We start from the raw sequence: 57,001 nt of genomic DNA on the forward strand, positions 1-57,001 counted from the left end.
GTTTTTTTTTTTTGAGTCGGAGGAAGGAAAAAGACACCTGGAGCACTGGAGACGACGACTACGACTTGATGATAATGGGCATTTGTTGTTTTCTATTTAGCAAGTAGACCTTTTTTTTAAATTGTTATTTACGGGTATATTCAAACTACATAATGTGCCATTGAAGTAGAACTTCGTTGCCTCGAGAGGAAAGCCATGTCTAACCATTGTAGCTAACGTGGACGTGGTCCCTAGATACCCTGTTAGCAGAGAAAATGGCCAGTTATGCTGCAGTATTCAGGACTTACCAGTGGTTCTGAGTGATGGAGCCACGGTCTTCCATTCGTCTCCAGTTGGTCCACGGGGAAACCTTGTTTAGGGACGGGTTCCAGATCCTCTGCCCCCAGATAACATATTTCAAGTTCAGGTCTTTGCGGTGGTTCATAACCCACTCAGCCATGACGCGGCCAAACGCATCTCTGTCGCGTTTCTTCACAATACCATGCCATGTTAGCTTTCTGTATTCCTTTCCTATTATATCACTGGGAAGGAGGAAGGGAAACTTACGCCGGCCACAGACGTGCACATCATGTCAGTTGCAAGGCCACAGCAGTGCTCGCTGTTACTTGGGCATGGGCAGTCTCGGATGCAGAAAATCTCCCTGACCATTCCGGGGTGGGCTGCTACGATCTTCTTGGCGCCATCCACTGCAGTCTTCTTGCATCTGCCAACAGCTGGGATCTTTGGTGGGGGGAATTTTCCGCCACCACTCGCTTTTGGGAGGCAGCATTGGAAGCTAGAGGGACCAGGGCAAAGTCCGGCTTGGGTGTTTCCGCTTGAGCAAGTGGAGGTGAAGCGGCAGTTGCCGCCATCACCACACGAGGTCTTAGAGCAGCATTTGATGCCAGCAGGAAGGCCGGCACAGGCATTGGAGATGTAACTTCCACCAGCTTTGGTGCAGCTGGAGGTTGAAATGCAGGTTCCAGGTGCACCTCTAGCACCAGTGCAGGGTCCGTTCAGGGTGGCTGCCTGTACACCGCTGAGGGAGAGGATGGCATAGGAGATAAAGTGAGTGAGCTTCATGGTGTTTGGTATCGTTTATTATTCACTGGATGATAGAAGAAGCATGCTGTTCCAGAGGAGCAAGCCATCCGAGTCTTTATATATGGTAAGACCCACCATTTTGAATAGATACCCGTCTCGGTTTCTAAAATAGAATCACCTGTCTTCTTGGAAGTTAGGAGTTAAAGCTTTTCCCGTGTGGTCAGCCTAACCCTAATAATGCCCGGATTTGAGGGCTGGCACAGCTTTGCTTCCTAACATGTGTGAATAGTATACGAGATGATCCGGTTCAGATGGCCCCGTATCCCATTCTTGGGTTCCTTTAGTGTAGCACTGCATATTGCCTTGGACATTCCGGTGGGGATGTGGTCAGGCTCGAGCTTGCTGGGGAACGGGGAATGCATATGGGTGTTCTTCTCCCTCTCCGCGGTTATCGCCAACTTCCCAGCGACGAAAGCGAGGAAAAGACAGCATCACTGGCGAAAAAGTTATACACCCCACGTGGCATACCAGGCCCAACGGGGCATTATATCAACACTCTGCCATTAGTTAGTCAGCCATTAACTATTCCGTGCGGATGGAGCATATGGAGCCCCGAAAGTCCACCCCTACATTCGGTTAAGAGCAGCCATTGAATACCAGACTTCGGCCTCTTATGTTTACTGCAGTAGAAGCTAACGAAGAGCCACGGTGTAATGCTTTTGCATAACCTTGCGGAATAGGACAGCACATGACAGGTGCTGACCCGTGGACCAAAAGGGTGGCGTCATTCAAGCCGGGAGCTGCTTCTCAGGAAAATAGCCAAGTTATTCTTGTATGAGATGTATTCAAGGAGTGATAATATACAACATCAACCATGTGGTGAATCCAAATGGCACCTATAGCTAGATATCGTGACCTCTGAAGATCATACTTGGCAAATTGTGGGGAGCACAAGGCATCGCATAAAACCACGGTTGTGCCTCGAAGCTAAGTAGAGGGCTGAATACGAGCCTTGGGCGGGTGAGGTCATACAAGTGTTGAGCCATGAAAGTAACTGCTAACTGGGCGGCTTGAGAGGAGGCTTTGAGTGCCCACCTACATTAGTGCATCGATCGAGTAGTGTTGGCGAGGGCCCACGCAGAAATGGTCCAGAATGCTAAATTGAGAAATTGGAGTTCGGTGCAATGGCAGCGATCATAATGGATGATAGAATATCAAGTGTCATATGGAGTATATTCCATAAGATATGCGGGATGGGGGCGGCCAGAGAGCGGCGTTAGAGCGTTGAAGCGATTTTCGAAACTTTAAAATAGCATCGTATCCAAAGCCATCGGCTCCATCACCGGAGTAATTCGTCTATCCGTCGAATGGCCGTGTTGCTCTTTTTCAGCATTCCCAGACAAAACGGCCGAAGCCATCGGAAAACTCCTATAAGAATGGAAGTTCCACCGCCTCCCCATCCACCATAAAACGACTCCAAACGCCGCGAATGATGCTCGGCTAAATGCTCGCTGAATGCTGCAGCCATGCCATCCATATTTATCTCCAAGGAACCCCCAAGCCAGGAATTCCCGATCGTCCAATAGCGGAGCCGGCACTATCAACAACTTTTCTCTTCCCTCGTGGTCCTTCTAGCGCTCTAGCCCCTTGGACGATCCGCTCGAGGTTCGTTTCTATCACCACGCCTCCGACAATCATCTCTCCTAAAACCGCATGCATCGTTTCGTAACCGAAAATAAGATCAAGTTCGCATACATTCTCAAAGAGGCGGTCCAGGGCCTCAACAAACACTTGGATCAAGTCTATCAAGGCAAGAGGTGACTCTGTTGATGTAGATATCAAGATAAAAGACAGTGTAGCATAGGTTCGGTATGTGATCTGGGTGGGTGCATCGGAGTGGCTACCAGCTGAGTTGTTGCTCGCGCCTTGTGAGAGCAAGGGAGGCAGCGGGAGGAAGTTGCATGCTGAAGCAGGACGCTGGGAGACAAGTGTGTATATCTGCGATATGAGTGACTGCTGGGTTTGTGTGTCCTGGAGGCCATTTTCATGTTAACTGAGGATCAAGGTGCTGCCTTCAGGCGTGTATGTGTAATTACCAGCTGAGTATAGAACTTTGTTAGCCTTGGTTGGCCACTATTATTAAACACAAGCACTGCGTTAATCATCTTTTGCGTCGCTCCTTTATTCTCTGTGTATGTAGCATGTATTCTCAGTTGCGTTCGCTCTGATATCTCGAGTCTTGCCGCAGGTTTGCGATGTCCAAGCGAACTAACTTGACGAGTTGGTGTTATCGAGGGCTTATCGGCATGTCTTGGCATGTTTGCTGCTGTGTGTCTTGTTTGCTCTTGTCTCGACATCGCAAACTCGCAAACTTGAGCTTCATCGATTCTTCAAAGATGCTCAAGCTACCTTCTTGAATACCACGCTCATTATCTGATATATTGCAGTTTGCTAATCATCATAATATCCGTTCCTAGATAAACTAGGGCTCTCGACCCATGAGCACCCCAACCCGATAATGGCTACACGCCCTGCGTTAACTCGCATTTCCAGACGCCTCGTTAAGCCTATACTCCCAGAGCTACCAAAAAGACAGCCATCGAAGTCTGGTGCGCTCGACAATGGCGCCTCTTCCAGTACAGTGGAATCCTCGAAGATAGGAAAGCAGCCTAGTTGGAGAACAAAACTTCAACCAGAAGAATACTGCTCCTACAGAGACCCTACAATTCCAGTGCCTGAACAACTTGAATATGCAAGGCGGTTTTTTGCCAAATCAAAACATTCACCTGTCCATCTTTGGACAACGAACCTATTCCGGAAAATACCCGAATCGGATATTCCCGAGGTGGTGTTTATGGGCCGGTCAAATGTGGGCAAAAGCTCGGTAATTAACATGCTGGTTGGGGAGGACATCTGCTATACCTCAGCAACACCCGGTCGGACACAAACTATGAATGCATTTGGAATTGGAGGAACAAAAGGTGGCGAAACAAAGATTAATATAATCGACTCACCTGGTTACGGCAAAGCCAGTAGACCGGAATGGGGTCATGAGCTGATGAAATATCTAAGTAAAAGACAACAGTACGTAGACTCTCGTTTTCACTCTAACAGTAATTGTGGGATTCTTCTAACTATTCCCAACCTTGACAGACTCAGAAGAGTATTTCTCATTATTGAGTGCAAGGCCGGTGTTAAGAATTCAGATAAGGAAGTTCTTTCCATCCTCCGAGAATTTACTGTCCCTCATCAGATTATCGTCAGTAAGGCCGATAACTTTATAACCGAAGGCAGGGCCGGAAACCAAGAGGCCCATCGTGCTGCTAGTTTGAAGCAGTTTAGACAAATTATTTCTCGAATAAGAAAGGAGGTTACTCCGACTCTAGAAGAAGGGATTCCACCTCTGGGGGATATTTTGGCTTGCAGTAACAAAATTCGGATTGGAGAAGGTCATAATAAGCATCCCCTGGGTATTGATGCATTACAGTGGTCAATCCTACAGGCTGCTGGTTTTGACTATCAACCGTCCCAAGCATTGTATCCCCAGTAAAGTCGGGCCTGGAAGAGGTTTAACAACTACCTAGCTCCTTGACTTGTCATATTATCTCTGCGACTTTAGTGCCAGAGTACTAGTCGGAATTTTGGGATTTACGTTCATGTTTATAAGCGTGAAGACAAGAGCAAGTGGTTTGAGGTCAATATAGAGGCTGTAGGCAACTTGGCGTTTATTTTGTATATCCTCGCAGCTTATTTGTACTTAAAAAGAAACCTTTGAATACTATTTCCCGCTCAATCTAACATACAACTAGCTGGACATTAGTAAGAAGTAAAGGGTCCTTTGGGCAGCTGGAGGGCCAACACTAGGAATCAAGCATGAGGTAGACATCAACAGACAGGTGAAACGTGACATAAAGTGGTACTCATACAACCGCATTGGTGAGCTTATAGCTCACGCAAGAAATGAATAAAACGCAAAGGGGTATGTAGATGGCACGTAGAAAACAAGTGAAAGGGGAGAGAAAATAAAAAAAATCAAACGGCTAACCGCCCCACATCTTATGAGAAACAAGAGAGTAGGCTCGCAACCCTCGAGGTGGGCGAAAAACAAAGTAACTCCATTATCACCGTGAACAAGTAAAGGGGGTAGTATCCGAGTATGCGAAACCGTCACTAAGGGGCATAAAATGCATGTCGTCCACGCTATGCGATGCATCATTGGGTTGAACGCGTATTTGGTAAAGGGGGAAGGTAACATCTAATAATCATTGAATGTGCTCGAATAATGTTTGGGTATCTGGGTGTGGTGTTGTAAGTGTGAATGCGAGACTGTGCAGTAGAGTCGGCCAGACATTTGGGTTGACTGGCTATTCAGGTTGTTGGAAGATATGTGGGTTTAGGAATCCGAAACTTCCTCTTCTACAGGAGGTTTGGCGTCATCGCTAATTTCTTCGCCATTTTCATCGACGACTATGCGCTGGCCAAGTTTGTGTGCAGGCGTTCCATCACGATAGGCACCAAAATCAAGAACCTATAGTATATTGTTAGTTATTGAATGGAAAAATGAGAAGGTTATCGTGATTATATGCGAACCTCAATGTATGTAAGGCGATTTCGCTGAACAGCTGCAACACATCGTCTATCATTGAATCTTACTTGCCAGACTCCGCTGAGATCAGTGAGAAGGTCCTTCAAACACTCTCCGGTTTTCACGTTCCACATTTTCAACGTCCTATCAGAGCCAGAAATGACTTTCTGAGAATCATGTTGGAAGCAGGTGATGGCATTTGTATGTGCTGTCAATGTGTTCTTGCATTGACCATTCTCGGGATCCCAAATTCTTAAGGTATAATCCGCTGCAGCGGAAACGAGGCGACCGGCATTTAAGTCAAGAAGGCCAACAAGTGACGTATGCCCTTCCAGATTATAGAGGACAGCACCAGTGTCAAGGGACCAAATTTTGACCATGTGGTCCATTGAACCACTAATGCAGCGGTTTCGTTTATGATCCAGAACCACACTGTAAACCTTGAAACTGTGGCCTTGAAGGCAATGAACGGCCTCGCCAGTGGATATTTTCCATACCCTGACGGTGCAGTCATAGCTTCCACTTACTAGGGTATCGCCGTGGGCAGCAATAGCGCGGACTGAGTGCGTGTGTCCTACCATCACTCTAACGAAGTAGGGGCAAGTCCCATCATCCTGTGCAGGGCCCGCCTGGAAATATGTGGGATCGCTGGGCTTTGGCAACGTCCAGACTCTGAGCGTAGAGTCACGGGACCCAGTGATAATCAATGGTTCCTTGGGCATCATCTCCGGAGTGCCATCTGGAAGAGTCCCGACCTCCGCTGGTAGTAGAATCTGCAGGCATCTAACAGTAGACGTATGGCCATGGAAAATTTGCGTACATTTTGCACTTTCGATATCCCAGACGCGGACGGATCTATCCGTCGACCCTGAAACAAGAGTGTTACCGTAGTATTCGAGGGCCCAAACACCTCCCTCGTGGCCCTGAAGGGTTGATTGAAGGGCTCCGGTTTTGGTGTTGTAAACATTGATATTTGTATCGTCACTTCCGGTCAAGATCTTATCAGTATCAAACTGCAGGCAGGTAACGACATGGCGGTCATGAGCACGAAATGCAAGATGCAATGGTTTCGCATCTTCGCGCATCCAGTTATGTTTTATTGAATAATGTCTCTGATAGAGTGTCTTGTAGAGATGGAGACTCTTCAGGGAAGGTAAGCCAAAATCTGGGTAGGGAACAGCCATAGCTGCTGCATTGGCAGCAATAAACGGGTTTTCACTAGCTGTAAGCTGTTCTTGGAGCCATGGCGTGGCTTTATCTTCGGAAGGAGAAGGAAGAACTGTTTCCGCCCGTTTGGCAGCTCTTCGGCCGCTTAGATGAGCTGTGGCCTTGCGTTTCAGTCTCCTTGGAGACGGAGAAAACGGCGTGGGAAGGGTGGCTATCTTAGAGTCTGTAACGTCAGGATGCCATGCGCTTGACGAAGAACATTCGCTATCAGATGATCTGAAAGATTGGTTGCGGAGGTCCTTTTCACCATCACTGGGGGACATAGAGAACTGCCACCCCCATCCTTGCTCAATGGCTTGCTGTAACTCCCCAGCAGGGAGAACAAATCCATCAGCAACAAAATGTGCCTTCCATGTCTTCTCATCCGAATTGATGATGTGCCTCCATTTTCTGCAGACCTGGGAAGCTCGACACATGGACTTCACATCGAGATATTTCACGATATTTAAACCAAGCTCTAACGGTAGGTTAGACAGAAAGTCGCACTTTAATGCAGGATTGACGACATTTGCAACAAGATGAAGGGTTGATTTTGGACATCTGCGGAGGAACTGATACATCATGTACGATTTGAGTTCATCTGGTATCGCCTCAAAGGAGCTCAACATGTTCGGCATATCGAGCACCGAGGAGTTTGGCGACAATGGCATACAACCTCTGCTGGCAATTTTCTTGCTGTAGTCCATTATTTTCTTGGCCTTCTTTGTGCGGATGCCCTTATTGCTAGGCTTCGGCAGCTCATCCAAACTTGAATCTGCACCTCCATCATCTGTTGAATCCGACGCTTCTCCCAATCGTTGTGCATTCATGAGAGCTATCGGAGAGAGGCTGGGACTTGGCAAGCACATGTTTTGCGAATTTGAAGGTTCTAACCCGAGTAATCCTTGCTTGTTGCGTCGCGACTTTACCTGAAGTTTCATTTTCATAGACTTTCGTAAATTGCTATCAATCGAGCCATTATCCAGCTGGGTATTACCACGACGGCCGGCCGCCTGGGTTGGAGCTGTGCTAGACTGCTTCTCTAGAAGTGGGGACTTTTCTAGACCATCTCCACAACTATCCCCGTTGCTATCTTTATCTGAAGGTGCTATGGGGCTAGCTATTCCAGAGACACTTGGTGGCTCTTCATGATATTGCTTCCCAAGCATTGAACGGGTTCGTTGGCCACGCTTCCCCTTGTTGCAGTGTAAAAAGCTTGTATTCTCTGTTTCGGGAGTTGCTAGGCCCAGTTCCCGCTGGGGTAAATCATAACGTCGTGATAAAACCGTGTGCTCTGAACCAGTTTGTTGTAGTTGTTCTTCAGAAGAATTATGAATTGTCGCAGGAGTTGGCTTGGCAGTAGGGTTAGAAGTGGGAGATGGCGGTCGTCGTGTGTCTGAAGATCTTGGGGGTCGACTTCGAATTAGAAGGTTGGAGTTTGAAGCATCAGATTTGCTACTTTCTGGCGCGTCCCTAGACATCGAACGAATAGCTCCTGAGGTTTTCAGCGATTCCTGTTGCTCATTGAACTGATTTGACACGTTAGTATCTACTACAAAAAGTTTTCCACCTACAAAGGTATCGAATAAAAATTCTTACTTTGCTCAGAATTCCTGGAACATCGTCCGCTTCGTGAAAAATAACCGATTTCCCGTTCAGAACAAAGCGTATGTCCCGAAGGGGCGCTGGGGTCGGCATAGAAGCTAGCGGGTAAACCTTTGGGTCTAGCTGTCCAGAAAATCGAGGAGGTCTCATCACAAATGGCGGAAATTTGGTTGTAGTGGTTGTAGTGGTTGTCACAACCGTAGTTTGGGTGGCTGGAGCAAACGAGAACTGGCCCACGGTTCCGCTTGATGGTATGCAGTCGTCTGACTTCTGTGCTGTGTCTTCCTCTGATGCCGCGTTAAAACTGGACGTAACGGTAGGTTCTGGTAACGCCGATTCGGCATCATTTGGCGGTGAGTTGGCGGGTTTCCGCGTGGATTTCCCAGATAGTGGAGACATATTGGTCGTTGTCGAGTTGTGTATCTTGTAGAGGCCGCGGGTGAAATTGAGATATTGGGTTTTTTGTTTTTGGTCTTTCGTTCGTTTTTTCCCTTTTCTTTTCTTCTTTTATCTGATTTGTGGAACATCCAGAAGACATCAAATGTAAGTGATAATAATATTAGGACAAAGCGTAGGATAGATGCTGCGGCCAGGGAAAGGGAGAACGCCCTTTTCAAGCGGTCCGAGGTGACGGCAACATCCAGTCTTCGAGAGGTCTTCTTCAGATCATGTCTAGCAGGAGACCTCGGCAATCTATCATGAGGGTGCAGTTATGGGAGACAAAGCCGGGACGGTCGTGGTAGGGCAACGAGGGGTGGGTTGTGATGCAAACACGGCCAGTCCTTTTTACATCGGAATCGACCTGCGCGGATTAGTATTCGGCAACATGCCGTAGATGCAGGATGGGGGCGTACAGTAGACGACAGAAAAACACTATACAAGCAAAGCAAACGCTATAACAGAGAGGTATCGGATATCTGTCGCGAGGCTGTCAACGCGGCCTGTCGAGATATTTTGATAGATGGATGAGGGGAGCGAGCAAGCAGAAAGAAGGAGAAGGCGGCGAGACCTTCGTCGGTCGGTCGTGGCTGGCAGAAAAGAAGCGCGGTGAGAAGACCCGAAACCGGTTTAGCGCGTTCCGGGCCCAGCTTCCCCCATATAAATTTGATTCATTAGATAAGATTAGAGTGTGTCTCCCCCAAGGACAAAGGCGAGCATAGCGAAAAGGGGGATGAGACGAGACAGGGGAAGCAGTGAATACTCCAGCGGCTCTCTCCCTCCCAGCTCGTCACTCGCTCCGGACTGCACTGGCGTAGAACTAACTGCGTCCGCCTCTCCCTCCAGAGGCGTGGCAAGGCGTCTTCGGAGCGATGTCTGTTGTGGGTTTTGCCTTGCTTCACGTGCAGCAATAAAAGCTGCTGTTTTTCCCACAGCAGCACGGAGCAGAGAGGGAAAAAGGAAGGAGGAGGACCAATCACTGGAGAGCCGATGGCCTCTCCTGCATGATGAATGATAACTCCGGAACGAGCCTGATATTTTCTTCTCCCAACAGTCCAATACGGTCACCTCAGGCATAACTAGTCGCAGCCCGCTGCTGTTGAGCTTTGGTTCTTTGTTTTTATTTCTTCTCGTCTTGATTTGTTTTTCAAAAGCGCAAGGCCTTCGATAATGATAAGCCATGTTGAGAACAATTGGAGGCTGCAGGTTGCTTACACGTTGACCTCAACTTCCATGCAAGTGGAGACGACCTTTTGCGTCATGCTCTCATGCAGAACAGTCTCCATTTCTTTGCTGCAAGATAATTGCTTGCCTTGACAAGTTTTGGATAGCATCAGGTATCAACAAAGTCTCAACGTTAGTCCGCACATTGTGGGTGATACCCTCCTGCCTTCCGTGTGGCTCGAACTTCACTGATCCTGGCGGCAGTGAATGTTCAATGCGTTCAAAATTGACCTATGCCTCTGCATTTTTCTTCAGTATATCCCAGTCGTCAAGCAGGGTCGAACATGCCTGGCATGTTCTTCGATTAGTATATGCCCTGAACTAGCATTTGCTCCTGCAGCGGCGTAACATTTTCATGAACAGTGATACCCTATGCAGTTTATTATTGATCTTTGTGGCCTCAATAGATACCTCGATAATGTCTGCTATATCTGTATTTGTTGTATCAGATGTCTTCATGAAAACTCCCTCGATTACTATGTATGAGGCTGATTTCCGAAGTTGAAGTAGAATTTACCGCATTGGGAATTCACATGACATGGCCCGATTGGGATATCCCTTACTCTTCTTCTCAGCTTCAACGCGTAGCTTCAAGTTCTTTTCCTTTTCGAACGTCCACGAAGGAGCATTATCACTAGCTTCAGTCTCAGAGCAATCATGGCACAGGCAATCTGTACGCGGCCGGCTCGACAGACTGCGGCAGCAGCTACCACAACGACGTCCGTGGCTTCGGCCACTTCTCAGACAAAGACCCAAGGCCAACATGCTGCTAATGGCCCGGTTGCCAAAACCATCCCAAAGCCACTATCTCTCTGTCAACCCCAGTCTCTATTGCAGAAGCAAAGTCTTGCGTTTGCCCAGATTATGCTACACGCTTCAGTAGGCTATCTTCCCGTCTTTTTGGTATAGACAACAATGCAGCTGTAGCTAATTGTGTGGTAATAAGTTCGGAACGCTATTCTACCTTAGGTATGGTAGAAAGGATTCGGAGTACAGGCAGATTACTAAATACTACACAATTTAGAGAATTCTTGCCTTTATCTTGTTTCGGGGAGCGAGACCTTCTCAACCTAAAGCGGCCGGACTCAAACATATCGTATGGTGACTTTGTTGATGGCAGCTCTGGTTCAGAAGCTGAGGCCGGAAAACGTGGGCAGCCGTTGAAGATAATTCTACGGGGCTGTAACCCAAAGGCTGATAGTGTTTTGAACCTGCTTGTTAGCTCTTTTGCCTTTCTACATTTGTTGTCTTAGTTTCAGCTGACTTTGCTTAGGAACATGGGATTTTTGACGCTCTAGAAAAAAATGTCCTTGAAGCAGTCCAACTTACGGTATTCGTCGATAAGGAGAACCCCTCGCATGTTCTAGAAACCTATACGTTTTCCTTTAACTACACAGAGGGAGGCATCAATGAACTCAAAAGGGGGCTAGAAGCAGTCTCTCTTGAGACGAATGTGCTAACGACTGGAATCAAAACTTTTCGAACCGCAAAGCAAGGCTTGGAGATGATAATCCGGAGACTTATAACTCTGAGCACTTTTCTCCCTATTCTACCAAGTGAGAATATGCCTGCACTTTCCAGTTTGGTGTTCTGTACTAACAATGTATAGACAAACGATTTCTGGAGATCCATCTTTTTTATACTCAAAACTGCCCACAGCAGTACGAACCTCATGGATTCAAACCTACAACCCACGATCAGATATTATACCCTAGAGATGACAGCTGGAGAAAAGAAACACAATCGTGTGGTATAATGGATGCTGGCTGCCACAGGTGAGCGAAGACTTTCTCCTCTATGGAGTTTATTGCTTTGTGAGGGTACTAACTGTTTGACGTAAAGAGTTGGGCTTAAAGTTACTTCCCTTAAATGTACCCGTGAGGATGCGGATGATGAGGAAGCAGGGACAAGACAGATTCCAGATACCCTTAAATATTCGGAGAAAGTAGACCGGGAGAGTGAAGTTGGGCTAGTGTGTGAAGAGCCTTCATCCCAATCCCTGACCCATGGCTCCGATGAAAGAAGTTCACAGGAATCAATACAAGTTCCAGAATCAACACAAAGGAGACAAGACGCCATTACGAAGGGAATGTTACAAAAAATGGTGAGGTTATGGTCTAAATATACGAAGTCCTATCAGTTGCTAACCTCGCTTTCATTGGCAGCTTGAAGTACCACCTCCGGACAGTGAATTAACACCAACCCAGGTGGATTCCTACTTCGGCTCTAATTCCTCAAAGACAACCTCAGGTGCTAAACCCTGCCTGAGCCAGGCACAGACATCAAAAATCAAGCAGAGAGTCAATCTTTCACAATCTACCCAAATTGCCGGTGATAAAAACCTGCAAAGTGGCAGGCACGAGGTTAATTGTCAATGCGGCTGGTCCGAGCCAGAGCCAGATATGGTATATCTAAGTGCCGTTGACCTTTCTTCAAGTTTGACCCATTCTGATGTGTTTCGAGCAGCTTGAATGCGATTTCTGTCATACCAGGCAGCATTTGACGTGTTATGGGTTTTTACATCCCAATGACGAGAAGATTCCCGCCACACATGCATGTTATACGTGCCTTTTAGGATCGGACGAAAGTAAAGTCTTCAGGCAAATCGAAACACTAGTGTTGCTCCGACAGGCCCTCAAAATAATTATCGAAGATGGCTATCCACTTCGGGTCAAAGAATTTGCCCAAAGACTACGTAAGCATACCTGCCCTATTTGAGCGTATATATACTCACCGTTATATAGACTGTAGTGGAAATGAGGTTGTACAGATTACAGACTTACTTAGAAAGAACGGGTTTCTTGAACCAACTCCAGGTTCAAAACGGAGGGGATTTGCAGAAAAAGGTCTACCGAGGTTCCGAGTTCCAGATTCAGAGAATATCAGGCATCGACTGAGGAATGAGATCTTCAACCCTTTGGCCAAAATCTCACACCACGTACGTACCATGCCTACTAGCCCAAGGTGTCAGTACTGATAATATTTCTATATAGTACATGATACCATCCACTCAAGACCCTCAACAGAATGGTGCCCGTCCTGTTGCGGTTCCCACGACTGCCCATATGTCAAGTACGAAGTCGGGAAATATGCTAAGTAACCACACTAACCTCCAGCACAAAAGAACGGCGAATGTCCAGACCATTCCAAATACGGAGCCTATTGTTATTAGCGAAGACGAGGATGACAGCATTGCCTTGCCTCGTGCAGCCCCTAGCGTGGCTCCTTCGAAGTGCCAGCACATATCATCTATGGGAAATGGGGGCCGGGCCGAGCGTGATAATGCTGCGACTACAAGCCCTCCATCGTCTCCTCCGCATTCCCAATATTCACTTGCATCCCGTGCCCAAGAGGAGCTAAGAAGAGGCCTGAGATATGGCGGTGGAAGGACCCGGCCTCTGGTTGACGCCGACTCGCAGGTTGCCTCTGTGAATCAGCCTGTAAAGCAACAGCCATTGAAACGGCGTAAACTTAGCAATGCGGCCCATCCCATTGACATCGGCGACTCTGCTGCAGAAGAGAGTGGTTGAGTATTTAAGCGGATGCTGGATTTATTGCCTGCTAACGCAGTCAGCTGCCTCTCTTCTCGTGTTCTTCCTGCACTGACGCTTCATCTTACCATCTATCCCCCCCTCAGTTATTTCGTCCATCTACGGAGTACGGAGTACTCCACACATTTACCTGACGTATATTTACCTGAGCCCATATCCTTTTTCCCGAGTCACGCCGATGGGTGTATATACAATTTACCCCATCTGCGTAATATGCCGTTATACGGAGTACCTTTAGCTACACCCCCCGTTTGACCTTATTTAGCAGTGCGAGAAATCGAAATCTCCTATGTGCCGGACGTGAGGTAATTATATTTATATCTGGACCACGAGACAGCATCTAGAACAAGACGAATATCACAACGCTGATCTGCTGTCTATTGAACTCTCGCTTGGCCGATCTCCCTTTCCGTCGAAGCACCTCTTGAGCCCCAATTCGTTCCCTTGCCTTCGCCACCGTAGACGATGAGTGATGATGGGCGGCGCGCTTTGGCCTCAATTCGGCCTGGAGCATTCAAATACGAGTTTTATATTTGCTCGTGGAGGCAATAGAGTGTGAATTATTCCCACTGAGGAGTTCTCTGGACGGGCTTTGTCCGTTGTTATTCCAATATTCCTTTTTCTAGTGGAATATTAGTTAGTGAGTTAGCCAGTGAACGAGTTATCAAATTCTCCATCGGTTCGTCATTTTGCATAGGCGGCCTCGCAGGCCATACTCCGTAACTCCATCGCCTTGATGACGCCGCCACTTCGCCACGAAATCATAATAATTTAATAAAAATGCAGACGGAAAGAAAAATGGGGGCAGAATGGAGAGAAGATGGAGGCGTGGTGTTTGGAGTCTTCACAAGGTGCATGCACATCCGAAGAGACCCAGGGTGATTACTCCGTGAGTGCACTGCTAATTTCAAAATTAAAGACAACTTGGCACGATAACTAGTTAGCTAGTTAAATTATTCGAGATTATTAACTATATGGTTATCGGTTATTAAGACTACTGGCATCGGAGCTACTGCAGGCAAGACATTTGATATCTCCCTGTTATTATTATCGATATGGATAATAAGATAATAAACCATGTCGAATTAAGCTTCTTTGACGAAAGAGCTCGGTCAGATTTACCCCAAACATACTTATGGCGATCGTATGGCGATTATGAGCCGGGTTAAGCTGACCTATGCCCATGGATGCTGAAATGGTTTGATTGTCATATAGTGCCAATGAGTTAAGAGGCAGGATGTGTACCAGGGATATCCTACAAATATTTGGATAAACGCCCCATCACGAAGTGGTCAGTAAGCGGTTGAAAATGGGTCAGGCCAGGGACGGCCGGTTGAATACTCGAGAGTATAAACACATTTTTGGAGGCCAGTTCCAGTACTCCGTACAACATACGGAGTATTCTGCTGCTCTATTTGTGGCTTCGGTTTTGCGAAAGTGACAGGAGATGGTGTTGACGATCAGAATTATGAAGCATGCTCTGTATGCACATCGTATGGGGCACCGATTTCAAGATATGCAAGAGTGCTTCGTACAACGGACATGATAGGGGAGAAGGGAAGGGAGGCTCTCTGCTGCTCGCCCGTTTTGGTTGATATACTGACCGTCTCCCCCCTCAGTGGCAAGGAAGATAGTCGTCCTTGCGGGTGCCACAGAGGGACAAAACAGAGAGAGACACGGAAGAGAGGCCTGTCCAACCTCTGGGTCTACCGTTAAAGTTAGAAGTAGCCAGTGTTTCAACCTCCCGTAGTCGGGAGACAATCGTTCAAAGCGTGGGACGCCACGTTACTCTATAGTATCGACACGCATACACATATACACACCAAGAGGGTCGGTCTACGACTATGTAAGTATATTGCGTATGCATGTACAGAAGTCGTTCGATGCCAGCGACCGATCGAGATGATGCACTCGGCCGTAATCGTCCTTGGATCAGAAAACGACCCTGGCAAATCTTGCGAATCGATTCAGCTATGGGGCCCTGGGGATAGAAGTAAGTTAGTTAATATATCTGCTCTAGCTATACTCGAATCGTGATATGGTGACAAAATGAGTATGCCCAGTCGTTTGAGATTTGATCCCAGCAAATCGGGGGCAGCTCAGGATCCATATATATGGTTAGGTAGACTATCAGCAAGGAGATACATGCTTCTCCCCCCTGAACGTTGAATCCTTTTGACGCCGGAAGATGTCTTTTTCGGTCCTAGCTCTTGCGGCTCTCCCGTGCCTGGTTGGCTGAAGCGGTGCCCAGGGCTTCTTCTTGCTCCTCTTCCTGGCCCGTCAATCACGTCTCAGCCCATCTGGCTGGACATGCGTGGCCTTGTCAGCCGGTCAGCCGTTCTGCCGTTGTTTTTATGTAACTGCATCGTACGGAGTACTTTTTAGAAAGAGATCTCGACAGCCCGGGCTGGCGTAGACGAGGAGCTGCTGCCAACGGGAAGGACTCCCGTCTCGTAAGTAATGCAGCGACTGTCATGGCCCTGGTCTCTGGAACCCGCAAGCTCCAGTCAATTGTGTTTCAGGTTCCCTTTTCCCTTTCCTTGGTAGGCCAGTTTAATTAATCCTAGACCAACCAGCATCGGTACGGAGCATATTTCTCCACAGGCACAGAACGGGTCGAAGCCGAGGAGCTCCAGCAGGGGGCGGTCCAGACGCACAGGAAGCGTCGTGATGTAATGGCCAGACATCTTCACGCTTGACGTTGTTTGGGGGTACGGAGTAACAGTCCTGTTGATACGGAGTAGCGAAGGGCGCAGAGTCTCATAACTAGCGGACAGCACTGAGTAGTCATGGCATCGACTGGATTCTCTCCCCGTAAAATAACTGAGAGATGCTCTTCCCATGCCCTCTCGCATCTTCAACCCCCAGGGACGGGGGGGAACATCAGCTTCAGATATCCCTTGCCCGATCTCCAATTTGTGCGACGATCCTCACTGGCGTTACTTTGGCGCAGTGCAGCGTAAGGGCTAGCGAAAGATGAACCCTGCAAGCCCCCGAAGGAGCCTAAAAAGAAGCAAAGACGAGCAGCGAGAAGAAGCAAAAGCGGACCCAAACGGCGGCAAGGAGAATATTTTTGGACCTGGAGAAAGGAGGCAGGCGAAGCAGACAAGCCAGAGCAGCGCTGCGAGAGCCGGCCATGCCATGCAAAGGCCCTCTGCCTGTGGTATCGTCGCCCTCTCGTTGCTTTTTCTCTCTCTGCGGCCGCTCTGCTGTGCGCACCCCGTACATATATCCCGCTTTTTCTTCGCTCCGTCTCCTCTCTGCCGCCTCTTTGTTGGGCATCAGGCACGAGTTCCTCCTTCGAGAGCGCCTTGGACCAGTCTGCTTGTGTTTTCTGACCGTGGTTTGCGCGCCGGCAGAGTTCGTTCCGCGCGGTGATGCTGCTGTCTCTCCTCCCGCAGCCGTGATATCTCAGATAGTTCTCCCCCAGACCGACCAACCTCCACGCCAGGCGCAAGAAAGAAAAAAAAAAATCATAATAATAATAATACCAGATTCTTGCCAGGGACAAGGGGAAAAAAAAGAAAAGAAAATTGAAAAGGGGACTTCTTCATAGCGAAAGAGCCTTCAATAGCAGCCAGGTCGTGCAACTATTCCCTCTCGCATGGTTGGCGGATCTGCGACTTCGCGCTGTTCTGGAAGCACAAGGGAGGCCCAGATGCTGGCATAAACCACGCTGCTGGCCATTACAGATAGTCGCTATACATACGGAGTACAGGCCGGCGCTGCAGACAGCCGTCAGTCCTCGATCGTACAGACACACATGTTTCACACAGGCAGCATGACGCTGGATATCCCCCCGCGGATGTCGAGCGCTGGCCAGCACCATCACCACCACCACCAGGACCAGCGGCAGTACCGGCAGGAGACTGCCATAGGGATCATCGAGCGTGCCTTCGACTCCTTTCCTGCTACGCCGAGCCCCGACCTGGCCCTCTGGAGGGAGCACAAGGGGGGGTTACGGGAGACAGAGATGGAGACTGATGCGGCACCGCGAGCAGAGAGCTGTGCGTCAGACCTTACGGGGGGTTACAGCATAAACCGGACGGGCCGTCTGGATGAGGAGGTAGATATAGAGCCGGTCAAGGAGCACAAAGTACGGCCACGTCTTTCATCTCCTTTTCTTCGGCACGTCACAAGGAAGACATCGTCGAACTTGAAACAAGACTCGCTGCGGCCCTCCGAGCCCTCCTCCTCCTCCTCTACCTCCCAGGCCGTCAACCGCTCACAAAAGTCTTACCACACAAACGGAACCTCTTCCCAGGACCTTGCCTTAAGGGACTATCCGGCCGGGGCCAACCAGTCTACTACAGACCTGTCGACAGATCACAACTCCAGGGGGACTTCTTCACGCAAGGCACATAATAAACAAAAGCATCGGCCACCCATGATTGACCTATCTAAACTCTTCCCTAGACAGCGCAAGACGCCTGTTCCTTGTCCTCCGTCTCCTGTCCGGGTGGATACTCCCCCGTCGATCATGTCCAATGGGTCAGACACTTCTCTCTACAAGACTCACAAGTTTGAAAAGGCCCAGCGGGCCCTCGACCGGCTGACGACCAGATCCCCCAACTCAGGAAAACTGGACATGATACAGTCGGAGTACCGGCAGGAGGATGATCTAACACCTGTCCAGGCGCCCCTGGACCGATACCAATCTACTTCATCCCTTCAAGAACCCTTCAATCACCAAAAGGATCAGAGCAATCAGCAGCAGCAGAAGCAGCGTCAGGAGAAGGACAAACTAGCAGAAGACACAGGGGAACGTCTCACTGACCGCAAATATGAAGGTAACTGGCGGGATTTCAATTACAAACGGAAGAAGCTTGACTCGGCATGGTATGATGGGGTTGGACACCATCTAGTGGATGATGATATGGGTATCCAACCGGGAGACCAGGTCGAGGTCATGTATGGGCAACTGCTGTCCAGAGATCCAGCACCCGCCACGAGAGAACGGCGTTCAATGAGCTTGCCTTCTCGTCAACCTAGCATTCAGTCCGGAAAACCGGGCCATGGCCGTCTTGCAGTACCGAACGGATCAACGCAGAAGCCCAAGACCTCGTCGGGATCAGTGAAATCGGCTTCAATGGCAAATTCAAACTCATACAGCTCCCAGCCAAGTGTGAACACCAACTCCCGGCCAGCTGGGAAATCAGACAAGGAGGAGCCAAGGATAAGGAAAAAGAGCAGTCGCGCCATTTTGAATGCTTCCAACCTGAACGAGTCGAGTGTTCTCTGTCTTTCCTCATCCGAAGACGAGAGTGAGGATGAGTCGTCTGACCATACTACCGGGCTAAGGGATAGTATCACCACGATTGACGAAGGCTTCCAGATATGCACTGCCAAAGCTGTGACTACCGCCAGTCGGCCGTCCATCAAACGAGTCCGTTCAAGCTCTAAGAAACATACAGCAAGGAGCGGAACGAGTACGGCAACTAGATCACAGAATGGCGATACCTCTAGCAGGGCATCTAGCCTTCATCCGTCGATCCTAAGCCCAACGGACTCGAATTTCTCTAGCGGTCGTACCATCCCTGACCGGTTGCCTACCTCCCCCCCTACGCTGCCCCGTATACAGACTCAGTTCTCGCCGGCCGAGAGCGGGCTGTCCCAACCAGGAAATAGAAGAAGCCGTGTCATAGCAGTGACCAGACAAGAGGAATACCTTCTGGAGCTGATAAGACGGAACAAGGGCGCCGTACCACAAACCCTCTCCCCCGACGGCAGTGCATCCACCAACACCAAGGAATGGGCCAGAGCACTGGCAGCTCAGATGAACCGACGAAGTGCCTCCAGCTATAGCTCTGATACATCCTTCCTACGACTCAGTCCTGCTCTTCCTCCAACTCCGCTCCAAAAGAGGCCTCCTCGATCTATCCCAAATCCCAGCATTGCATCTACCACTGGCGATGCAGCCAGCTCTCCCTCAGTTCCACAAAGCGTAACTTCAGACACAAGTTACCACACAAGCTTCCAGAGCCCTCCCCCGTTACCCAAAATCAACCTGGTGAATTCCGGCGTCTGCTTCCCTTCTCCTCCATCGGGCCAATCCTCACCTTTCACCCCTCCTGCGGTACCGTTCAAGCATCGCCGTCATTCTTCTCGCATGTCACATACCCCGTCCATGCCATCTGTTAGGGAAAGTCTTCGGAATCGAGCCAACACAACTGCTATATACGATGACAACGACGATTGTGAAAAGGACATCGAGACGAATCCTGATATCCCCATCTGGGCACTAGGATGGAACAGCGAGGCCACCGGCGTTGCCATCGTTCATTAAACAGCCATTATTTTTTTTAAACCCCTCTCTTTCCTTGGAAATATCTTTCCCCTTACAATCGTTTTGAACTACCAGGCTAGCCGCCTTTTCGTCTACTTTTCTTTTATTATTGTACTAACGAGATAACGCTTGAAGCACAACCGGGAGTCTCATTCTTTCCAATCCCGCTTTTCCTTCTACGGGCTGCCCTTATCTACTGTTACTTGTCTAATTTCATATTGTACCACCAACCTTTGCTCAGCATGGCGGAGTCTGTCGTGTCTGCTTATATTCTTGGATCTCTTTTTTGCATCAGTCCACCCATCTCCCAAGCCAGGGGTTTTCTTTCCTTTGCATAACTAGCGATTTAAGTATCATCGAGAATACATTTAGAGATCTCATCTCCATCTCCCAACTCATCCCGTCATGGATCCGAGGCCACCCCTGACCCAATAGTAGCCCGACAACAGACTGCCCCCTGCCGGGAACAAGGGCCTTCCGCAGCGGTGGAGAGAGCCGCAGTCTGCCAATGATGAAGCCAAAAGATAATGGCCCTCTGGACGCCCTTTGGCAGTCGATTATTATTCGGTGTGCAGGGTGTGTCACTGTCTGTCACTACTGTAGACCGTCTTTCTACATCCCGTCGCCATGCAAGGACTCACCCCCATGCACTCTGCAAGTGTGCTGCTCCCTGGCATCTTGTAGGGAGAGACATACATGCATGGACAAGAAAGGCTGCCCACCCATAAATTCCAACCCCGGAGATATCTCTTCCTAGTTATCGTCTGCGCTACAACTCGTAACCCGCCCGAGTGGCGCCCTCCCAGCAGCAGCCAGGGTCGAGCAGACCGACGCAAGCAGGAAAAGAAACGAAGGGGAAAAAGCAAGCATCAAGCAAGCAAGTCCTTGCATCGCAAAAAAGTCAAGCCACTCCTTTTTGTCTTTTTTGTCCTTTTTTTTTTTTGCTTAGTTACGCTTCTTCATTTCTTCTTCGGCGGATTTGCTGGCTCGGGATCGTGTGACAACTCATCTCTCGCTTGCCTGCTTGCTTCTTTTCAGCTGTCGCTCTTTTTTTCGCGGTGCAGGCGTCGCCATCAGTTAGTTAACGAGAATATCTCTCTTCTTTGCCGTCGTTCCTCCAGCCCCGTCGTCTGGTCCTTCATTCTTCTGCGGCTTGCACTGGAAGCTCGCCTTCGCTGCATCTGCTCGTCCGGCCTAGAAACGAATACACCGGCAGAGGCATGCGTGCTGCTTCTTCGTGACACTGCATTTCTCAACCCCCGAATACAGCTGCCTGCGCAGTCGTGACCGTTGTTGCGCCGCGCGGTCCCTTTGTATACGGTACGCACACCGTTAGACGGACAGCTGTGCGCCTTGCACCGAAGACGGACACAAGATGGGCAGAGAGTCGAGGGCGGGGTCGTCCATATGGATGGGAGTCCCAGTGAGGAGCTTTTTGATGGTCCTGGTACGGGCTTTGCATCTCCTCTGACTTTGAAAAAAAGTGTACGGATGTTATGGACTGCTCACTGACGAATTGCTTTTTGGCTGGAATAGTTGACGGTGCAGTCGTCCGCATACATCCTGGTATGAACATCTACCTCCGAATCCTCCAGACAAAATTTGCGCGCGAGTGGATAGAAGAGCTGACCGGGGCTGTAGCTGCTGCATTACTCCAGGGTTATGCCCGCTGTTGGCGGCCATAGATACACCCCTTCGACAGCCGTCTTCCTCAACGAAGTGATAAAACTAGTTATTGCCCTTACAGCCGCTCTCTACGAACTCTCCTTTACAGCACATACCTCTACGACAGCCACGTCTCTATTTATCACCCTTTCTTCCAAAGTGTTCTCCGGAGATAGTTGGAAGTTAGCTATACCCGCTATATTCTATACCATTTCAAACTCGCTTCAATATGTTGCTATGTCCAACCTGGAAGCTGCACGTTTCCAAGTTACATACCAGCTGAAGATTATACTAGGCGCAGTATTCGGAGTCGCCGTTCTGCGCAGGAGTCTAGCGCCAGGAAAATGGGCAGCCCTGTTCCTTCTTTTAGCTGGCGTGGTGATCATGCACCTACAACTCTCATCTGATCCTCTCGATCCTGATAATCACAAGCACGTAAATATACGACGCTCCCTCTCGGATCTATCGGACATCTTCATTGGACGGGTTGAAGAAGAAGCCCCCAAGCTGACAAAACGATCAGCTACATATGAAGGCATCATTGAGGACATGATGCTTGCTCATCCACGATTGAATGCTAACATCGGCGTTCTAGCCACCCTTGGCGCCTGCATCACTTCGGCATTTGCAGGAGTATCCTTTGAAAGGGTTCTCAAAGATAGCCATACCTCCACTTCAATCTGGATCCGAAATGTTCAGCTAGCCATTTATTCAATTTTCCCCGCCTTGTTCATCGGAGTCGTTTTCACTGATGGCGAAACGATTGCTAAGGCTGGATTTTTCCAGGGTTACAATTGGGTTGTCTGGGCTGTGATAGTCTCCCAGGCCATCGGAGGACTTGCAACTTCATTCTGCATGACTTTTGCAGACAACTATTTGAGACTTGCGCCTGGAGGTATCAGCATCTTCCTGAGCACCTTGGTCAGTGCCTGGTTTTTTGACTTCAGCCCATCGGCAAATGTAAGACCTTTTTTGAACACTCCCCTGATCATCGTGTGATCTGTATATACTTACCAAAATGTAGTTCATCATCGGCACTGCTATCGTTCTCTCAGCTATTTATATATACCTCCCGGGAATGCAATCAGGGATACCCCCGATCCACATACATGCGGCGGAGAAATCCGGGAAACCGTCCAAGATAGAGATCGACGAGACCCTTTCGTCTCCAAACGACTTTTCTATCAAACTACCTACTACTCCTCTCCTTAACGAGACTGGAATGAGTACCTCTCGACCTAGTTCGCCGAATCGCCACCACTCACGTGTCCACTCATCTAGAGGATCCTATTTCCCGAAGCAAGGTCGTGATAGTTAAACCATGTCTATTATTTTCTTGCCCGGTTTTCTATAATCCTCATACCATGCATATATACTGCGTATGAACCCCAATTATATTCAGCATCTCAATGTGTTACGTCCATTTATAGGAGCATATCCCTCTCCAGGCTCTTCTTTTTAGTCGGCTCATTAGGTGATGTTGTTCCGGGTTATCCAACTATCCTTAGAGATCGTGGTATGCAGCGATACTTTTGTTTCTCTCGAATGGTATGACTTGTATGACAGATATCAAATGAAACATTTTTTTTTCCTAACAGGTATCAAATTTCTCTCGTCGCTTTGCTTGTTCTCTGCCGAGAATCCGGAGCCTCGACACGTGACTTAAACTTTAACTGCGGTCTTGGACTCTATTTTGACGTCGTTTTCAACGTCTAAACGTCACTCTTGAAGAATCAACATGAGACAGCGAGGATTATAGACATCCTTCTTCATAGTAGCGGGGGTATATACAATATACTACGCCGTGCCTGTCTTGTGCTGATGTTACCCTTACGATTTCCTTTCAATGATACCCTAGACCTGCGATTCATAACCCCGAGGACTACATTGCCAATATCAACATGGTCAGCAGTAGTTCTCAGAGGAATTTTCGCTCTCTCCTCAGCACATTTCGCTCTCCAAGCTATAAGTCTGCCAAAATTCCAGAGGAGAATGATGATTTCGAAGGAACTCCAACGAAAAAGGCATATCGAGAGGACTCCCTTCTCCCAAACTTCGAAGAGTTCCACCGCCAACAACAGATACCCAATGCCGAAATTGACGTACTTGATGATGATATCCCCCTGGATGCTTTCGGTATGGCAGCTACTGCGTATCAATGCTGTTGCTCTCCTGATAGCGGTATAAGCTAACAGCACGTTTCTAATTGAGGCAGACAAAGAGTTGCTATCACAGCTAGGTCATGATGCGACAGAACTAGCCGTACCGATGTACGAACCAAAAGTTATATCTCAATCTGAACCTTTCTCTACTCCTTTGCATCGGGGACGCTCCAGTAAATTTAGCAGTTGTATGCGTTGTTCCTGGGAAAAAAGATACCGATATTTCATATCCTTTACTAACGAGAATAGCAAATACCCTTATAACTCCACCATTTCGACCACTGGCCTCCAGTTCTTCAGACTTTGGATCTCCCTCGAGCCCGTTACTTACAGTTGAAGGAATCTCTAGAGGGAGATTCTATGGAGAAGGCCTGGACGTCCATAAGAGTCCACATTGGCCATCTACACGGGAAATCACTCCTCCGGTCAAAATATTCCCTTTCCAGAGACGAGAAATCGTCAAATCTCCGGAGATTCAGTTGAAGCATGCACCGCCTATTATACAAGGCATTAGACTTGTATCTACTCGCGAACTCTCAGATCGATTTCGGACTCTCTTCTCTTTCCCGCTCTTTAACGCAATCCAGTCAAAGACATTCCCTGTAATATACCATCGGACCGATAATGTCGTTCTATCTGCTCCCACTGGAAGTGGGAAAACAGTAATCATGGAACTAGCTATCTGCAAGCTTGTTTCTGATCTTAAGGATTCACGTTTCAAAGTTGTTTACCTTGCACCTACAAAATCATTATGCTCTGAAAGATTCCGTGACTGGCGCGCAAAATTTGCTCTTCTAGACTTACAATGTGCCGAGCTTACTGGGGATACTGATCACTTTCAAATTAGAAACGTCCAACAAGCCAGCATCATTATTACAACCCCCGAAAAGTGGGACAGCATGACTAGGAAATGGAAGGACCACATGAAGCTAATGCAGCTCATCAAGTTAGTTCTTATCGATGAGGTACACATCCTGAAAGAAGCCCGCGGAGCTACATTAGAAGCAGTGGTTTCCCGTATGAAGTCAGTGAATTCCAATGTTCGCTTCGTGGCCCTGAGTGCTACTGTTCCAAATTCGGAAGATATTGCAACTTGGTTGGGAAAAGATCCAACAAACCAACATCTTCCAGCTCATAGGGAGCGGTTCGGAGAAGAGTTCCGGCCTGTCAGACTCCAGAAATTCGTTTATGGGTACCAAGCTAATGGAAATGATTTCGCATTCGATAAAGTCTGTGAGACTAAGTAAGGAACCCGGGCCAACTTCACGATATTGGGCTTAACTAACCGGCCGTAGACTTCCAGAAGTCCTTGCTAAGCATTCGTCCAAGAAACCCATCTTAGTGTTCTGCTGCACGAGGAACTCGGCAATTGCAACGGCAAAAAATTTAGCAAAGCTATGGTCCTCAACCAACCCACCTCAAAGGCTTTGGAAAAGCCCTACAAAACCAATCCACGTTCAGAATGCTGATTTGAGCGGTAATAATACATCTTGCTCTTTCCATCTATTATTGAATGGTCATTAACGAGTTATGATAGGTATTGTTTCTACCGGGGTAGCATTCCATCATGCCGGTCTTGATAGCTCCGATAGGCATACCATTGAAACCAGCTTTCTGAATGGCCAAATAAATGTGATATGTTGTACGTCAACATTAGCTGTTGGTGTGAATTTGCCATGTCACCTAGTGGTCATCAAAAACACAGTATCCTGGCAAGATGGTGGTTGCAAGGAGTATGCAGACTTAGAGATGATGCAAATGCTAGGCAGAGCAGGGCGACCGCAGTTTGATGACAGTGCAATCGGAGTTATACTAACTCGGAAGGAGAGAGTGGCCCATTACGAAAAGCTTGTTTCTGGCTCTGATCCTCTCGAGAGTTGTTTACATCTAAACCTAATAGATCACCTCAATGCTGAAATAGGCCTCGGGACGGTTACAGACGTCGAATCGGCAATTCGATGGCTTCGAGGAACTTTCTTTTTCGTTAGACTACAACAAAATCCTACCTATTACAAATTAAAAGAGGGTGGTAATAGGGCAGATGAAGAGGAATTGCTACGGCAGATTTGCGAAAAGGACCTGGAACTCCTCCAGGAAAATGACCTAGTGACACCAGAGCCCCCGTTCAAATCTACAGAGCTTGGAGATGCAATGGCTCGGTATTATGTGAAGTTTGAAACCATGAAACTGTTTTTGTCTCTGCCTCCAGAAGCAAAAATGTCTGAAATAGTAAGTTAGGAGGTCTTCACTTGTTTTGAAGTTCGGTATCTAATTTATAACTGCCAGCTTTCGGTCATTGCTCAAGCAGATGAATTCCGGGATATACGGCTAAAGCCTGGGGAGAAATCCCTGTACAAGGAGATAAACAAAGCAAATGGCATCAAATTCCCTATCAAAACGGACATAAATCTTTCGGCTCATAAAATAACACTCCTGATTCAGTCTGAGTTAGGTGCTGTGGAACTTCCATCTGGCGAACAATTTCAGAAACACAGATTATCGTTTCAACAGGATAAAAGCCTGGTCTTCTCTCACATCAACCGAATCATCCGCTGCATCATTGATTGCCAACTAGCTCATGGAGATTCAGTAAGCGCGAGACATGCTCTTGAGCTATCCCGGAGCCTAGGAGCGAAAGCCTGGGATGACTCTGTGTTACAACTCAAGCAAATAGACCAAATCGGGATTGTAGCAGTTCGGAAATTTGCAAGCGCTGGCATCACAAATATGGAGCAGCTAGAGGCTGCGGAACCAATTCGGATTGAGACTATATTGTCAAGGAACCCGCCCTTTGGCATGAAATTACTTGCTCGAGTAGCCGAATTTCCAAAACCAAGGGTTTCTTTGAAAGAACTCGGGAAGGTAAGTATCTCAGTGCTTTACATGAACGTTATATGTTGTACCTATAAGTGGTCTAAACTGCAAAGGATATTAAACCAGGGAAAACTGCACAAGTTAAATTCAGAGCAGACATTGGATTTGTCAATGAGAAACCTCCTCTTTATTTCCAAAAGCGGCAGGTTTACGTATGCTTTTTAGCAGAGATTTCTGATGGCCGGATCCTCGATTTTCGACGTTTTCAGTAAGTTAATTAAGCAGTTGATACTACATACTACCTGGATAGCAGAGCTGACACGCCAAAGTGCTAGTAAATTACAAAAAGGACAACAAATAGTCCTAACGGCCGAAATAACGAATCCTTTTCAAACAATTACTTGCACCGTTATGTGTGATGAGATTGGTAAGCCGCCGTGAGCCTGTCGAAGCTATTTTGCTCACGACTTACTCTATCTAGCTGGAACTATGAGACAAGCAGAAATCCAACCCACCCTCCCAAAGTTTCTATTTTCATCGTGTAAAGGCGCCCCAGAACATTACCTAGGTCCACGCAACTGTCCACACCCTAAAACCTCAATGAAGCCCAATGCTGCATCGCCCCCGGCTCCTCAGCAGGAGGACTTAGATCAGTTCAGTGATGATCCCCTCAATTACAGCGACTTCATTCCAGAAGGTACGAAAAGCCCAACCTTGAAGATCAAAATGCCAGCTAATGTTTTATGTTGTATTGGTCAAAGACTTTGATGATATCCTCCAAAGCAGAAACAAAGGCCCAACAACGGCAGTGACAGCCACATCAGCGCCAACTGCACTTTCTATATCATCCAAAATGAAGAAGACAATAAGTAGGGGCAACAGCTCTGTGACTTCTGAGCCAGTTCAACTTGATAATGGGAAATGGGCATGCAACCACCGATGCAAAGACAAAACAGCGTAAGATAATCTCTCCCTTGAGGCCAATGACGTACTAATGGAACACAAATTTTATAGATGTAAACATCTCTGCTGTAGAGAAGGTACAGACCAGCCTCCAAAGCAAAGCAAGAAGCAAGTTACAGAGGCGTCTAATAAGCGGCCTCAGTCGGGTAACTGCGAGGCGAAGTCTAAAATATCCAAAGACAACATCAAGCTAGAGCGTCAAGTTGAAGTAATTGACCTGACGAAGCCAGAACCTACTAAGAAGAAACTAACCAGTGGGGTGAGGGCAGAAAAATCGTCAAGCAAGCGAAAAGATAGGGACGAAACGCCCACATTGCATCATTCATATAGTCGGAGAACTCCTTCCCCGCTATCGGATGACACGCTAGATCCATTACAACTGCCCTTACCAGTAAGGAAAGTAAAGGCCATGAAATATACCTTATCCGATGGAGATGATTTTGAAGAGTTTGAATCTTTGATGGGAGATTTTGAGAGCTCCCCTACCAAAAATAACATCCCCGCCGAGAAAGAAACAAGTCAAACTTCAGAACATCGCTCCCCGACCAATAATGCAGATTTTGAGGACTCTAGAGACTTGTTTGGCGAGGACGATGCCATGGACGATGACGCCCTAAATCACGTCAATGATAAATCTATGGAGGTTATGTCCTTCAAGAACCTGGATGATACCCCCTGCATCTACTCTTCCCAGAAAAAGGACTGTGAAGGAACTGTACCTGCAATTCAAAGACATAAAGCGGACCTGTTGCCATTACAGGCCCAGTCATTGCAATACAATGTTGATGTATTGCCCACCGACCAGGGTGTAGAAGACGACAACTTATTCCTGACAAACCCTCCTACTCCAACAAAAGGTATACCTGATACGAAAGTGAGTGGTAAAGAAAACCTGGACATTTTTAAATTGGTACCGTCCAAGAGGAGAATATCAGATTTGACAGCTACTGAAATACCCTTAGCCGAGGGTAATATTGTCGATATACAACACCAGAAAGGCAGCCCACGATCTGAGCATCCGAGACAAATTGATCCATTGCTCCTAGAGGAGTTTGGAGCTGTTGCAGAGTTTTACTAACATAGTCACTAATATATACCTAGTTAAAAGGTACACTGGCACCAGCTGTGCTAACTACAATATATAACTACTCTGTGTTCTCTTTCAACCTTCACAACAATAAACTAAGCCTTGATTCCTAGTTCATGATTCTTTGAAATATATCTAAAGTTAGTCTCCTATACTATGTCCCTCTCTAGCCTGTTGATTCAAAGTGATAAATGCAGCACCTAGGCAACAGTGCTCGGCATGATATTGTACTTTGGCGTCCTTGTTTGTTTTTACTTCACGCCTTCTGTAGAGTAAAAATCTTCTGACAGATGTCCTCTTGTATCTTTGATGATACTTTCTTCCTCAGCCATCCGAGTCTTGTTTCAGGCATATGCAAATTCATCGTCAAGGTGGGCCTCTTCGGAAAGCTACGTAGAAGGATACCTGTAAGTATTTTTGAAAACCCAATACAAATGTATCTTTTGACCATTGTTATTGTCTAAAAACACGAGAACTGGAGCTGATGCTCTTGTAGTGTTTCATTCGGAAGGCAGCTTGCTAAATATCAACATCTAGCTCGAGCAGCGAGGACGTTTCAACGGATACAACGCGAGCGAGTACTCCCTTGGAGAAAAGATGGTTAAAATCAGCTTTGCAGACGTAAGTCACGGCCCAGGGAGATAACAAGGTAGGGGAGTGCGGAGGCAAAGGTTGATGTAGAGACGAGTTTCAATAGAAGAAAGCCCACGGAGTTAGACTAGGGAAATTTTTGTCGAAGGAACTGGTAAGCTCCGTATCCTTCCACCCTTTGATAGCCAGTGACTCGTGGAAACGTTATTGACGTGTTGGCATAGAGGAAAAGAATCCCGCCGGGAATTAACGCATGGGATGCTGGACGTGACCCGGACGTGGAGCTAGACCTGGCAGGGAAGGCGCTCACTGACGATGGGCTCTCTGTATTTATTGATGACCTCGTCCAGTGCATGAGTTATCGTGATAAGGATTATCCAAAGGGGACAGTCCGACTCACTGAGCTCTGTCTAAGTGGCAATAACTTGACGGTCATGTCACTCATGAAGCTGAGTGAGGTTATATTCATCGGTATCACATCGCTAACAAAGGTGGATATCTCAAAAAACAGCATTCGAGTTAACAACGAATATGAGCGGAGAGCATTGAGCTCATTTTTGAATGCATTCCGCTATAGCTGCCTTGTCAAGAAAATTGATTTTAGTGGAAATCATCTGGAAAATGCCGGGTTCGACGTTTTGTCGTGCATGTACTTCAAAGGCGGTTATCATTCTAGCAACTTTTCCCTCGTTGCCAGTAAGTTTCAAGCCCACCATACTAAAATTCAACATGTTTAAGTAAGGGCATCGTGCTGACCAATATTAACCAGAGATAGTCGAATCGAGCGCTGAACAGGCTGAATCTGCAAATGAGTTGGAATTTTATGCCCGCAAAAGAGGTCTTCGGTCAATACCCTACCTCATATTCTCTAATACGTGCAACTCCCCGCTCTGCGCGTTCCATCTCTGGAATATCGTCACGGCTCATGAGTCTGCAAGAGCACTTCTCGAGTTTCTTCCGGCTGGAAAGGATATGGCTCCCCCAGGCCTTGAAGGCAGAGATTCAGGAATCGTGTGCACTCCGAACAAAGGCCTATCGCCTCTTTGTCAAGCATATTTGGAGCTTGGGAAAGAGATCCACAATATTACGAGAGCTGACAAGGGGATTGATGCCATCGACTTGCAAGTCGGAGCCATGGAAGATCGTGAGCGGGCTGTAACTGAGCTAGAGATCCTCAAAATGAAGAAGATCGAGATGGAAAGAGTCCAAAAGCGAATCATTATCTCTGCATTGGAGTCATTTGGCCTTCACAGTGTCAGGTTGTGGACTATCACATTCAGGCTCCTGGTTGCTGCCCGTGCTATTTTGCTTGACGAGAGAAACCGACCTCAAGAATCAGCTCTTTGGAACAGTGATGAAAACTTGGGACCACTGTTGAAAGCCCGCATTAATTATCAGACTTCCCTGACATCAAGAATCTGGGCCTTGAAGCTTTCCAACGAACCACATATTCCACAAGGTTCCATGGGGTTTCCAACAAGTCTTTTCCAGCGACAGTCATACGCCAATCGTTTCAGCCACAACACCAATCTGCGGCTCAAAGCTGCTTATAAGTCACCCTACCGCTTCGGCTTGCCAATATATGTCTGGAGGGATATCTTAGCCATGGCTTTCGATGAACTGGATATCTTGGGAAGAGAACAACAGGTCCGCGTAGTTGAATATGCCAGTGACTGGACTGGCATCGAGCAGCAGATTGCTCTTCAAGGCGCGCGCGAGAGCGAGCAGATCTGGAGAATTCTGAACACCGTCGACTGTCTTGTTTACACCTTCGAGTGAAGTTTGAGATGGAGCAGAGGAAGAAATGAAGCATGGACGTTGGTATTTCCTTTTTCGGAGGAAATATTCCATACTAACATATCACGTGACTTTGTATTTATTAGGTAATATGATTAGTCAATATTCAATATTCGATATCGAGATAAAGATTGATAAGAAAGTCGACAGGCAAAGTCGACATTCAAAGCCGATGGTGAAGAAGAGGCAGCAATACGCAGGAGAGGCAAGCTTTCACTTCAGATTCACCCTTTCTTCCCTGCTTCTTCTTGCTATATATTAAGAGACTTATAGCTGCCTGAGAAGACGTTATTCTTCTGCTCATAATTGTTGACCATATTAAAATATACACCATGGTCAAGAATAAAGGGAGTAACTCGGCCAAAGTGCCGCTTCCACTCGCCCTGGAAGCTCCCTATGCTGCTCCTACAACCTTCAACGATGGACTTCCTCTGCCTAAAATATTTGTTTTTGACTTAGATTACACCCTGTGGCCGTTTTGGGTAGATACCCATGTTAGCGCTCCTATAAAAGCCAAGGATAACAACTCTCGCTGCGTTGACAGGTATGCTTTCTGGGCCTAGTCCCCTGAATTCTGAGTGCTCCTCTATGCTCCTTGATAGCTGACTTCTTTCTCTATCGACAGATGGGGAGAATCATTTTCATTTTATCCAGCAGTTCACTCGATTCTACAAGCATGCCGGGCGCGGTCTATACCTGTCAGCCTGGCATCGCGTACAAACACGCCAGATCTCGCACGCGATGTTCTCAAAGCTCTACATGTCATTCCATCCTTCACAGATAATCCTGCCGCCGATAATCGTTCTATACGTGCGCTCGATTACTTTGAACATATTCAGATATACCCGGGGACAAAAACGCAACATTTCACTCGTATTCAGCAGTCAAGTGGCCTGAAGTACGAGGATATGCTCTTTTTTGACGATGAGCCTCGCAATAAAAACGTCCAAGCAGAACTTGGCGTGACATTCTGCCTTGTTAAAGACGGAATAACTAAGGAAGAAGTAGATAGAGGAGTCTGGGAATGGCGGAAGCGAATGGGTATAAGCCAGGCTGACCGGAAGTCGGCTGAAGAGAAGAATTAATCGCTGATGGTAGGACGCGTATTTAGACTCATCTACATTAAGCTACAATATATTTATCGTAATTAATGGTAGAAAGCGCATACAATCTGGGTGTTGCCAGCGGTATTTCCACAGCTGTCTACTATTGGTGGGATTTGTAGCTTCCAAATGGCGCTTGTGTTGACATCAACCACCTCTGCAGCTTCACAAGTCACCAACCTTCAACTGCAACGTGAAATAACCATGTCAACAAGAACATCCTCTTCCACTCATAGGCCTTCGGCAGCTCCATCAATCCCCAGGCCGCCATTGAATGTCCATCCAACCGCTACGATCTCTGAAACCGCGTATTTTCAAGGCGTCCACCCAATCTCGGTGGGCGCAGGAACCGTCATCCACCCTCGCGCAAAGCTACTGTCCTTCAAGGGACCAGTCAGCATAGGTGAAGGATGCATTATCGGCGAGAAATCTGTGATAGGAGGGCCGGTTATGAGTAATTCAGGCCTGTCAACGCCTACGACTCCGCCAACGCCCGGTACGCCTCTTGACTTCGGCTCCAGCATTGAACCGGCTGCTCCAGATCGAATCACCACCATTATAGAAAATTCAGTGAGCATTGGACCTCTTGCGACCGTCTCTGCGGGTGCCCATCTATATTCCGCCTCGGCAATCGAAGCGTCAGCGTTTATAAGTAAGGATGTGAAAGTTGGAAGACACGCTAAGATCTGTACATCTTGCCTGATACCCGAGGGGGATACGGTCGAGGCCTGGACAGTCGTATGGGGCGGTGGACGAGTTGGAGGATCACTTGGGGGCAAACTACAGCGGAGAAAAAGAGCAGCGGGAAATACTGACGATAATAGGAATCTACATAGTCTGAACGGGGGACTGGTGGAAACGGGCCGGCTGGTAGCATTGAACCGGGAGAGAGAGAGCTTGACCAAACTGATCGGGATTAACTCTGGGAAGAGGAGATGAAGACTGCCGCTGATGTTGGATTTATGTCTATCCTTTGACCCCTATCACTTGCGCTCAAGATGCAGGATTGTTACCATTGTTTTTTTACACTCAAGAGATACCCGTTTAGATGATTTAATGCATAGCGACATATTTGTGGCGGATGGGGCCAGATCTATAGGAATAATATGGAGTACAGTGAGCACATCAACGGTTCATTTTACGTTGAATCAAGATGTAAATTAATATACATGAGCAACCGATATCATACCCACTGATGATTTAACAGCAGATCAATCAAGTGAGTTCATTTTAAAATGAAACGTATAGCCAAACCATTCCAATAACAACGGTCAACAAATGAAAAAATGGAAAGGGATGAGGAACGATGGAAGTATAAGAAAGAAAAGATGCCAAACAAAAGGAATGCATGAAGGGTGTATTTTTGAGTAACTGTGAGGCAATGATATTAGCCTGAGCCTGCACCACCTCCACGGATTCGTTTTCCGCTTCCTGTTTCAGGAGCTTCAGCTCCATCTTCTCTTGTTCGTTTATTACCCTGAGGGATGAACTGTCGGGCCTGGGCATTTAGTCCACCTCGTCCACCTCTAGGACTCGATTGGCCTGCCCCCGCCGGGAGATTGCCAGTCTGGACATTCTGGGCTCCACCACGGCCAGGCCCTCCTCTACCACGGCCGCCGCCACGGGGAATACCATGCCCTCGGGAGGCTCCAAGTTGCTGACCTTGCTGGCCTTGCTGTGGCTGCTGTTGTTGCTGACCTGCAACGTTATGTGGTTGGGTGACTTGGCCAACAGGCCCACCCCTGCCACGGCCCCCACGAGCTACAGGTAAGCCTGATTGAAGGGCTCGAAGCACCCCAGGACCAGTTCCCCCAGCAGGATGGTGTGTAGACTGAGGAGGCCTGCTAGGGAGGCCTGATACCGGCTGACCTTGTTGGGTCTGCTGGGTCTGCTGGGGTTGTTGTTGATGTTGAGGCTGCTGAGGCTGCTGAGGCTGGACGTTCTGGGCAGGTTGCTCCTGTCCTTGTTGCGGTTGTCCTTGAGCTGTTGGCTGAGGAAGAGAAGAAGGTTGAGGCGCCTGGGGAGCTTGGGGGGCCTGTTCCGGTCGTTCCGCTGGGGTTGGAGTTTGCTGCGAATCAGTAGGCATCGTTGGCTTAGCAGGTGTCGTCGGCGCTGCAGGTACCTGTGCAGCAGCCTGCTGCGTCGCTTGCGATGGAAGGGTTGCAGTTTGTGCGGGAGCTGGTGCCTGACCTGCAGGTTTAGGCGTAGCAGCCTGAGATACTGGGGCGGGCTTTGCAACTTTGGCAACCTCCCAAACCTCCACCACTGGCTTCTGAGGGGTTTCAGTCGCGGCCTTCTGGACAACTTCTAGCTTAGCCTGTGCATTTCGCGCCCGTCCCTCCGTCATGCTGACCTTGGCCAGTAGTCGTTTCTCGGCCAGTTCGACGGCTGAATTGACCTTCTGATCCCGCTCCTTCATATATGCCTCCTTTTCTTCGTTGAATTTCTTCTCCATTTCCTTGAGAGCTGCGGGATCTGCTTCCTTAGACATAGATTCCCGCTCCCTAGCTAGGGCGTTCTTGATATTGTTCCTGACGATGCCGCGGATGGTTTCATTCTTAGCCACCAATTCCCTGGCTTGACTATCAGTTAGCTCTGGAGGGAGTTCACCAGAGGGTCTAGCTGCAAGTTCCTGTTGGTGAGCCGCGGTCAATTTGTCGATTTGTTCTTTGTGGGCTGTCTTGTATTCAGCTAGCTTGTTGTTCAGTGTCTCCTTCATTTTCTCGATACGCTCCCTGATCTTTGCATCTGTTTCCGCCTCCTTCTCGGCCAGAGCTGCCTCCAGTTTAGCGACCTTCTCCTCCAGTTCTGCTATCTTCTGTGCACTTTCGGCACTAGGATGTTCAGAAGACACTGCAGCCTGGACAGGAGCGGGCTGTGGCTCAGGAGCGCTCTGAGCAGCAGCGGCTTGTTGATTTTCGGATACACTAGCTTTGAGAGCATTGAGCTCTTCTCGCGTACTGTTGAGCTCGAGTTGAATGGCCTCCTTCTCTTGAATAGCAATGTTGAGCTCCCCTTGTTTAGCGTTAATTCTGCCCGTGAGCTCCTTGGATCTGGCTTTGAACTGTTCGGTCAGCTTAGAACGGAGATCATGAACCTTCTCCTCAGCTTGCTTCAGCTGTTCTGGGAATGCATCAATCTGGGCCTGAAGGGCACTCTTCTCAGTGGAGGCCTCAGCCTGCTCCTTTTCAAGGGTTGCAAGCTTCTCTTTTAGTGCCTCCATCTCAACGGGGTCAACTCGGTCATACTTCTGAAGAATATTTTGAGTGCGCTGTTGCCATCGGTCCCTGTCCTCTTGAAGCAACTTAACTTCGCCATCTTTAGTCTCAAGATTATTCTCAAGTTCTCGGATGCGGGTTTGAAGAGGCTCAGCCTGTTGTTGAATTTCTTCGATTTGAGCAGATTTCGACGCGATGGCTTCTTCGTATTGTTTAATTTGGTTGCGAAGAGTAACACTGCTCTCACGGAAGAGATTGAGCTCGTTAAGGGTTTCCATGAGCTTGTTGTGGTTGAGAGTGTTGTGCTCACTGTCAGCTTCAGCACGGCGTTGCTGTTCAAGTTTGAGGCGAGTCTCTTCAAGCTGGCTCTGAGTGTAATCAAGCTGTTGTCGAAGTCTTTTCCCTTCTTGAGTGGAAAGATGGTATTGGACATCGACAATCTCCTTCTCTCTACGCAGGAATTTGATGACTTCCTGGAGACCCTCCAAGTCGGTACCGGATGCATCGGTTTCTCCCTCGGGATTCTCTGGCATACTGGCCCGATCACGCTGCAGAGCGGAAATTTGGCGAGTGATAGTCTCCAGCTGCCCATGAAGAAGCGAGTTCTGCTTGAGGACTTCTTCCCTGCGGCGATTCAATTCCCCAATCTCGGACTCGTAACGTTCCTTCAACTCATTCCAGTTCTCTTCTTGATGAGTTAGGTTATTCTTAGCGCTCTCTGCTTGTGTCCGCAGATCAACAACTTCCAGTTTGAGTTGGTTGGCTTCGGCCCGGACGGTTTGTAGATTTCTTGCGGCCTCAGCATGCTTGACGAGTTCGTTTTCATAGTTCTGTTGGGCATTCTGAGCAATTTCAGCTTGAGTCTTCAGATCCTGTTGATGGTATTGTGCAGCTGCAGTGTATCGTTCTTCATTCTCTTTGAGTCTCTTGATTTCAGCCTCCAGCATTTCTTTCTGATCGTCCATACGGCGCTGAGCTTCACCCTCTTGGTCTCGAAGTTTGGAAATCTCGTTGTTAGTAGCCGCAAGCTCGCTAGTGATTTCCTCCACACGTTTCTCCAAATCCGCAATCTTAGCATTCTTCTCCTCAAGAAGGCGATCAGTCTCTTCACGGTATTGCTCATTGGTATCACTAAGAGCCTCAAGTCTTTCTTCAGTTGACTGGCTAATGGCCTTGAAATCTTCAGCCTGTTCCTTCGCATGCTCCAGTTCGCCCTTGGTAAGCTCAAGATCACGTTTCAATTCAGACACTTCAATTGCAAGCTCCTGTTCTCGGCTCAACTGGTTGTCGGGCACTGCTTCAGTAGACTCATCCCCAGCAGTAGGTACGGTGGCACCGGTATTGGGCTTATGCTGTAATACCGCAAGTCGCTCCTCTACGCTCTTAAGTTCAACAGATAACTCGTCAACTCTCGATTGCAAATGGTCTCTACTCGTCTTTGTGGCAATGAGTTCTTCCCGCGAGGAGCTCAGGCTTGTGACAAGATCATCGATTCTCTTCTGGCTTTGCTCGTGGTCATATTCCTTGCGTAGTGTCGCCTTCTTTGCCTCCTCAGTTTCTTCATTGAGTTTGCGTTTGGTAATTTGGAGCTCGGATTCCAAAGACTCAACCGTTGCTTGCAGACGGCGTCTACTCTCAGTTTCAGAATGCTCGCGTTCATTAAGCATAGACTGCAAGTTAGCATTCAATGAATCAAGGCGGCTACGTTCATTGCGCAGCGCCTCGTTGTCTTCAATGAGCCTCTTCTCAATGCTCTTCCAAAGTTCCTTCTCAGCTTTGAGATTTGCGCTCTCTCTTGTAAGACTATCTGCAAGGCCGCGTGCTTCCACAAGATCTTCAGCAACTTGCTGCGTACGGAGGTCTTGCTTATTGGCATTCTCCATCAACGCAGTATGTCTCTTCTGGAGTTCCACATTCTCGCCCTTGAGCAAGTTGAAATTAGATTGCAAAAGTTCCGCACGCTGGATGGCAGAGGCAAGTTGACTACTGGCGCGGCTAACTTCACTCTGAAGTTCACTGTTTCTCCTTGTTAACTCGTTGACCTGTTGCTTCAAGGAAGAGTGATCGGTTGCAGTTTCTTCACGGAATGAATCAAAGTGGGCCTGGAGTTTTCTGAGGAGGTCAGCATAGTCAGGGCCAGGAGCCGCAGACATAGTGCTGGCATCAAGAGCAGGAGGAGCTGCTCCCAGGGGCAGAGATTGCGAGAATGGTTCAGAAGACTCTCCGGTTTCGCGACGCCGGATAAGCATGCTCCGGAAGGTATCGCGCTCCTTGATGTAGCTCTTGGTTTGCGAGACAAGATTTGCCATTTCGTCCCGATAGGTTTGAACGCGCACACGGAGTTCTTTCAATTCTTCCTGGTCCTTCTGGTGCGAAATGTCCTTCTGGCGAGCCTCTTCACCCTCCATCTGGTCTCCAAGCTGCCGAAGCATTCTGCGCAATGTAACGTTTTGTTCCTGGAGTTCGTTGAGGTTCTTGAAGGTCGTTAGGTTTCGGCTGATAAACTGACCAGTCTCCGTCATGTCCTCTGCTGATTCTTCAATACCCTCACGAGCAATTTTTTCAAGGTCTGCTCTGTCATATTCCTTTTCACCAGCAGATAACAGGTGGACCTCCATAACCAGCACCTTTACTTGAGAGCTAAGGTCCCTAAGTTGCTGGCGTAATATTTGTCCCTCACGCTCCAGACCTCCAACTTGTCCCTGCCACTTTCTTGCCTCCCGCGTTGCTGCCTCTCTCTCCTTGCCAGCTGTTTCCAGAATGTTGGACATCTCGACGACAGCGGCCTCAAGGCGCGAGTGGTCCGAACGCAGCTCATCAATCTCTGGCTGTCTCGATTCCAAATCCTGCACCATCTCATCCATGGCAGCCTTGAGCTCTTCGTTATTCTTTTGCTCGGCACTAAGAAGGGTTCGCATCTTGTCGTACTCGGTGTACATTTGGGTAAGAGTCAATCCTCCCTTTACACCGCGAGAAGACCTCGGTGAAAATGATCCAACGGGCGTTCCTGGACGCAGGGGAGTAGATACCCCATTGTTGAAGCCAGGGCTCATAGGCTGTAATCTTGCGGCAGATCCCTCAGTCTCCATTTGTTTAATCGCCAGCTCAAGCTCTGCAATGCGACGCTCTGCTGCCTCTTTGTCGGAGTGTTCGGTTTCAATCTCCCCACGAAGTCTAGAAATCTGATCGGTAGCATCATCTCTGGCCTTATCCAATGCAATTTGGAATTCCTGAACTCGTTGTTTTGCAGTTTCAGCGGCCGCCTGTTGGAGTTGAGCTAGGCGTGTGGAGCTGTCAAGTTCAATGCGGAATGATTCGGCGGCTTGAATGGCTTCCTCCTTTAGCTGCTGTATATTGGTAAGAGACTCATCGTATTTTTGCTCAATATCGTCAAGTCGGCGTTTGAGAGCATTTTCACTGCGTTCCAAGGACTCCACCTTTGAGTTGGCTTCTTCATTTAGTCTTTGAAGTTCTGAGATTCGCGTACCCTTCTCCTTTCGGAATTTGAGGTACTCCGCGGATTTTGTTTTCAATTCTGTCTCGAACCATTCGTTGTTCTTCTTCAGCAGGTCTACTTCCTGTTGCAGGCTCTGTTCTCGGAATCGGGTACTGGCGGCTGTAGATGATGCCGCCTGTATCTTCTGCTCCAGAGCAGTAACTTCACGGCGAAGGTCAACAGTCTTGCGGTGTTGCGTAGAAAGCTCCTCTGCGAGTTTGTCGTAGGCAGTAGATTTCGACTCGAGAAGGCCGAGAGTATCACGATTCGATGCCTCCAATGAAGCTATGCGTGATTTGAAGCTTCCGACTTCCGCTTCACTCGTAGATGATGTTGACTTCAAAGTCCCGATTTCAGATTCAAGCTGGGATCGAGTATTCTCTGTATAGCAGTACCGTTAGAAACACACGATTTACTCTTTCTATATCCTTGCTCTTATATGACTTGCCTGATTCCTGAAGCTTGTTTCGGAGATTTGATATCTCCTCCAACCCTTTCTCTACCGACGACTTCAACACCTTCACCTTGGCCTCACCACCACGAACAGCATTTTCAAGCTCAACCTCTAGTCGTAGCTTGTCCGATTTGAGCTCCTCTGTTTCGCGAGCCTTGGTAGAGATGCTCTCCAGTAGCTGGTTCACAAGTTCTACCGTTGGACTCTCTGATAGTGTCGTTAACGCGGTTTCAGGGATAGCATAGTGCGAAGCAAGGAATGGGATATCGACGGCGGCAGTCGCCATGGCCGCGTCTGCTAGGCGATATACTAGGGAACGGTTCTAAGGCGCGTGTTTGTGACCATCCAAGGCCGTTAACGTCGTCTGGCGCCTGTGTAGTAAACAGCGCTAGCTCATGGACGAGCTCAATGTATCAACAAGCCGTTTAAATCGCACAGGTACCCGCTGTATAGCGCTATATTCCCCCAAATACCATTGCCTGGGGACTACCAGACGTGATAGAGCGGCTGGCGATGCTCACTATCGATGAGATCTCCAGGCTTCACTCCTGGTCGAGCAGAAACTACAGCAAAAACTGCTTTTGAATCTTCGTTTTTGTCGATGTTTTGGAGGCTTTTTTTGGATGTCACGTGACGTCTTTCCAGCCTAAACTAAAGAAACTTCGTCCTTTTTCGGTTTCACCTCTGAAGCAACGACATCATCGACATCTCCAGCCTCAACGAACGTCCAGCCCGGTGGCCATACGAAGTGGAAGGGAGAGTTTGCAGTTAAAAGGGAGTCCGGGCGCCTGCGGGAGAGAGCTATGCGAGTGATTTCGTCTGCTCGATAGATGTGTCTTTGAGGCCGCCGTGAGCCTCCTCTGGTTGACCGTGTGAGAGCGGATAGGACACACGACTGTATCAAGCACACATACATACGCACATCCTCCAACGATGTCTTATTTCCAGAAGCAGATAAACTCCTTCAGCAACAGCGTGGTCTCTGTGGCGAGCAGACTCCCCTCTGACCGAAGAGCCGCTGTTGCCAATAATGCGGCTTCGTCTACTCTCCAGCCGGCCTCGAACGCATCGACTCCTGCCGCTCAAACCCCGAGACGCCATGACGCTGACATCGTCTATTCGCAGCCTGCCAATACGGGGACGGGGAGAGATATCATGACCCAGGTGATCTTTGCTATCGAGCATATGAAGGGCAAGGATGTTCCGCTGAAGTTCTCAGACATCGAGTCGTACCTATCGCTGTCAAGACAGGGGCATGATATGGGATACATCCACGCCTTAAGGCGCATCTTGCAGTCGCACGATAAAGTCCAGTACGATCCGGCTGGCGCCAACGGCGAAGGAACCTTTCAGTTCCGTCCTCCACATAACATCCGATCTGCCGACCAGCTCTTGCAGCATCTCCAGTCTCAGAAGACGGCCCAGGGTATGAGTGTCCGCGAGCTGCGTGAAGGCTGGCCTACTATCGTAGAGACGATCAATAAGCTTGAGAAGGAAGGAAAGCTGCTTGTGACTAGAAACAAGAAAGACAACCATCCCAAGATGATATGGGCAAATGATCCCTCTCTCTCGCAGAAGTTTGACCCGGAGTTCTGTCAGATCTGGGAAAAGGTTAAGATTCCCGACCATCAGACCGTGATGGAAGAGCTCGAGAAGGCTGGAATTACGCCTACCAGCAAGCACAAGGCTGCCAAAGCCAGGCCAAAGGTAGAACAGAAGAAGGTCAAGAAGGCACGCAGGAGCGGCAAGACTACGAATACGCATATGGCTGGCATTTTACGAGACTATTCACACCTTAAAAAATAATGTTGCCCTTGGGTTATTAGGGCGGATCTACTGGGGTTTGGTGTACAGGGAGTTCGTCGGTTCTACACATATTCTCTTCAAGCATGACTTCGGCGTTTACTATTTCAAACATGTACATTTATCTCCATGCATTTGCTTCCCATCTTGACTTTAATTCACTTGGCTCTAAAAGAAATAACGCCAATAGGAACCGCTTCTATAGTTTTCCGTTATATCACCATGAGTAACAGAGGGGAGAATGCACCATAATAATGTATAACCAGGCAGTATATCATAACCCAAAAAGAGAGAGAGAGAACGAAACGAAGAGCAGGATGTTCTCTTAACTATGCTTCCCATTAACGACTGGAAGAGGTCCCTCTGTCTTCTCCAGGTATTCCACCAATGCCTCGATCGTACAGACTTTGATGCCCCATTTCTTTCCAAACTTCAAGCATCCGTCCCGCCGAAGCATCCCACCACCGGACTGCTCGGCGACTCCCTCTGGAGATTCGCCATCTTCAACTAGCTCACAGATGACGCCGGCAGGGAACTTCCCGGCCAATCGGCAGAAGTCAACAGTAGCTTCAGTATGGCCTCGCCGCTCACGTACTCCTCCAACTTTTGCTTGGAGGGGTAGGATATGGCCGGGCCGTCGGAAGCTGGAAGGCTTGACATCAGGTGAGGCTAGGGTGCGGCAGGTAAGCGCTCTATTATGCGCAGAGATTCCGGTGGTGACTGAAGGGTCATTTGAGTCGATTGAAACTGTGTATGCGGTGCGGTGAGGATCGGTGCTCTGGGAGACCATCTGGGGCAGTTCGAGATGGGTGGCTAGGTTGGGCAGTATCGGGGCGCATATATATCCACTGTAGGATTTGCCATTGTCAGCTACAGGCGATAAACCAGCCGTGAAAAAGGGCTTCCGACTCCATCCATGCTGACCTTGAATGTCTGACCATGAAGGCCATTTTGCGAGTGGTAATGGAATCAGCGGCAATGATCAGGTCGCCCTCGTTCTCTCTGTCTTCCGAGTCAAGCACGATGATGAATTCTCCATTTCCTGTCGAGAGAAGCACAGCAGTTAGCAATCGCATCAGGCACTCAGACAGCATTATCAAGACATACTGAACGCCTCTACCGTCTCTTCCACCGTATTGAACCGCAATTCCTCCTGTGGCAACGCCATCGCTGAGCCGTATCTGATGAGGGCGGGGGGGAGATGTTTTGCTCGACCGGGACAGCGTGGGAGCGACAATAAGGGGTATAAGTGACAGAGCAGGCGAAGACAGAGAGGAGGACTCGAGACTCAGGGGCGTCCGGGCAGATATAAGGATGCGTCAGGCAGGCTTGCGGTTCGAGTATAAAAATGCGACCAGAAATGCGACCTGGACATCAGATAAAAAACTAAGAAAGCCTAAAAAAGGTACCTAGAGGCCACCACTCTTTTTCCCTTCGGCCGCCGACGGGGAGAAGAATCCGACTTGCAGCCAATAAATGCTTGTTCCGGACGATCTATTGACCCTAAAGGCACCGGGTTGAAGGGCGCTGGCAGGCCGTGGAGCAGCCACACAGCGCGAAGCTCGACGTCGCTCGTTGTGCTCATGCGTTCTACATCGCCGGCGCAGGCAAAAAATCCCGGGTGGCTCCGTGCCTCGGCCGATTCTTGCATGGCCCGGATAGCTAGGTACTTAGTTAACTAGTTAGCGACTTCGGCCGTCTGGCTGCAGAAGTGCCGGCGGCGAGCAAGAAGAGAAGACCAGAGAAGGCGACGACGAGGTGAATAGAAGCTTGATTTGTAAAATCCTACAAAGCATGATAGAGCAGCTCGAAGAGCAAGGGCGTTGGCTAGACGGCTGTGTGATTTATAAGTGCTACCAAAGCATTTGAAAGCAGGCCTGCGTCGAGACGTATCATAGCCAGCCCATAGACATGCACTTTCTAAAGTCCCGCCAGGCCTCCGTTTCAATCCTCATCCTCTCTACTGCTTGTTCGGAGGGCTCTTCAGCTACTGGCGGTTCTTCTTTGTCGGCATGGGAGAAGTGTACCCGCCCAATTTGAGATCCAGTCCAGATGATCAGCCCGTCTTGGTCCAGTCTGCTGCCCCTGGTAGGTATGATCTTGCGAGCTACACGGTTGTTTGTATCATAATCGCAGTCTTGCTCCCTGGTGGGGTTAAGCACCCTCCCTTCTATAATCACCGGGGACCTGCCGTTCAGGTCCAGAGTCCGTAAAGGCGTCCTGCCGTCTCTCTCCATCCACATGATGCGGCCCATTGAATCTGAAAACACAATCCGAGATCCATGGAGGGCTACAGAGAGAAGCTTTGAGGGAGAAGTAGACGCTCTGTTGACGTTGACCGTTTTGATTGTGAAGGCAGAATTGCCCTCTGTATCTGGAGATGTATGGGAGTATATCTCTATGGAGCCAATCCCCCTATTCTCCCCGCATGCAACGAAAGACTGACCTCGAACGCTGGAATCTGACGGACGATAGTATTTGGGGATGGCTGGCAAGGCCGCCAGCCCACATAACCGAGCGCCAGAGTGTACACTTGCTTGTAGACGTCCCAGATTCCGGCGGTCATAAAGAAGGATACTCGAGAATCGTCCAGCCACTACTATGGAATTCGTGCTCGGGGGTGGAGGGTGGAGGATGCAGTGAGGGCCGGGCTGAAGTAACTCGGTATAATTCACTGTTCCAGGATTTCCAGCAGTTGGATGTAATGATGAGTGAGACTCCAGGAAAATAGATGTATCCCTCTGTTGATACACCTGCTGGAGTCTCGGGTCGAATAGATGGAGCCCTTTCCTTGTGGCAACCGTAATAGGGGCCTGGTAGTCTGGCGTCTCCTGTGATAGAGCAAATATACACTCTGGATAAGTTGTCTGCGAGATCATCTCCAGGGTGGACAAGTCCACTTCATTAACAACGTTGGCGTCAGCGATATATGCTCTCCATGAGGTAGAATCAACACTGATTCGCTCTGTAATGCCATCATGTACCGTATCATTCAGATCAGCCGACGACGAGAGACCGGGAAGCGAAAGCACAGAACGACTTGACCGGGCAGCTTTCCCCCGGCTAGCATCCCAAATAGCCACCAAGCCATTCTCAAGTAGTCCAACAACCTGGTCGTCTGCACCATAACTCCTGTTCTTTAGGACGCCAACCCCTTTGGCCTCCAGTGGGCGACCACGGTCAATAAGGTCTTCAACAGCCGGACTCTGTAACCAAGTGACATTCATAGGGCCATAGCGGGCAACGTATTCGGCACACCAGTCAATTTCCTCCTCTGGATCTGACGGGTCCCAACGCACCGCAGCGTTGGCCGGGGTATCCTCAAACAGATGAGACTGCCACACCCGTTTGCTAGATAGTGTATATAAAGCGAGCTTCTGCTTCAGCTTCATAAAGCGCTCTTTCAGAGCCAGATAGCATATCTCGCGCCATACGACGTTATCACGCGCGGCAGCATATAGACTCCTTGATACCAGCTGCAAATGGACCAGGTCTTCAGGAGAGAGATCTAGTTACATCGTCAGCCAGATCATTAGTATTTTAGTAGGTAACAGGAACATCATACAGCTAGTGATTACCCGGAGAATCTCAAGTGGCAATCGGTCCATCATAGCATATCATGTGTCGTGGTTTACGGTTAATTGGTAGCCTAGTGTGTTTAATTGATCGTCGGAGGTTGAGACGTTGAGTCGTAATGTTGTCTGAAGCCAGCCGGATAAACTAAGTATACCTTACATCATAGATTTGCCATCCATTTATTGGGCCTACGGTCTCTGCTACAAAGGACCGCTTGTTCAAATTTCCTTGCCGTACCTCATTTTAACATTATATCTTGTTATATATCTACGATGGAATGTGAAATAATACCAAGTAAAGCATGACATCTCTAAATTCAGGGCATATACAGCTCATTGATCGGGTTTCATAACTGCATCCTTACATAAAATCGTAACTTTTTTGAAGAACCGGCGCCATTCCAGTGGATCTGCCTTGATCTTCACAAATTCAACTTCAACAAGGCCCTCTGACACCGTCTCTATAAGGATATTCCCATGGAGTGGGCACTTCCTATCGTCTGCAGTTCGTAGTCGGATAAGCACCGATTCCGTGGATATCTTTGGTGCAACAGGGACGTGCAGGAGCTGCAAGGCCTCGCAGATCCGAGAAACCAAAGATTTGGCAGGCCAGGTGGAGAAGAAGCGAGTAAGACCCGAGGCTGGAACAATGTCCTGGAACCGCTGCGCGTTCTGGGTGCGACTGAGTGGTACCGATGGCGTGGCGCAGAACTGCGACATGGACGGCTCTTCGAGGAGCTGTTCTGCTAGAAGAATGGCTTGATCAGTAGTTATACCATCCTTAGGCTGGGAAGCTGACTGGAGCCCGGTTGTTAGTCGAGGCGGGCCGTCCCAATCCATGAGGCTGGGATCCATAGGGGTCTCTGGCTGGGTGGACGAAAATTTAGGCTTCAAGTCATCGCTGGCCCCCAAATCAATATCCATTGGATCAGAGCCACTGGGCTGTGATTGTGCCTGTGACGAGGACAATGGGTTCTGAGAGAAGTCGATGTGCAGCGACTCGAACATGGTTGTAGCAAGCTTAACCGGGTTGGCGAGCTTTCCATCCACAAGGTGTTTGTTTTGTCGTGTAAACCAGGGATGTCTGCGAATATCTGCCATGTTGAACCTACTATTAACGTCCAGCTTTAGCATACCACGAAGGAGCGAGAGTGCATCCGAGGGGATATCATTCCATAGCTCATCCGAAGGCCTTGAGTTTGATTTGACATAGTCACAAAACTCGTAGCTCTCGTCTGTAGGGCTATCCCATGGGGTATTCCCCACAAGCAGCACGAATAGCACAATACCACATGACCATGCGTCTGCGATATCAGCTCTGTAGCCCTGGCCCTTTGAGTGACCTCGATTGCTACACCGAATGACTTCGGGGGCAATGTAGGGGGGACTTCCACACAACGTGGTGTTTAACTTCAGTTTCCCGCCATATTCAAATAGCGTAGCAAGTCCAAAATCGGCAATCTTCAGGTTTCCATCCACGGATAACAGAATATTTTCCGGTTTGATATCTCGATGGCCAACTCCCTTAGAGTGCATAAATCCAACCGCATTAATCAACTGCGAGAAGTAAACATGCGCTATATCCTCGCCCACACCTTCATCAGCTTCAATCTTGTCAAATAAGTCACCACCTTCAGCAAGTTCCATGGCAATCCACCGCCAGGCCTCATTCTCCCCTGTATTATAGAATTCTATGATGTTCTCGTGGCTGCCGATATGTTTATGCAGCGCGACCTCCATCTGCAGCTGCTTTGCACTAATATGCCCATGTTTGGCGGCATATTCCTTATGTATAAATTTCACTGCAAAGATAGGACCGTCCGCATTCGTGGGACAGCCCTTCTTGATGCTAGAAATGGGATATCAGCAGGCTATCAAGTAGAGAGCGCGTAGGAAAAAAAAGAAAGAAAGAAAGAAAGAAAGAAAGAAAAAGCAGGCAGAAAATGGCAAACAATACGCATTGCAAAGCATATATTTACCATGCATAGGCCCCCTGTCCTATTGTCCGTGAGACTATGCGGAATGGCAAGTCATCAGGCAACGGCGCCAACTGCGAATGCTTCATGGCCAAACGAGCGTCAGGGTCGAAGAACGAGTGAAACAGGACTCTAGGATCGCAGCCCAGCCTGCATGAGACAGTCCTTTGCCAGCCTCTCTCGTCCAAACGGCCTCGTCTTGTGCAGCTGAACTAACTGACTGTCCTCGACGCGGGACGACGCAGTTTCAGGTTGATCCCGGCGCGCGCAGGTCGAGTGGACGAGAAGCGCCCTTTGGGGGTTTCTTATCGATAAGCCGTGCGGCGGTTGCCAGGGAAATAAAACACAAACACGGCGAGCGAACAAACGAAGAGCGAACAACTTCCAAACCGCCCGGCGTCTGTTTCTTTTCTGGCTGACACTCTGCGAGGACGATACCACGGCGTTAGATATTGGGGGCCTGCTTTTCGTTTATCCTTTTAATGAGACAGACTTGAGTCCTAGCTAGCTGGGGCCCGATATTTAATACTCCTGCGAGACCACCGCTCTTCCCTTAATTCTCCCATCATCGACTCTCTAGTAGAGCCAGGTCGAATACCTTATTGAAGTGAATCAGTCGAGAGTGGCCATGGACTTCGCTATTGAAGATTCTCAGAATGCGGCTCCTGAGGGCCAGGCCAATGTCGAGCACTCGAAGCTCGGTTCGACAGCTTCCAAGCCGGACACCCAGAGCGTTACCAAGAGGTTTGTCTAATGGACTTATTCTGCTTTCATCTGACTATTTAGTTGGTTGATTTTGACATTCATACTAACTGTCTTATCCGCCAGACTCCAGAGTGAGCTCATGCAGCTGATGATGTCCCCTTCTCCTGGCATATCAGCCTTTCCGGACGGAGACGGAAACCTGCTCAGCTGGACTGCCACCATCGACGGACCTGATGACACTCCCTATCAAAAGCTCACCTTCAAACTCTCCTTTTCCTTCCCTACAAACTACCCATACGCTCCTCCTACCGTCTTATTCAAAACGCCAATCTACCATCCAAATGTGGATTTCTCTGGACGGATCTGCCTTGACATCCTCAAGGAAAAATGGAGCGCAGTTTATAACGTCCAAAGCGTGCTTCTCAGCCTTCAGAGCCTTCTAGGCGAGCCTAATAAGTTCGTTATATCCGTGCTCGATTATTAGCCTTCGTTTACTTGCGTTGTGTTACTAATTTGTATCCTTCTATAGTGCAAGTCCCCTGAACGGACAAGCCGCTGAGCTGTGGGATAAGGACCCTGCAGAGTATCAAAGGCTCGTTTTAGCTCGTCACCGAGAAATCGAGGCTGGCGAGTGAAGTTTTACGTCTAGATCTTAACGATTCCTGGGAAATGGTCTTCGGGCCAATTCCAATATAAACGAATTACATTGCATTTGTCGGAGGGCAGGGAAGAAGGCATTTTTATTTACCGTTGGTCGTTGGATTCTTTTCTTCTTGGTTCGGACTGGGAGCTGGAGTTTTCTCCATTGGTGCTGCATGAGAACGCTCCAATGCGCTACAGCCCTTTGGAATGGACGAAGCTGTGTTTCTTCTTATTCTGCATAACCTGGTACTTTGAACGCTGGCACTGCACGACAAGAGATGCCCTATTAATGGACGAAAAGATGACAAGTGTGCATTGTATCTGGTGGATTTTTTGCTTCTCTTGCTTCTTTCTTCAAATGAATTCTAATAATCCAAACCTGCTGTCATGCCTCTTTTTATTTAAGCTCCTGAGTAGCAAGCCAGAGTGCCTATGGACTTTATAGCTGGGTCCTTGTTTATCCGAATGCAAGCATCCGTGTATATGCCAATAAACACCAAGGAAGAAAATTGTATGCCTTGAAATACACAAAATATGGAACCCATTCACAGCAGCATCACCCGTTCAGTTTACAAATATCTTGCTAGAGGCCAAAAAGTACTAATCAATAGCCATTATTCGAGCCCAGAGACACGGAAGAGGAGTTTTTACCTTCCGTCACCATGCGATGTCTAGTCTGCCGCTGTTACTCTTCCTCCAGTATATTATTCAAACCATATGGCCTATCTGGTGATTCCTGAGTCTTGTTTGGCCCTGGAGGCCAACATTCTCACGCTGAAGCCCTCCCCAAAGAGCTCAATCACCTGGTCTATGGCTAAAATAACACAGCTAATTGGTCCTCTGGAAAAGAACAAGATTCCCAATTTTAAGCTTGAGTTCGATCTAGCTGACATGTTTGTCCAAAGACGGATAATCGAAATAGGTTCCCTGGAGGACGAAATTAGCAAAGTTAACGCGTCGGGCGAGTACATTGATTTTATTCGGTCTCTCCTAACTATTGACCACAAGAACCGGTCAACAGCAGGGCAACCGTTACAACACCCATGGCCTTAGAGGAGTGTCAAGGAGTATATTGGATTTTTTGAATTTGGGTATCGTGGCGGCGGCTGACAAAAGGCACACCTAACCATGGAATCTCTCGAGTTCAACTCATGATTTCTTATGCGATGTTAGCCAATACTCGAGTCCCTTCTTCAAAGAGCCGTAAGCTTTGAAGAAGGCAATGCCGTATAAACGGGCCGGGGTATCAGTTAGCATGGTACTCGACACGAATGTAATCTTTTTTCCTCGTTTTGCAGCCCGTGCCCCCTGATGCAGGAGAGAAGATAAGGAAAGAAAGAGAAAGCCAGGCGGTCAGCCCTATAAATAGGAATTATATACGGGCCCTCGTGATGTATAACTATTTACAGAAATGAACTGTGCATGTCATAATATATCAAAAGCAAGGCTCTAATGGCCCTAGCTTGGCCGTGGCGTGAACTACGACAAGTAATATCGTGTTCTCTTGGATATTGGAGTTTGTTGAGAGGAGAAATTAAAAGCCACGTAAACATATAAGTAGATAGTTGAAGCTATGAACGCCGGGTCCAATTAGCTAACAGGCTCATATTCACATTGCCATGGTCGAGTTCATTCCCATGGCCATGTCCTTTGGTTTAAAGAACTGCTGTTGGTCGGTAACTAGAAGTCCAGCGATGCTGGCACTGGTGAATGTGCTCAATGCTCCTGTCAACATGGCGCTCAGTGCAACCTGTGACACGTCTCCAATACGGCTGGGAGCCAATTGGGCCAAGACACCTATTTGATTACCAAGGGATCCAATGTTCGCAAACCCACAAAGAGCATATGTAGCGATTAGTCGAGAGCGAGGCGAGAGATCGGCGTAAGTAGGGTCTTGCTGAAGGGCAGTATAGGCCACAAATTCGTTCTATAAATACTGGTATGAGAGAATGAAGACGGTACGGGGAGTGGGACAATCATTAGTTATAACTTACCGCGACAAGCTTAAGACCGATAAGCTGGGCGACTTTGTAGAGATCACCGGTTCGCGGGACGCCTAAAAGGAAGGCAATCGGGTAACAGAGGTAGCCCAGGATAAGCTCCAGGGTAAGGTCTGGCCCTTCGATTGTCAAATAGCGACCCCACCAGGTGAGAAGGCCGTTGATAAGGCCAATTAAAGAAATAATGCACAAGAGAGTGGCAGCTATCATACTGCCGATCTTGAGACCCAGCCAGGCGCCGGTTGCAAATGCATGAAGTGCGTTTTTCGCTTTGTGTTCATCATCTTCTGGGACAACCACCCGGCCAGCAGTGAGAGTTTCTTCAGTTTCGGGATATCTCATTTTCGAAACTGCCAGAGACGCAGGAATACTCATAACACAAGACGAGATCAAAGCCTGAGGATTAACTCCTATTCCAACATAAGCAATCAATACACTTCCAGCAATTGTTGCGAAACCAGAGCACATGACTTGATGAATTTCAGCCATGGTGAGGTAATTGATAAACGGTCGGATAAGCATGATCGACTCTCCTTGGCCGATGAACGGTGATGCTGCGGCAACAACAGCTTCTGCTCCAGAAACACGCATGGCCCAGAAGAAGAATGACGCGAATTTGGCAACGAACCACTGTATAAAACCAACGTAGTAGAGCAGCTGAACCAGGGACACGAAGAAGATGATGGCAGGCACCACATTAGCCAAAAACCATTTTATCTTCGCTGCATCCGGAGTGGTAAGAAATTGGGTGCCAAGTGACGCGAATCCCAGTAGATCTGTCGCACGTTGAGAGATGAAGTGGAAGATATCATATCCGACCGTGGTTCGGAGAACAAAGATAGCGATGACGAATTGCACAAGCATTCCAACAATAACTGTCCGCCATACAATCTTTTTTCTGTTCTTGGATGTGATCCATAGGCATAACAGGAGTAGAGCAAGGCCAAACAAGCTAATTGCTCGATTTTCACGAGTGTTATCCTGAGACTCCTCAGACACAAATGCACCGATGATGATCACACATACAACCAAGGCAGCAGCAAGAGGCGTTTGCATCTTCTGAGGGATCATGTTGGCAGCAGGCTGTGCGGTACGGGACCATAACCAGTATATTGGTTTGGTCACTATGGAGATGGGTACATAGTTGAAAATGACCCTGAGAGTGACGCCGAGATAGACAAGGAATGGGACAACCCATCCGAGTTCCTTGCGACGAAGGATTAGACCAGCAATCCACCAGCTGAACCACTTATCGTCAGCAAAACTTCATACAAACTCGCTCCCACGATAAATGAGATAGCCTAGCATGCCAGCAAGAGACAAAGCAACTCACCCTGTGAAAATTAGCCAGATCCCTATATTTAGCGCAAGGCGAATCTCCTTCTTGTATCGCGACCTTAATGTACGCCTGCCACCCTCTGAGGAATTTTGTGCGCTTTCAACGTCCCCCGTGGTTCCGACGACAGGCTTTTCGGTCGAGCTCACGATTCTGTCACTGGTATTGGAAGTCCCTCTCTCAGCAGCCGCTCCATCTTCGACAGGCTTTTCATCATTCATAGCTTGATGGACATGATGTGCATCGTGGTGCTGATGCGCTGGGTTCAAGGTTGGCGCCGGCGGATTCGCTCCTGGAGTTTCTGGAGATGGCGAGCTGTCCGCAACGGGGTTTTTATCTTGTTGATTCTCCATAGTTTCACCTGCTCTTAGTCAAATAGTGCCTCCCGACCGCCCTATAAAGTGCGAGGTGTTTTCTTGAGATGGCGTGGAGGATGTTAAAGTGCCTGAACTCGTCAGCCCTCCAGCTTTGGCAAGGGAGCAAGCAGGTTGAATGCACAAGCTCCCTTGAGCTCAAGATACAACGACTCGATGCAAGATCAATTGACACGAATGTTGTCGGCCGTTATAGTGCGAAAACTGCCCACGCGTACTTCGTAGATTGAAAGGAAATTTATGGCAGATGTGTGGGATGATGCAGAGTTTGTGCGGAGTACCGGTGGCGGTCCAGCTCTCCCAACTTAAATTAGAAAGCCACAGGGCCGAGATGATGGTAACTATGTTGGAGTTGCCTGGGGATCGGCCGGCAATTATGTAGAAATGCGCAGACTCTCAAGTCAGGGACAGTTCGGCACGAATAGGCGAAGGCCGACAGGATTTTTCACTATAAATTTTTACTCCTTTGCGATGATCTCGGGCAACCCCAGATTTAGAGACGGTCCCGTCCTGCCCTCGTGAGACGCGAGAGAAGCTCTCTTGGGTGGAGCCGAACCATGGTTGCATTCACACCTCGCCCGAGCCCAACAGCTGCGCCAAAAGCAGCGATGCAGGAGCGGACAGTGGTAGCGTGCAGAAGAAGCTGGGGGGAGAGCATGTTGATTGGGTCGACCGTGCATTCCTGGCGTAACAACAATTCAGACGGCTCGTTCTTCTGGTCAGGCTGGGGTGGCCACGAAGCTCACGCAACGAGGCTAGGGTTCGCTCGTCGTCTTGCATTTTATTGATCATTATTCCCCTTGCCCGAGCGGCCATTCAATTTGCTCATATGTCAGTTCTAGGGCGTTTTTGCCCACGCCATGTTCGTCCAGCATTTGGCCGACAATGGCAAGCAAAAACGTGAGTGGCGGGGCGTCCCTGCGCTAGGAATGTAACGTCGTCATTTCTCTTGATATTAAAAGGTCATTATTATTTTCTAGCTGGTAACTACCCGCCACTGATGCGGGAGGGGAGGTTTCATACCATCCAGGTGCAACCTCGGCGCTTTGGTGGCCCAGCGGCCAGGGATGTTTGACAAGGCATTCTCCGGTCCTAGAAGGCTGACTTTCGACCCCAGATCCGACCTAGAGTACTTGAGTACTTTCCAACGGTCTGGTCCCATCGAGTCTTAAGTAAATTGTCCTCGCGCTCGCTGTTGTTCTTCAGATGAAGTTGAAATGAAAAAAAAGACGCCCTTCGATGTCTCCTTAGGGAGGGTCACGTGTCCCTACTTTAGTCTGATGTCTCGCTCGCCGAAACAATAATGTTTCCATACGATAGACGACGCCAACGACAACGACAACGATACGTTTTGTAAAGAGGCGAATATATCGGTATACCTAAGTGAGTATGGGCTTCTAAGTGAAGTCGCAAGTACCTAACTCTGCTCCTGTAATATATCATGCGAATACAACTGACCGAGCGTGTAACCAGGTAGTTCGCCGTATCATCGACTAATAACTAACTAATACTCTGGGTTTATGGCTGTCTCATGAATAATACAGATCTGAGGAAGGAAATAATGCTGAGATAAATTCCAGCTACTTTATCGCACCTCGTGGCCTGAGGATAAGATACACAACAAAGGCATGTACCCTAAGATCCGGTTATCCTAACTCTATGCAGTTAGACAGGTGGAACAGGAAGCATCTCAGCAACCGCTTCGGCGTTTGACAATATATGGAGCAAATTGCTGCTCTATATCCATGTCACGGAGATAAGCCCGCCTTCATCCCAAAGAAGAAGCTCGTTTAGGGTAAACCTTTTTTATGAATGGACGACTTTCCAACAATAATATGGCATCCGGTTCTTTGTCCGTGTCGAAGCAAAGCTCGGCCAGCGGGGAAATCCAGGTTAATTCGACATAATGCGGGGTGTACCGAAGTGTCACCAAATCTGCTGGCATAGACCATGGCCTCCGGACACAGTATACGGAGTATATAGCCTTCTTAGTGAGGTCTTCAACAGAACGGCTGTTTTATCACGGCCCAAGGATCATGCGTAACCATCTAGCAGTGCAGGAGATCTAGATTCAGCAGTGAGTATGAAAGTGCGGACTTACATTGCCATGGCGAACTCTCTTTCTCCAGCTATAACTCGGCCAGTCGGAGTGAAAGAAAGCAACACCGTCGTGCAACGGGCTAGTTATAGGGGCTTAAAGATGCGTTTTCTTGCAGCTGCCCCTACCTCGGCCAAGAAACTTATGGGCTGTAAAAATAGGACATTGGTGAGGTAAACATTTAATTAGCGGCCTATGGAAACTTGTCCAAGATCGACCTGTTGCTGGATATTCTTTGTCAAAGTCACACCGATACGCAGATGATGGCCCAGCCAGGGGATTTCAAGGAACCCACTCGATATGCTGCAGCCCTGGAATCACCACTGCGATCACCGCTGCGGAGTATGTCCGAGTCGCGCGATGACCCATTTGGACTTGTTCTCTTTGCTCAATTCGTTGCTGTGGTCAGAATGCTTCTCTGTTTAGCTAACTATTAACTGGACCAATTTAACCTTGAGTATTAACAGGAAAGTGGGGATCCGGTGTATCATTATCAAACATATATACAGAACTAGGTGCTTGCGGAAAAGTGGATTGAGTTAGGGATATATGGCTTATATACACTGTGCATAACGAGGTCTTCCCTTCCTGTCCATATCACCTTCAAAGACAGGGAAGACAAGCCACAGACTTTGATCTCGATAACCCAATACCCCTAATAGAGAGGAATTTTCTACTCTTTACGGGGACGGCGGTGAGGATGAAGAGAATGAGACAAAAGACGGGACTTATGGAGCTCCTGCTGATGTGGTACCAAAGCTCCTACCCCCATATAATTATGCGTTGTCCTCACTTGCTAGATGGCGAGTTAGACAATCCATGGCATCATGAGCCTTGCCCGGAGTGTTTTCTAGATAGAGGGCTAGAAATGGGGCAAGTGCTTCTTATTTGTATTGCTGATCGAGAAGTATGCGTGCACGGGTTAGTACTAATCTCGCGATTAACTATCTGGGAAGGATTCTACCATAGCTATCAAGACTAGAGGCAAGGCTTGTTGGGTGGCATGGATCATGTAAAATGACCGAATGGCCAAAGCGCCGCTGGAAAAAGAGCCTGGAGAATTCTATATTTGCGGCGCTGATGGTCATGCAAACAATTAGTCAATTCGGGATCATAGCCAGGCACCGCTCATTTCTATCTCGGTTTCGGTTTCGGTATAGGTAGTGCCCCTGCCATCCAGAAGATACCATACCACTGCTTAGAAACAAGGTGCGCTTGTGTTATACAATGATGTGGGTATTCTCCATCAATGGTAACTAAAGGTAAACATCAAAATCTGAAAAGTTACACTCCGTGTGTTTCCCCGTCTTCCCGTTCTTTCATTTTTGCTGTTGACCATAATATTAGTCGTCTGTCAGTACGAGGGTGATCTCACTTTGGTAATGACGAAGTATTATTTATTAAATAGTGCTATTTTGCTAACCCTCTACTCCGTAGATGAAAGCAAATATCGTAAATACATAATGCATATTTTCAACTTGTCAGAACAGATCTGGGTTCAGCCTCTTATTCCAACCTCCTAGAATTATCACAGGTCATTGATCACCCTAACGGATAGTTATGTGGCCTTGCAGTTCTCAGCGGCGAACATCTGGGCGCAAGCGGGCAGTCGATTGTTGTAGATGTTGTCAACAGCGAAGTACTTGTACTGCTCCTCGCAGTTGGTGGTAAGCACGGGCAAGATGCTGGCCTTCTTTTCCCATAGAGCGGAGACTGCGCTGGACTGGAAGCATCCAAACACCTCCTGCAACGCCTCATTCTCGGAGCCACATAGGTTGACATCGCGGAACTTTCCTCCGGAGCATTCTTTTGCCCCCTGGAACATGGCATCGATCATGTTGATGTAGTATGGAGAGAGAGTAGGGGCTCCCATGGTGGCACATTCATCTTCGAAGAATTTGGTGACGAATGGCTTGATCTGGGACTCGTAGTTGGAGGGGATGAGGTCGCATCCTCTGCCGCAGAATTCCTTCTGGAAAATGGTTCCGACTTTGGCAGCATCAAATGATTGGATGACTGAGGGAAGCTTGAGGCAGGAGAGGGATGGAATAGCAACGACAGTGCTACCAGCCATGGCGATGGCGAGGATGCTTGAAACGGCGAAACGCATATTGATAAGAGCTTGGGTGGAAGATTGTGACTGCGTTGAGGTTAATTCTTCGGCAGTTCAATTTGGTAGATGAAGAGTGGCTTGATTGAATAAGAAGAAAATTTGAGGCCTTAACGTCCAAATTGGAGGTAATGGGCAGCAATTTATACCCTGTCCATACCTATCCATATATCTTGCTCCGGTCTTTCCCAAGATGATTTTTCCGATACCTGAGTAGATCCGCGGCCCTTCTTCCAAGCCCAGTGGGGTATCGTTTGTATCCAAGCTGTTCGGCGGAGTACGATCAACCCATAACGTCTTTAGTCAACTTGCGGGGAGCCTGCAGTTCCACAAACTAGAGACAGGGGTATCTTTGTTTTGCCTTCTTGGGGACTGTCCACCCAGGAAACGCCGGAAGTCTACTGGATTCGCCTAAAGAGTAGATTACCCCTTCGCGTATTGAGGAAAATTACTGATTTGACAGCGCCTCCTTTATGGCTAATGGTAGATCAATTTTGAAATGGTCTACAGAGTGCAGCGCAAATGGCAGGAACGTGTTTTTAGTGGACAGGCACTCTGCAGCATGATCTTCCAATCCAGCCCACAAACTAGTGCATGACTGGGACTCTGAATACGGGTTATGCGATTGGAGTCTGAATTCGCTTTCCTCAGTATTCCTATGTTTGCGGTGCCCTTGGCAGCAGGACATGGTTGACATCTACGGAGTACTCCGTAGACAATTTGTTGTTTGTTGGAGCAGAACAACAACTTGGCCTGCACTCAAAACCTTCCAACGGTTTGTTGTCGTGAAGAAAAGGTTGAGGCCAAAGCCAAGCTCTCCTGCCAAGATGGCCAGAGCTTGAAGCTAACCTTTTTAGACCTAGTTGACAAGCTTATGCTGATCATTTGTGGAGAAATCCCGATGAATTGTCACAGGAGATATAAAATACTACATGTCACACGTCGAAGTAGACGGATCGACCGGAAGGTCAGCGGGTTTGCTCTCGGCATGGCTGGAACTATTGCGCATAGTGGTCTCAAAACATGTATACAGTAAGCCTCACAGAGATAGTGTGCTTCAAGGATCATGCAGTTGGCTTCAGAGCGCAAAGAATCCAAAAATTTGACAAGAACG

At 48.3% G+C, this 57,001-nt stretch overlaps 22 protein-coding genes across 22 annotated transcripts; 12 read left to right on the forward strand and 10 right to left on the reverse strand.

Moving 5' to 3' along the window:
- Positions 1-283: 283 nt before the first annotated feature.
- On the reverse strand, positions 284-1,062 carry TRV_03973 (uncharacterized protein; the record flags this gene model as incomplete). Its single annotated transcript, XM_003021838.1, has 2 exons — positions 284-521; positions 560-1,062. The coding sequence occupies 2 exons, from the start codon at positions 1,060-1,062 to the stop codon at positions 284-286; spliced, it is 741 nt and encodes a 246-aa protein (XP_003021884.1).
- A 1,500-nt stretch (positions 1,063-2,562) lies between these two features.
- On the reverse strand, positions 2,563-3,380 carry TRV_03974 (uncharacterized protein; the record flags this gene model as incomplete). The annotated part of the gene is made up of 2 exons (XM_003021839.1): positions 2,563-3,054; positions 3,120-3,380. The coding sequence occupies 2 exons, from the start codon at positions 3,378-3,380 to the stop codon at positions 2,563-2,565; spliced, it is 753 nt and encodes a 250-aa protein (XP_003021885.1).
- A 161-nt stretch (positions 3,381-3,541) lies between these two features.
- Positions 3,542-4,573, forward strand: TRV_03975 (GTP binding protein (EngB), putative; the record flags this gene model as incomplete). Its single annotated transcript, XM_003021840.1, has 1 exon — positions 3,542-4,573. The coding sequence occupies one exon, from the start codon at positions 3,542-3,544 to the stop codon at positions 4,571-4,573; it is 1,032 nt and encodes a 343-aa protein (XP_003021886.1).
- An 843-nt stretch (positions 4,574-5,416) lies between these two features.
- Positions 5,417-8,818, reverse strand: TRV_03976 (uncharacterized protein; the record flags this gene model as incomplete). The annotated part of the gene is made up of 3 exons (XM_003021841.1): positions 5,417-5,551; positions 5,677-8,343; positions 8,414-8,818. 3 exons carry the CDS (start codon positions 8,816-8,818, stop codon positions 5,417-5,419), a joined length of 3,207 nt encoding a protein of 1,068 aa, XP_003021887.1.
- A 1,920-nt stretch (positions 8,819-10,738) lies between these two features.
- On the forward strand, positions 10,739-12,552 carry TRV_03977 (meiosis specific protein Hop1, putative; the record flags this gene model as incomplete). The annotated part of the gene is made up of 6 exons (XM_003021842.1): positions 10,739-10,960; positions 11,158-11,298; positions 11,355-11,637; positions 11,691-11,856; positions 11,924-12,185; positions 12,247-12,552. The coding sequence occupies 6 exons, from the start codon at positions 10,739-10,741 to the stop codon at positions 12,550-12,552; spliced, it is 1,380 nt and encodes a 459-aa protein (XP_003021888.1).
- A 182-nt stretch (positions 12,553-12,734) lies between these two features.
- TRV_03978 (meiosis specific protein Hop1, putative) lies at positions 12,735-13,611 on the forward strand (the record flags this gene model as incomplete). The annotated part of the gene is made up of 2 exons (XM_003021843.1): positions 12,735-13,019; positions 13,075-13,611. 2 exons carry the CDS (start codon positions 12,735-12,737, stop codon positions 13,609-13,611), a joined length of 822 nt encoding a protein of 273 aa, XP_003021889.1.
- Positions 13,612-16,635: 3,024 nt separating this feature from the next.
- Positions 16,636-16,914, reverse strand: TRV_03979 (uncharacterized protein; the record flags this gene model as incomplete). Its single annotated transcript, XM_003021844.1, has 1 exon — positions 16,636-16,914. The coding sequence occupies one exon, from the start codon at positions 16,912-16,914 to the stop codon at positions 16,636-16,638; it is 279 nt and encodes a 92-aa protein (XP_003021890.1).
- Positions 16,915-17,413: 499 nt separating this feature from the next.
- TRV_03980 (uncharacterized protein) lies at positions 17,414-19,918 on the forward strand (the record flags this gene model as incomplete). Its single annotated transcript, XM_003021845.1, has 1 exon — positions 17,414-19,918. One exon carries the CDS (start codon positions 17,414-17,416, stop codon positions 19,916-19,918), a length of 2,505 nt encoding a protein of 834 aa, XP_003021891.1.
- Positions 19,919-21,580: 1,662 nt separating this feature from the next.
- On the forward strand, positions 21,581-22,901 carry TRV_03981 (nucleotide-sugar transporter, putative; the record flags this gene model as incomplete). The annotated part of the gene is made up of 2 exons (XM_003021846.1): positions 21,581-22,543; positions 22,608-22,901. The coding sequence occupies 2 exons, from the start codon at positions 21,581-21,583 to the stop codon at positions 22,899-22,901; spliced, it is 1,257 nt and encodes a 418-aa protein (XP_003021892.1).
- A 583-nt stretch (positions 22,902-23,484) lies between these two features.
- On the forward strand, positions 23,485-24,992 carry TRV_03982 (uncharacterized protein; the record flags this gene model as incomplete). Its single annotated transcript, XM_003021847.1, has 2 exons — positions 23,485-23,764; positions 23,929-24,992. The coding sequence occupies 2 exons, from the start codon at positions 23,485-23,487 to the stop codon at positions 24,990-24,992; spliced, it is 1,344 nt and encodes a 447-aa protein (XP_003021893.1).
- Positions 24,993-25,275: 283 nt separating this feature from the next.
- TRV_03983 (uncharacterized protein) lies at positions 25,276-26,831 on the forward strand (the record flags this gene model as incomplete). Its single annotated transcript, XM_003021848.1, has 3 exons — positions 25,276-25,974; positions 26,032-26,607; positions 26,673-26,831. 3 exons carry the CDS (start codon positions 25,276-25,278, stop codon positions 26,829-26,831), a joined length of 1,434 nt encoding a protein of 477 aa, XP_003021894.1.
- A 464-nt stretch (positions 26,832-27,295) lies between these two features.
- Positions 27,296-28,600, forward strand: TRV_03984 (uncharacterized protein; the record flags this gene model as incomplete). Its single annotated transcript, XM_003021849.1, has 2 exons — positions 27,296-27,516; positions 27,595-28,600. 2 exons carry the CDS (start codon positions 27,296-27,298, stop codon positions 28,598-28,600), a joined length of 1,227 nt encoding a protein of 408 aa, XP_003021895.1.
- A 299-nt stretch (positions 28,601-28,899) lies between these two features.
- TRV_03985 (uncharacterized protein) lies at positions 28,900-30,979 on the forward strand (the record flags this gene model as incomplete). The annotated part of the gene is made up of 4 exons (XM_003021850.1): positions 28,900-29,016; positions 29,147-29,230; positions 29,425-29,896; positions 29,970-30,979. 4 exons carry the CDS (start codon positions 28,900-28,902, stop codon positions 30,977-30,979), a joined length of 1,683 nt encoding a protein of 560 aa, XP_003021896.1.
- A 350-nt stretch (positions 30,980-31,329) lies between these two features.
- TRV_03986 (uncharacterized protein) lies at positions 31,330-32,082 on the forward strand (the record flags this gene model as incomplete). The annotated part of the gene is made up of 2 exons (XM_003021851.1): positions 31,330-31,541; positions 31,623-32,082. The coding sequence occupies 2 exons, from the start codon at positions 31,330-31,332 to the stop codon at positions 32,080-32,082; spliced, it is 672 nt and encodes a 223-aa protein (XP_003021897.1).
- A 1,405-nt stretch (positions 32,083-33,487) lies between these two features.
- Positions 33,488-39,554, reverse strand: TRV_03987 (uncharacterized protein; the record flags this gene model as incomplete). The annotated part of the gene is made up of 2 exons (XM_003021852.1): positions 33,488-39,195; positions 39,224-39,554. 2 exons carry the CDS (start codon positions 39,552-39,554, stop codon positions 33,488-33,490), a joined length of 6,039 nt encoding a protein of 2,012 aa, XP_003021898.1.
- A 647-nt stretch (positions 39,555-40,201) lies between these two features.
- Positions 40,202-41,074, forward strand: TRV_03988 (uncharacterized protein; the record flags this gene model as incomplete). Its single annotated transcript, XM_003021853.1, has 1 exon — positions 40,202-41,074. The coding sequence occupies one exon, from the start codon at positions 40,202-40,204 to the stop codon at positions 41,072-41,074; it is 873 nt and encodes a 290-aa protein (XP_003021899.1).
- A 322-nt stretch (positions 41,075-41,396) lies between these two features.
- TRV_03989 (uncharacterized protein) lies at positions 41,397-42,165 on the reverse strand (the record flags this gene model as incomplete). The annotated part of the gene is made up of 2 exons (XM_003021854.1): positions 41,397-41,919; positions 41,996-42,165. 2 exons carry the CDS (start codon positions 42,163-42,165, stop codon positions 41,397-41,399), a joined length of 693 nt encoding a protein of 230 aa, XP_003021900.1.
- Positions 42,166-42,963: 798 nt separating this feature from the next.
- On the reverse strand, positions 42,964-44,679 carry TRV_03990 (uncharacterized protein; the record flags this gene model as incomplete). Its single annotated transcript, XM_003021855.1, has 2 exons — positions 42,964-44,579; positions 44,637-44,679. 2 exons carry the CDS (start codon positions 44,677-44,679, stop codon positions 42,964-42,966), a joined length of 1,659 nt encoding a protein of 552 aa, XP_003021901.1.
- Positions 44,680-44,979: 300 nt separating this feature from the next.
- On the reverse strand, positions 44,980-46,386 carry TRV_03991 (uncharacterized protein; the record flags this gene model as incomplete). The annotated part of the gene is made up of 1 exon (XM_003021856.1): positions 44,980-46,386. One exon carries the CDS (start codon positions 46,384-46,386, stop codon positions 44,980-44,982), a length of 1,407 nt encoding a protein of 468 aa, XP_003021902.1.
- An 864-nt stretch (positions 46,387-47,250) lies between these two features.
- TRV_03992 (ubiquitin conjugating enzyme (UbcH), putative) lies at positions 47,251-47,811 on the forward strand (the record flags this gene model as incomplete). The annotated part of the gene is made up of 2 exons (XM_003021857.1): positions 47,251-47,366; positions 47,409-47,811. The coding sequence occupies 2 exons, from the start codon at positions 47,251-47,253 to the stop codon at positions 47,809-47,811; spliced, it is 519 nt and encodes a 172-aa protein (XP_003021903.1).
- Positions 47,812-49,578: 1,767 nt separating this feature from the next.
- On the reverse strand, positions 49,579-51,658 carry TRV_03993 (uncharacterized protein; the record flags this gene model as incomplete). Its single annotated transcript, XM_003021858.1, has 3 exons — positions 49,579-49,896; positions 49,964-51,233; positions 51,303-51,658. 3 exons carry the CDS (start codon positions 51,656-51,658, stop codon positions 49,579-49,581), a joined length of 1,944 nt encoding a protein of 647 aa, XP_003021904.1.
- Positions 51,659-55,335: 3,677 nt separating this feature from the next.
- Positions 55,336-55,887, reverse strand: TRV_03994 (uncharacterized protein; the record flags this gene model as incomplete). Its single annotated transcript, XM_003021859.1, has 1 exon — positions 55,336-55,887. The coding sequence occupies one exon, from the start codon at positions 55,885-55,887 to the stop codon at positions 55,336-55,338; it is 552 nt and encodes a 183-aa protein (XP_003021905.1).
- Positions 55,888-57,001: the final 1,114 nt, after the last annotated feature.

This window comes from Trichophyton verrucosum, assembly GCF_000151505.1.
Source record: "Trichophyton verrucosum HKI 0517 chromosome Unknown contig00319_1.f1.exp, whole genome shotgun sequence".
NCBI classification, from domain to species: Eukaryota; Fungi; Ascomycota; class Eurotiomycetes; order Onygenales; family Arthrodermataceae; genus Trichophyton; species Trichophyton verrucosum.